General features: G+C 39.2%; 1 long non-coding RNA gene across 1 annotated transcript; it reads right to left on the bottom strand.

Moving 5' to 3' along the window:
• Window positions 1-31,670: 31,670 nt before the first annotated feature.
• On the bottom strand, window positions 31,671-46,339 carry LOC117975570 (uncharacterized). Its single transcript, XR_004665861.3, has 3 exons — window positions 45,251-46,339; window positions 44,009-44,080; window positions 31,671-31,795 (listed from the first exon to the last, which is right to left on the bottom strand). It is a non-coding gene; the product is annotated as an uncharacterized LOC117975570 (long non-coding RNA).
• Between the last annotated feature and the right edge of the window lie 25,750 nt (window positions 46,340-72,089).

Raw genomic sequence — 72,089 nt, 5'->3', positions numbered from 1 at the left:
TCTTTTGACTTATTTTCTACTTAAGATTTCTACATTCTGATTTGCAATTTAGAGTTTCATTGTGAAAATTATGAAGTCACGAATATAAAGATGAAGGTGTACTTTTCTCAGTTTGTACCTTATTAACTAAACAAGACAGAAGATCCTGACCAGCAGGGTAGACGAAAAGATAAACACATTGGTGCTAAATTAAGTTGTTACATCTTTGTCTCAGCCTTCCTTATCCATCTCATTGAAGGAAAACTCAACAAAGACTTAAGGTATTTTAGGGTTTCATAGCAAACAAAAGAGTATTTTTTATTGTCTTTGACTTTTAACTTACCTGCTCTGGGTGATCAAATCTGTTATAAGAAAAGATACATTTGTTTTGAAGTGGTATTAGTGCCATCAATTCTCATTTTTCCTCTAGAGTGAACATCCAAAAAGTGGATTTTTAATTTTTTTCTGTTTGTTTTATTGTCACTATCACCTGCCCTCTGCCCTACACCTCCACCTGTCCCAACACAGCAATTACAACCTGAAATGCCATCAGGGGCTGGGCAGGCAAGGGCATGATCTAAATTTTGAGAGAATAAACAGGAAGAGAACACAGGAGGTTTCTCTTCACCAAAAGCAGGTGGCCCCCCAAGCAGGATGCTGGCACACTGGTAATAGATCTTCAAGTGTTTTGAGAAAAGCCCCAGTCTGGATTTTTATATCTAATTCCTTGAGAAAATCAATGACACCATGCAGGTCAACAGGACACTTCCATGGTCCAGATTCAGCCTGTACTCCTTGGCTGACTGACTCTGCTTAAACCTTGTAACATTTCGTTCGAACCTTCTCAGAAAGAGAAGAAACGGTTTTGACTCAAAATTTAAATCATGTAGTATTACGGCTTATTACTTGCTTGGTGCTTGAAGGAAATCTTTGGTGCAGGTAAAAGCTGAAACATTTGACTAACAGGACACTGAGGAGGTCATTTCGACTGTCACTAATGCAAATGTCCCCTTTTAGTACCCTGGAGCCTCTGACAGCTGATAAACGATTATCTGAAAGCCTGTCGCTCTGGATAACAGGTTAATAGGGTTTTGCTTGTTTTGGTTTTACAAAAAATGCGTGATATAAGAAAATACATTTATTCATGTTTTTCACATTTGAAGATTAACCAAGTCTTTCTATAAATAATACCTTGGCCACAAATAGATAAAAAGCAAAGCACATCTGATGATTTAATAATTTATTTCCACAATAATCTGTTATACGGAAATCAATTCTCTTTTCCATTCCTGGAATGAAAGGGCTCAAAAATCCCTTTAGTTTCACCTATTTTAAGAGATGCGCAATATGTTTTACAGCCAGTAGTTATAATCTTATGAAATATGAAAGGCTTTTATACAAACAATGTGATTATATAAGTGAAAGTACAAGAATTAGTGGTGACTTCTAACAAAATCTATTGCGTTTCCCTGTATTCCTTGTACTCTTTTCTTATGTCTCTGATACTTTACAAATGCTCTAATCTACATCCCTCTTACTTTCCAATTTAGGAATGATTACATCTTGTAGGAACCACTTACCTATAGAGGGAATTTTGAATTGTCATGTCTTTTCTTATGATGCTTTCAAATATTAATCATTAGAAATTTAGTTTCAAAAGGCAGTCTATTCATCAGTTTGAGGGCACCTCTATTTATAGGTAGTTTAAAGAGCAATTCGTATCATGAAATTTACTCATAATATTGCTATTAAGTTTTACAAAAAACAAAGTTCATGCAATTTCTATGTAGCATTTCATTGGTAAAACTAGATGCATTCTAAACAGTGTTTCTTATTCTGAATAAAACAGCAACTATTCAAATTAGAATATGAATTATTTTATGGCCTACAATTAGCCTGGTTCATCTAATAAAAGAAAGCTAATTTAACAGTAATTTACATTTACAAACACACGTTTTTATAAAATGTTTTATTTAAGAAAATTGAAAACCATAGCCATTAGAGCAAGATTAAAGCAATATTGGCGTGCACTGATATTATGATACCCTTCTAGGGTAGGAATTCTGCTATGAAAACATATCATAAGCTGGGTGTGGTGGCTTTTGCCTGTAATCCCAGCACTTTTTGAGGCTGAGGTGGGCGGATCACCAGAGGTCAGGAGTCCTAGACCAGCCTGGCAAACATGGCGAAAACCCGTCTCTACCACAAATACAAAAAAATTAGCCAGGGGTAGTGGTGCACAGCTGTAATTCCAGCTACTTGGGAGGCTGAGTCAGGAGAATCTCTTGAACCCAGGAGGTGGAGGTTGCAGTGAACTGGTCGCACCACTGTACTCCAGCCTGGGCAACAAGAGCGAAACACCATCTCAAAAAAAAAAAAAAAAAAAAAGAAAGGAAAAGAAAATATATCTTAAAGTGTATAATGGCTCATTAATTACAGAATTTTATATTTCACTTACATAAGGTAAAAATGAGTGATCCTGAATAGCAGGTGACTCTCCAACATGCAGTCACACAGAATCACAAGCTCCTTTCAGTCTGCGTCTCTGTCATTTTAACACGTGGTTTCCAGGTGTTGCTCATCTGGAATGGGGTTCAGAACATCCTACCCCAAGATATGGCACCTTGGCATATTGAATATTTTAGGCTAAAGGAATCTGAGAAGTGGCATATGCAGGAAAAACTCCCTGACCTTCCTCTGGAGCAGATAATAAGACCCCTATGTAAGAGATGCCCTCTCCATACCCAGAGAAAAGCAGCAACGTTATCTCTGAAAAAGGAGGGATGCTGAGAGGAATCTGAGTGAACAGGCCTTTGTGAGGTGTCTCCAGATTACTACTCTTAGTTCATTCCCCTTTTGTCCTACCCCATTTTTCACAACACTCCTCTCTTCATCACACCTTGTATAATAATGCTTAGGCCTAACCTTTTCTTTGGGTCTTCTTTCCTTGTGAAGGCTCCCATGTCACAGATAATGTATATGAAATAAATATGCATGCTTTTCTCCTATTAATCTGTCTTTGCTTTAGTCACAGTCAGTGAACCTAAAGTGGGCAGAGAGAGAAGTTGTGTTTTCCGCTTTCTACATCTGTATCAAGTCAATGGAAAGGGAAAAAGCATGGGGGATCGCATATGGAAAGTTTGTTTGGGCCAGGACTGGTAGTAGCATATATTATATCCATTGGCTAGACTTAGTGATGTGGCCACACCTAACTCAAATAGAAGTTGGAGAAAATAGTGGGACTCTATGTTTTATGTTTTAGAATACGAGAAAAAGAGCTTAGAGAGCAGGCAGCCAACCTCTGCCACATCAAATATTTGTGATTGTTCATGGAAAGCATGATCTCTGCAAAGATTTAAGTGCTCCATGAGAAATAAAACACCTAATAGAATACTAGATTTATCATCAGAAAATTCAAGAATGTGCTTGTTTTTTGTTTGTTTGTTTGTTTATTTGTTTGTTTTGAGACAGATTCTCACTCTATCACCTAGGCTGGAGTGCAGTGGTGCGATCTCGGCTGACCGCAACTTCTGCCTCCTGGGTTTGAGCAATTCTCCTGCCTCAGCCTCCCAAGTAGCTGGGATTACAGGCGCCCACCACCATGTCCGGCTAATTTTTGTATTTTTATTAGAGATGGTGTTTCACCATGTTGACCAGGCTTGTCTTTAACTCCTTACCTCAAGTGATCTGCCTGCCTCAGCCTCCAAAAGTGCTGGGATTACAGGCATAAGCCACTGCGCCCCACCGAATGTGCTCGTTTTAATATATAAGCACTGAATTTTAGTTAACAGTAGAATGAACTTAATAGATCATTAGTAAGTAGCCCCTAGTCATATATAAAGCTATGTCTGTATGCCCAGTGACCATTTTCTAGAAGAACGGATTGAATTTTAGACCAAACCTAGCTTTTCTTGAGAACCCTTGCAATCCAAAAATGAACTGGCAGACAACCATACATGAGAGGCACTGAGAGTCTGTGTGTGAGAGAAAAAAGCTTTATCATTAATTGCATTTTTATTGTGCCCGGCACTGTGGAACACTTTGCCTCCACTGTTGGTAGGTATACATTGTACAGATTAAAAAAACTGAGGTTTGGAGATGTCAATTAAGGTCACATAAACTAATAGTGGGCAGAACTTGATTGCAAACTGAGGTCCATCTGTCTATAGAACTCAGGTGCTTAATCACTATACTATATTATCTGGGGCATTCAACTCAAGCATTCAACTCAACCAGAAACACTCCATTGCTTCATTGTCTTGATAATTCTTATCTTCATATAGGTAAATCTATTTTTTTATTTTGGCATCATGAGCCTTCAGGTTTAGGATAAGCCGGGTGGAAGCATTCCTGTTGAGGTGTCAATAGGGTTGAAAAAGCCATGGTCAGGTAGAACTGAGAAGCCCATTATGCAGGAAATAAACATAGCTTAAAAAAGAAAAACTACATGGGAAGCCCATAATTGTATCAAGTACAAAATTATGATCTTTTTCCAAGTGGTTTCCTTGGGTGTCCCTCTCTGGCCAAACAACACTAGGTGACGGCCATACCAAAAGTTGCCTGACACACACTCTCCAGTGTCCGGCCAAGACACAAACTGCTCTCATGGTCTTGCTACTCATTTTCCCTTCTTGTCTCACCTTCATGGGTTTGAAGACAGAATTTAGTCCTCTGTCTTTTCTTGCAGATTAAGAAGCCCAATTTCTTTGAAACAAGAGGGAATAATGAAATATGTTGAAAATCTAATTTCTTGAAGGGTCTAAGCCTTTTCTGAGGTTACTCTGTTCTAAATCCTACTGGATGTTCAACCCAGTAAGAGAGACAGGAAGGAAGATCTACAAGGCTTCATAGGAGACAATATTTCCACAAATAACCCTTACTTCCTTTGAGCAGACTTCCTCAACTTTTCTACCTACCAATGCTAGCCTGATGTACATGATGATTTTTGTTTTCTTACATCTACTGCCTCTTTTCCTTTTCCACTCTAGTTCAAATCTTTTTCTTATGTACATAAATTACGTCAATACTTTACATTGCTCCTATCTCAAGTCTTACTGCTCTCTGAGCATGTTTTGAATTTTCTATTCATATAATTCTCCTGACTTCAATGACATCTTCCCAATGTCTGCTGTTCAAAATCCCATCTAACCATTAGGGAACAGTGCAAAGACAACCTCTTTCATAAAACTTGCCCCCTCTGGCAAGCTCCTTTCCTCCTTGGCTTCTTAGGACAATGTCTGTGTAGCCCATGTGGGACTTAACTCACGTAACTTTTTATCATAGTGGTAGACAGTGTGAAGAATGACTGCTAAGTGCCAGGCATTGCACTAGATGCTGCATGATGGGTCCAATGATGGAGAAAATGTGGTCCTTTTCTTTGAAGAGTTCACTCTCGAAGGTGGATTCTCAGTGGAGAAGATAGCAGAGGACCAAAAACGAGATAGGAGAGGACCCCCATCTGTATTGAGATAGAGACATTTATCTTAGATTTGATGAGCTTAAAGCTTCACTACATCCTTGCTACTCAAAGTGTGGTATCTGGCAACATCTGGGAGCTTGTTAGAAATTCAGAATCTCAGGCCCCACCCCAGCTTCCTGGTCTGTGTTTTAACGATATCCCCAGATGATTTTTACAAACATTAAAGTTTGAGAGACATTATCCTAGGTTAAGAGAGATTCGTATTAGTTTAGGATTATTGTTCTATCTATATAGAATTTACACTTTGTGTGCATGTTTATAGCTTTCATATATGTACATGAACAAACTACACAGACTGCATGTCCAGATATGTGTATATACATATATACAACTAACTATAATTATATATATTATTCATTTCTTGGTATAAAAGCAATTCTTTTTAAATATTATTTTCTTTCTTTAACATCACAGATTATGAGTTAAATTTTTTCATACTTTTCTAAGGGGAGAGTACCTAAATCAGGTGGACACACGGACAATTTCAGGGGAGGTTTAGATTCCAGACAGTCCTATGAATGAAGCAGCATTTTTTACAGAATGAAGCCTGAATTGTAAATATTCATTTTAGGTTATACCCCCTGCTGGTATAAGCACCAGGAGAGAAGTTGTGAAATGCATCTATAAAGTAAGTACCATTTGAGGTGGGTCCTAAGTGATATACATATATGTAAAACTCTCACAGTAATGCCATAAACATAATGGTGGGAATGATAATGTCCAGAAGTAAATTGGAGTTCTAAGAATAAGAAAAAAGGAAAGATGAGATGTTCAGTAGGCAACTGTGCACATCTGCCCAAACCGGCACAGCATGAGGGTTGGGGGGTTGTTAGAAATGACTGGAAATCTAGGCAGGTGCCAGGACAAAAGATCTTTGTACCATCGTATTCAGATGATGTGATTTGTTTTAGAAAAAATATAACCTAGAAGTTATGTGGATGAAGGATGAACTGGAACAAATAGGTGATAAAGCTGGGAGAGCAGTTAGAATGTCTGGTCATGAGATGGCATGAGCCTTTTCTAAGACAGTGGAACTAAGAGGAGATATTTAAATGAGAGTTGCAGAATTGTTACATATGGGGGTGAAGAGAAGTAACTGTCAGGAATATTTCTAAAATTTCTTGTTTAAATGACTGAGTAATGGTAAAGTTATGTACTGAGCTCTGAAAGATCAAATGCATTTTAAACAGAATAGCTTCTAAATGTTTACTTTGTGTATCATACATTTAATATATAGCCTAAGCCCTTAGTGGATGTTGTAAACACTGAAGAAAATGAACTATCAACCTCCCTTCTCTTCTACTTTCACTTTTTTTTTTAAAGAGACATTCTCACTCTGTTGTCCAGGCTGGTCTTGAACTCCTGGGCTCAAGCAATCTCCCCATGCAGCTGGGAACTACAGGTACATGCCACTCTGCCTGGCCCTAATTTCTCTTATTATATGGGTCATTCGAAGTTTAATTTTCATATGGCACATTAAAATCAAAATATCACAGCACCACTGAGCAAAGAACAGCTATGCCAAGCAATCATTTCAAAGAAAATTTACTTTTACTTCCAAAGGAAATGGTTACTAAATGATAACGTTTTTTTCCCTAAGAATATTATGTGTTATTAAATGGGAAACTAGATTTTCCCTGGGCCCCAAGGTAGCTCAGATTTTTTTTCCTGAGTCTTGAGTTGTCACTGTTGTTCCCTGAAATAAAAGCTCTATTGTGGCAAAGCCTACAGAACATTTTATTAAGATCATTCAAAGACTACTTCCCAAAGATACAGATTATAGTGCCCCACAGTGGTCTGCAAAGTAACAGGATGTCTTTTTCTGCAAACTTTTCCATACCACAAAAGAAAGCCTATTTATAACAATATACAACTGTATTTGGACTGGCATAACGAATGGCCACAAACTTGGTGGTGTAAAACAACAGAAAGGTATTCTCTCACGTTTTTTCTGGAGGCCAGAAGTCTGATATCAAGGTGTCTACCGGGCTGCTTTTTCTGGAGGCTTGGAGGAAGAATCTATTCAATGCCTCTCTCCTAGCTTCCCGTGCTTGCTGGCAATGCAGCATTCTCCGGTGTGCAGAGGCATCACTCTCATCTCTGCCTCTGTCTTCACATGGTCTCCCTCTCCGTCTTCTCCTCTGTGTCTCTGTATCAAATCTCCCACCCATTTCTCTTACAAGGACACTAATCATTGGATTTAGGCCCTACTCAAAATCCAGGATCGTCTCATCTTGGGATCCTTAACTTGATTATATCGGCAAAGACCCTGTTTCCAAGTGTCACATTCACAAGTACCGGGGTTGGGACATGGACATAATTTGGGGGGCCGGGGAGACACAACGTAACCCTTCACAACAAGATTTACTTGTTATTACTTCCAAAGGAAGTAGTTACTAAAACCAAGCTTTTGTGATGCCCAGGAGGCCAGGGACAATGAGACTGGAACTTGAATTCATTGATCTAACTGTGAACCTAAGAGGAGTAGCAGAGCTCTATTCAGATGAGTGCTTTTGGGGTATTCTATCCAGAGTTCTTTCTAAAGTGTCTCTGTTGGAGAGACCCCTTTTTATATTTTTTCTACATGCTACGTTCTTCTACTTAAAAATATTTTTTCATTAAATAGTTTAAAATGGATGAAGTTTTTTAGAATTGTTGAATCATCATTACACTTTTCTTTCTCTTACAGCAATAAATCAAAGAAAGACAAAACGTTGCCTATTTTGCTTGCCCACTTTTCCTCTCTTCATTACAACTTTATTCACTAGGTAACTTCATCCTGAAAATTTCCACATTTTCAGTTAACTTTTATTTACAGTTTTGAAAGAAGAATCTCTAAACCATAAAAAAGGGCAAAAAATTATCTGAAGTTCTTTGATGTATCCATAAAGCAAATGTATGTATCTGCTTGACAGCTAAATAATGTTAAATACATCACTAAGACTAAACTTTGATCTTGCATTAAGAATTTTAAAATTCTTTTGGAAGAAATTAAAGTTTAAAGAAAGCAATTTACATGTTAGTAACTTTTGTCTATAGCGCTCTCATTAGTAGCTTACAATAATATGAAACACAATTTTATATTGTAAGCAAATATTGCCAGGTGCAGTGGCTCATGCCTGTCATCCCAACACTTTGGGAGGATGAGGTGGAAAGATTGCCTGAGCTTAGGAGTTTGAGACCAGCCTAAGCAACACAGTGAGACCTTGTCTCTACAAAAAATACAAAAATTAGCCAGCCATGGTGGTATGTGCCTGTGGTCCCAGCTACTCGGGAAGCTGAGGTGAGAGGATGACTTGAGCCTGGGAGGCAGAGGTTTCAGTGAACCAAGATTATGCCACTGAATTCTAGCCTGAGTGAAAGAGCCAGACCCTTTCTCAGAAAAATAAATAAATAAATAAATAAATAAATAAATAATTACTGGTTAAGAATGTGAATAGAGGCCAGGCGCCGTGGCTCACACCTGTAATCCCAGCACTTTGGGAGGCCAAGGTGGGCAGATCACCTGAGATGGGGAGTTCTAGGCCAGCTTGACCACCATGGAGAAACCTCATCTCTAATAAAAATACAAAAAATTAGCCGGGCATGGTGGCATATGCCTGTAATCCCAGCTACTCAGGAGGCTGAGGCAGGAGAATTGCTTGAACCTGGGAGGTGGAGATTTCAGTGAGCCAAGATTGTGCCATTGCACTCCAGCCTGGGCAACAAGAAAAAAACTCCATCTCAAAAAAAATAAAATAAACAAAAAAGAATGTGAATAGAGATGTTTGAAATGTTTGAAAGAATTTAAATGTAGATTCGACCTAACTTTTTTTAAAAAAATTTATTCTTATATTGTATAGTTAAATTCACTCCAAAATAGTCCTTGAGCTATTACCCACTTCAGCTAAGTACTGTTTCAGGATACTATGAACAGACAGACAAGTTCCCTTTTTCATGGAGATGTCATTCTAGTAGGACAATACAGACAATAAATATGCAGCAGGATAATTTCAGATACTGATGAGTGCAATGAAGATGATAATATAAGATACTGTGATTGAGTGTGACATGAGTGTAGGGTGAGAGATAACTGCTTTAGCTAAAGTAGATACAGAAGCCCACCCTAAGAGGATGATGTTTGAACTGAAATTGAAGGCTGAAAATGTACTTTTAATACTGCTAAAATGGCTCACGTTATTAGGGAAGAAAAATTCATCTACTGTCGCATGAAGCATAAGCAGTCTAAAGAAAGAAGGAACTATGTCAAGTGGCTTCAGGACAAGATTTGAAGCCAGAAAATTTATTTCTGAGCTGATGATTCATCAGTGACCTGACTTCACCTTATTTATATGGCCGGAAACCAAATGGTATTATTCCAGACTCAGATCCGTGTTCCTCTACCCAGATGCAATTTTCTCCCATCAATTCTGGCTGCAAGAGAAATATCTCAGCAGCAAATAGCTGGAAGTAAAGGCTGAAACTGAAACTCTACAGAACGCTTTCTCCAACCCACCGTTGCTCCCTTTTTCTTACCCACAACCTGTACACAGTTTCACATGTGACCAAGTATTTTGTGGTTCCTGAGGCTTGGAGGGGTGGATCTAGAAAAGCCTGACAATAATGAGAAGATTGGGAACAGAGCCGGATTTTTAGTAGAGAAGCAGGGAGAGGCATTCCAGTTAATTACCTAGTCTGTCCATGCTGTAAAAAGGTTGCCTGGATAAATCAATTCAGCAGAATACCTACCTTGAAGTTATGGTCAAGTTTTTATTTTGTGTTGGAGATCAAGTTTCTCTTGAAGTCCAAACTAATGGTCATCATTACTAGTATTTATTAGTTCCCTTTCTTTTTCTGTTTTTTTGTTTTGTTTTGTTGTTGTTGTTGTTGCTTTTGCGGAATCTCGCTCAGTCACCCAGGCTGGAGTGCAGTGGCGTGATCTCGGCTCACTACAACCTCTGCCTCCCAGGTTCAAGTGATTCTCCAGCCTCAGCCTCCTGGTTAGCTGGGACTACAGGTGCGTGCCACCACATCCAGCTAATTTTTTTGTATTTTTAGTAGAGATGGGTTTCACCATGTTGGCCAGGCTGGTCTTGAACTCCTGACCTCAGGTGATCTGCCTGCCTCGGCCTCCCACAGTGCTTGGATTACAGGCGTGAGCCACCGCACCCAGCCCCCTTTCTTCTTTCTTTTGTAAAATCAAAAACTGAGCTATAATTTACATGCTATAAAATGTGTACGGATTACTCAGTGTTGACAAATGTACACATCTATATAAATGCCACACAATGAAGATATCAAGTATTGCCATCACCTTAAGGGTTTTCTTCTGCTTCTTCCCATTCCATTTCTATTCCTCTATCCTCCATTCCAAGAATACTGATCTACTTTCTATCACTATAAATTTTTCATTCCTAGAGATTCATATAAATTGAATAATATAGTACGTGGTCCTTTTTTCCTCTTAGCATGATACATGGAGATTTATCAGTGTTGACTTTGTTCACTGAGAAATATACCATTATATAGATGTACCGCAATTTATCCACTTGCTTCTTGACGGACACTTGGATTGCTTCCAATTATTTGCTAACATGAATAAATATGTTATTAATATTCCAGTACAGGCCATTTGTTTTCACTTTTCTGGAGTAAATATCTGAGAAATTGCTGGGTTGTAAGGTTAAGGGTATATTAAACTTTGTAAGAGATTTCCAAATAGTTTTCCAAAGTGGTCAAACCATTCTGCATTCTCACCAACAATGTATGAGTGTTCCAGATGCTCTTGTCTTTACCAACATTTGGCATTATATACATATATATATTTACATACATGTATACACACGTATAGCCATTTGATTGGGTGTGTTGTGGTATTGCACTGTGATTTACGTTTTCATTTCCCTGATGACTAAGCATTTTTTCATGTTTATCGACCATTCACATATCTTCCTTTGTGAAGGGTCTAGTCAAATGTTTTGTGCATTTTAATTGGGTTGATTCTTTTTATTGAATTGTGAGAATTCTTTACATATTGTAGATACAGTCCTTTGTGAGATAAATGTATTGTGCCGATTGTCTCCCAGTATGCAGTTTGCCCTTTCATTTTATTAATGTTAATTTTCAAAAAGCAGAAGAGTTCCCTTTCCTATTATGTTGCTGATTTTTTGCTTGTTTTTTTCTACTTGTCATTTCCCTAATTTGTGAATATTAGAAAACTAAATACACAATTTGCAGTGATATATATTGCTAAATATTCAATGGTAAAAAAAAATTGTCCTGTAGCATTGAAGGAATGTTCAGTATTTGTCGTTGCCTGTATTCATTTTATTAGTTTTCTATAGCTGCTGTCACAAATTACCACAAATAGAGCATCTTAAGATGACGTATTTATTATTTCATAGATGTGTAGGTAAGAAATCTTATTACAGCATGGTTCAGGTGGTTCTCTGCTCCCAATAGCGTAAGGCCAAAATCAAGGCATTAGCAGGGCTGCATTTCTTTCAAGTTCATACAGGTTATTGGCAGAATCCAGCCCATTGCAGTTGTAGAACTCAGGTCCCTGGTGCCTTGCTGGCTGTCGACTAGGGCTCATTCTCAGTTTCTAGGGGCTGTCCACATTTCCTGGCACATGACCTCCTTCCAAGCTTACAGTGGTGGGCTGGGGTGGCGGGGGGTCTTCCTCAAGGTCTCTAAGTCCCTAAAGAGAACATAGAATTCTACTTACCGTGCTGCCAAACCAATATCTATACTACCGGTGAAGGGAAATAGATCCAGCTACAGTTTGGAACTAGAGATCCTAAGAGGATGTTTACATTAGAAATTGGGACACCAGTCCTATCATAAATAATCACACCAATGTTAAACATTAGCTTATAACTTAAGAGATTGTGGGTGAGGTTTAAGTTGTAGATGTTCTGCATCGGTAACTTATCAAATTGTCACTTTTTACCTTTTTTTAATTACTGTCATATTGGGTATGAGAAAGAAATTTTTTTTCTTTTGCTATTTTTTCTTTATTTAGCAATTAGTTTGAAGGATACTCTAAACAATTATTTATTAACAACTTGTACCTGGAAATCTACAGCCCTTATGAATCTGAGATATTTATTGAGAATTTGCTAACACTGGTAATGTAAAGAAATCATAACAGCCACAGGTAGTAAAAGACTACAAATGATTCTTCCTCTTTTACCCTTTCATCCTATTCTATATCCTTTCACCTGTTTGAAGACTGATATAGAATATGTGAAAGGTACAAGAAAATATATATGGTGTTTTCATTGTTAAGTTGTTGTATTAGTTGGCTAAAGCTGCCAAAACAAAATACCACAGACTGGGTAGCTTAAACCACAGACACGTATTTCCAAGTCCAAGATCACGGTGCCAGTGGCATTGTTTTCTTCTGAGGCCTCGCTTCCTGGCTTGCAGATGGGGCCTTGTCGCTGTATCCTCATGTGGCCTTTTCTCTGTGCATGTGTGGAGAGAGAGGGCTCTTTTGTATCTTTTCCTCTTCTTATATGTACACCAGTTCTATTGTATTAAGGACGCAACCTATGACCTCACTTAACCATTATTACCTGCTTAAAAGCCCTATCTCCCAATATAGTCACATTGGGCATTTGGACTTGAACCTATGAATTTAGGAGGGGACACAATTCAGTCCATAACAATTGCTTTAATGACATTTTTATAATGAACAAATGACAAATTGAGGTTATGGTTAGATTGTGGCCCCTACTCAAATGAAAAGATATGTTGAAGTCCTCTCTTATAACTTGAAATGAAATCTTATTTGGAAACAGAGACTTTGTAAATTATTTTTCAAGTTGGTTCATGGCCTTTACTTTAATGATTTAACATAAGGTGGATCTTTAATAATCTATAAGAGTAAATCATTACTAAAAAACTAATTCATATTACTTTTTTATTGTGGTTAAAAAAACACAAAACATGAGATCTACCCTCTCAACAAATTGTTAAATGTGCAAGACATTAGTTAATTATAAACACAATGATGTAGAATAGATCTTTAAACCTTTTTCATCTTGTATAATTTATACCCATTACATAATTCCCTGTTTCCCCAAAGCCCCAGCAATCACATTCAACTTTCTGCTTTGATGATGTGTTAGGCTGTTCTTGCATTGTTATAAATACCTAAGACTGTGTAATTTATAAAGAAAAGAGGTTTAATTGGCTCACTGTTCTGCAGACTGTACAAGCATGATACCAGCATCTGCTTGGCTTCTGAGGAGGCCTCAGGGGAGCTTTTACTCATGGTGAAAGGCAAATGTGGAGCAAGCATGTCACAAGGCAACAACAGGAGCAAGAGGAAAGGACAGGTCCCAGACTTTTAAACACTCAGATCTTGTGTGAACTGAACAAGAACTCACTTATCACCAAGGAGAGCTAAGCCATTCATGAGGGATCTGCTCCAATGATCCAATCACCTTCTACCAGGCCCCACCTCCAACACTGGGAATCATATTTCTACATGAGATTTGGAGGGAACAAACATCCAAACTACATGAGATGAGTTTGACTACTTTGGATATATCATGTAAGTGGAATCATGCAATATTTGTCCTTTTGTGACTGGCTTATGTCACTTGACATACTGTCATCAAGGTTCATCCATGTTGTAGCATATGACAGATGTAATGGTTAATTTGACTGGGCCAAGGGGTACCTAGACATTTGTCTAAGCATTATTCTGGGTGTGCCTGTGACAGTGTTTCTGAATGAGATTAACATGCGAATCTGTAGCCTGGGTAAAAGAGACCACCCTTCCCAATGTGGGTTGGCCTTATCCAATCAATTGAAGACTTGACTAGAACAAAAAGGCTGTTTCTCTTTCTCTCAAGATAGTTTTTAAATTTTCCTTTTAGTTTCTTCTTTGACTCATTTAAGAATAAATTTCCACATACTTGTGAAGTTTCCAGTTTTATTTCTGCAGTTGATTTCTCACTTCATTTTATTGTGTCCAGACAAGATACTTGTTATTATGTCAAACTTCTTAAAAGTGTTTACTTGTTTCATGACCTTACATGGGACATATCCTGGAGAATATTCCATCTGCTTGTGGTAATGTGTATTCCACTGCCATTGAGTGAAATGTCTGTTAGGTTAATTTGGTCTATAGTGTTATTCAAGACTTCTGTTTCCATATTGATCTTTGTTCTCAATGTAATATTCATGATTAAAAATGGTGTATTAAAATCTCCTACTACTGTGATGCTGTCTTTTTCTCCCTTCAGTTCTGTCAACATTTTCTTTGTATATTAAAGTGCTGTGATATTGCATACATATATATTTAATATTTTTATATCCTCCTGCTAAATTGGCCCTGTTATCCTTATGTAATGATCTTCTTTTCTCTTGTAACAGTTTACAACTTAAAGTCTATTTTGTCTGATATAAATACTGCCATATCTGCTCTCTTTGGTTACTATTTGCATGGAATTTCTGTTTGCATCCTTTCACTTTTAGCCTATGTGTGTCCTTCACTCTAAAGTGGGTCTCTTATAGACAGCATATAGTTGGACCTTGATGCTAGTCATTCAGCTACTATATGTCTTTTAGTTGAAAGTTTAATTTACATTAAAGTAATTATTGATACAAAAAACTTATTATAACCATTTACATTTTTTTGTGTCTGCCTTGTCATTTTTGTCCCTCTTTTTCTCTTGGCTGTCTTCTTTTCTGTTTTATTGATTTTTTTAAGTGCTATAATTGGATTTCTTTCTTATTTCCTTTTGTGCATCTTCTACAGGTATTTTCTTTGTGGTTACCATGGCACTTTTATAAAACATCATATAGTTGTAACAAACTATTTTAAGTTGATAAAAACTTCCATAGCATACAGAAACTACAATTTTACTTCCTTCTACACACACTTATGTTATTGATGTCACGAATTACATGTTTTTGTATTGTGTATCCATTAGCATACTTTTATAGTTTTACATGCTTTGTCTTTTAACTTCTGTACAAGAATTTAAAGTGATTTAGGCACCACTGTTACAGTATTACAGTGCTCAGTATTTGTCTATGTATTTACCTTTATGAATAAGCTTTATACTTTCATATGTTTTTGCATTGCTATTTAGCATCTTTTCATTTCAGCTTGACGATCTTCCTTTAGCATTTCTTGTAAGACTGCTCTAGAAATGATGAACTCCCTCAGCTTTTGTTTATCTGAGGAAGTATTTGTCTCTTTTTACTTTTGAAAGACAGTTTTGGCAGATGTATTCTTGATTGGTAGTATTTTTTCTTTTAGCACTTTGAATGTATCATTCCACTCCTTTCTGAGTTGCATGGTTTCTGCTGAGAAACCCACTGACAGCCTTATGGGGTTCACTTTATGAAACGAGTTGCTTTTCTCTTGCTGCTTTCAAATTCTCTCTTTGTCTTGACTTTTGACAATTTTATTATGATGTCTCTAAGTGTGGATTCCTTTGGATTTAGGGATTTAGGTGATCCTATTTTAGGTTGTTTGGGTTTTTTTAAATCTAAATGTAAATTTTCTTCCTCAGATTTGGCAAGTTTTTAGCCATTATTTCTTTAAATAAGCTTTCTGTACTTTTCTCTCTCTCTGTTCTCCTTCTAGGACCCTCATAATGAGTGTGTTAGAAACCCAACAAGTGCTTAGGCTTTCTTAACTCTTTCATTCCTTTTTTCTTTTTCCTCCTCTGACTGGTTAATTTCTAATGACTAGTCTTCAAGTTCACTGATTCTTTCTACTGCTTGATCAGATCTGCTTTTGAACTCATCTAGTGATTTTTTTTTTGAGACCAGTTATTGCATTCTTCAGCTCCAAAATTCTGTTTGGTTATTTTTTACATTTTCTATTTCTGTGTTGAAATTCTCATTTTGTTTATGCATCATTTTTCCAGGCTCATTGAGCATCTTTATGATGGTTGTTTTGAATTCTTTGTCATATGATTAATATACCTCCATTTCTTTGGGATCAGTTTTTGGAGATCTATTTTGTTTTTTTGATGGGTTATATTCTCTTATTTCTTCATATTTATTGTAACTCTGTGTAGGTATTCATGTATTTGAAAAAAAAAAGGCCACCTCTGCCAGTCGTTATGGACTGTCTTTGTACAGAGGAAGACGTGTACCAGTCAGTTATGCTAGAAATTATGGGGTCCTCTTAAACTGTTTTTGTGTATGTGACTTTTCAGAATGTGTGCTTGTAGATTCCTAACTAGGGAGATTTACCAGTTTCTTTTTTCATCAGTTTTCAATCTCTTGCTCCCTCTGTTGACTGTCACTCAGGTATTATTAGCATTGGGTTTTTTAATAATTAATTTTTATTTTTATTTCACTAGTTTTGGGGGTACATGTGGTTTTTTTATAAAGAACTTACGTGGCTAAGTTCTTTAGTGATTTCTGAGATTTTGATGCACCCATCACCCAAGCAGTGTAAACTGTACCCAATGTGTAGCCTTTTATCCCTCACCTTCCTCTCATCCTTCACCTCAGGGTCCCAAAGTCCATTATATCATTCTTATGCATTTGCATCCTCATAGCTTAGCTCCCACTTATAAGTGAGAACAGACACTATTTGGTTTTTTATTCCTGAGCTACTTCACTTAGAATAATGGCCTCCAGCTCTATCAAAGTTGCTGTAAAAGGCATTATTTTGTTCCTTTTTATGACTGAATAGTATTTCATGGTGTATATATACCACATTTTCTTTGTCCACTCTTTGGTCAGTGGGCATTTAGGTTGATTCCATATCTTTGCAATTGCAAATTGGGCTGCTATAACCACGCATGCACATGTGTCTTTTTCATATAATGACTTCTTTTCCTTTGGGTAGATACCTAATAGTGAGATTGCTGGATTGAATGGCAGTTCTACCTTTAGTTCTTTAAGGAATTCATAGTGGTTGTACTAATTTACATTCCCACCAGCAGTGTAAAAGTGTTCCCTTTTTATCACATCCACACCAGCAGCTATTGTTTTTTGACTTTTTACTCCTTCTTGTAGGAGTGAGTTAGTATCTCATTGTAGTTTTAATTTGCATTTCCCTGATAATTCCATTGTTTGTACAAAACATAAATTCTAAATACATCTTCCTCACTTTGTTTTTACATGCATTATCAGGACTAGTAGTTGGCTTTCTTTCAGTCTCTTTTTTTTTACAAAGGAATAAAGTTGTATCATTTCAGAAGAGTAGAGAACAAGAAACCACAGATATAGCTGTGCTCAGGAGCCAAGCGATCGACTCCCATACCCTAGCCTCAGCCTGTGTGGTATAAATGTATGCAAATTTCCAACATGTCATCGACCTCTGAGGTCAAAACTACCGTGGTAAATGGTTATTCCATAAAGGCCCTGGGTGGGGGTTATAGTAATTAAAGCTAAGTCCTAAATGCCAGTAAACATAGATGATGGGACTACCTTCAAATTATACCAAGAAAGGGATATTGTAGCAATTTGTGGGATAGCTTTCTAAATTACTTTCATCAAATGATATTGGATTCCTACAAGATAAATCCACCCTGAACATTATTTGGAAGATACAACACTCAATATCATGCATTAATACTAATTACAAATAAAAAATTAAAGAAGGGAAAGTAAGCACATTTTAGAAGAAAATATGTATTATTTAGGAAGTATTTGAATTTATGGAGCAGTTGAAAACATAATACAAGTGCATTAGAACATAAAAGCAATGATTTCTGCTCCAGTCAGATGTCATCACGGGAAGCCTCCTTTTGGTGTATGTTCTTTATTAGGAACATTCATCTTCATGCCAATCAATGCCACCAGTTGATTTTAAATTCCATAGTAACAGTACTAACTATTAGGAATATGAAGAGTAGCAATAAAAATAATAATTATAGTAAATGTCTGCTTAGGGAAAATTTTCAGCTCCTTCAGGAGTTTGATTTCTTCTTTGTCTCATGGAGGCAAATTATAATGATTGTTTTGTCAGTTGCTACTGGAGATCTTTTAGCTTCATACCACATCAGCTCAGAGATCCCAAGTCTGTCACTCACATAATGTTAATTAACCATTTGGGGCCCTGCAGGGAGCTGCTGTTTTCTGATTCCTTCCATTGAATTACATAGAATAAAATTCAGTGTTCTCTTGACACAGTACTCCTTTAATCCCACAATGCTCTGTGGTAATTTTAAATCAGATACATTGAAAGGATATTAACTTATACAATAATATTGTACAATTAAAACTATATATGTAAATCCAAGAGACTGGAGGAGTCTAGATATACTGAGTTTCTTATTTAACAATAACTGATGATTTTTATATAATTGAGAATAAATCTTTATCAGATGATGAGACTCATAGAGGATAATAGGTCAATTATTATGGTAATTTTTAAAATCTCTTCTATCGTATCTTGTAAGCGAGTGAATAGCTGTGTAGAAACAAGAAGAAGTAATATAGGTCAAATGACAAAAAAGAAAAAATTCTAGAAATTCTTCTCTCATTGGGAGATCTGTAAAAACAGTGTCTCTCATGTTTGTCACTACTGTATCTTGGGGCACAGTGTGTGACATGTGGTCATGCAATAAATAACTGTTGAATGAAGGAAAGGCATGATGACTATCACAGAAGATCTTTCTGCAGTCATTTTGACATCATCTTACCTTGGTGCTTTTATTTCCATCTGCACATTTTTATTATAGTACAAAATTTTTTTAATGGGTGAAAAAGGATGAGTATAACTGTTTTCTCCATTAATTGCACATGGTATTTTGGAACAACATTGTGCTAGGGGTCAGAAAGATTCTGGTGGGATGGTCCCATTCCTGTCGTGATGTGACCTTGAACTACTCAATATCTGCAGTCCAGTTGTCCCATTGACAAAAATGCAGAGAATCACATCTGGCAAGATTTTATTACAGATGGAATTATTTTAATAGCAAAATACAACCATGAAAGATGCATGCTGGGATTAGTAAGAGAAATATTAAACTATGTTGTGTTTATACAGTACTCTAACATTTTAAAAATTCCTCCGTTTTTAATCACCTGATTTGCTGATAACAACACTACCAAAAATATTTAACTTTTCCATCAAATACAAATATATTAGCCTTGGTCATCTAAAATAAAACATGGGCATTTTCTAAGCTTCATTTAAGTATAGTTTACACATCATACAGTTCACCCATTTGAAGTGCAAAATTCAATTTTTGGGGTAAATTTTCAGTTACAGAATCATCACAATCCAAATTTAGAACATTTTCATTGCCCCCAAAAGATCCCTTGTGCCCTCCCCCTTTCTACCTCCAGCTCTCAAAACAGAAAAACAACAAATACTATTTTAGTATAAGTATGTTCCACATGTTGAAAGGGACATACTTACAGTAAAACATTTTTTATTATTTGAAATTCAGATTTAACCAGATATCCTGTATTTTATCTGGCCATCCTACCAAAACATAGACTCCAAAATAATATTTTAAGAATTGTTTTTGGAAACATGCTTATTCACAATCTCTTTATTGGTAACCCAAAGTATAGTTTTATATGATGGTTGACCAATGACTTATGTTTTTACAATTTTTGCTACATAAATTACCATTGACACAATCAAGGAGATCTGCGAAAAAAAAAAATGTTTCTAAAGAAATTAACCCTCACATCCTTTTCAGAGGTGAATGCAGTTACCAGAGGGCTGCAGGCAGACGGCCAGGCTTGGTGCTGTGCTGTGATGCTGCGAATGTTTGTGATTTTCTCTGCTGTACCCTGAAGCAGTACATTTTCACTTTTGGCATTCTCTAGGAATTTGTGCATTTTAGAATTAGCTGCAGTGCACTGTATATTTGCCCCATCTAGTGAAGGTGTGACCCTCACTCAGTGGGGACTAGTACGTGTCAAGTCACGTGGAAATCACAAAGAAGAGGGTTCACTCTGCTTTATTCATACTCCATGGTATTGGAGACCTGAGCTCTCAGGCTGCAACTGTTTAGTAGCCAGAGACCCATTTTTTATATCAAATAGAAGGTCAGTTGAAACATAAATTTTGGGTTTGGAAGACTACTCTAGATAAATATGAGGTGAAGAAGAGTATTCTATCGTGGGTTCTCTTTCGGTTTCAGTTTCTATCATGTGGTTCTTCTTCCTTTTTTTTTTTCTTTTTTTTTTCTTTTTTTTTTGACGGGTCTTATTCTGTCTCCCAGGCTGAAGTGCAGTGGTGTGATCTCCATTCACTGCAACCTCTGCCTCCCGGGTTCAAGCGATTCTCCTGCCTCAGCCTCCGGAGTAGCTGGGACTACAGGCGCCCGCCACCACACCCGGCTAATTTTTGTATTTTTAGTAGAGACGGGGTTTCACTATGTTGGCCAAGTTTTTCTCGAACTCCGGTCCTCAGGTGATCAACCCACCTCGACCTCACAAAGTGCTGGGATTACTGGTGTGAGCTACCACACCCGGCTACGTGGTTTTTATTTGTTTCTCTGATTCTATAACCTCAGCCTAGTCATTCAGTCAATCTGTCCACAAATACTTCTTGAGGGTAGGATTTGAGGGTCTCCTCTCTGCTAGCTGGTAGAGTAGGGATACAGAGGTTCAAAGATTGTGTGTGTCTAGCTAGCTCAGTGCCTGGCAGCATGGGCACTCAATTCACATGGCAAACTCATGTAGCAGTGAATGAGACAGAAACCGCTCTTGCCTCAATGAGCTTACAACCCATTCTATTGACCGTTCTCAGAAAAGTTTGGAAGCTCAGTGGAGAAAACCAGGCTACAGTAATCTCAGCAGTCCTAGCTTTTCTTCTCCTATGGTCTCTTGCTTTCATTGTGAGTGCTAAAATGTCTTAATTTCCTATTATGGATCCTTGGCTTGAATGAGAAGCCAAAATATGAAATGCTTCTTCCTATGCTTAGAAGTAGAAGATACTACTTCAGGCCGGAAGAGTCAGTGAAGGTTTCTCTGAAGAGACGAGAAATGTACAGTTTGCGGAAATGGCACTGCAAACAAAAACCCAGAGGCAAAAGAGGCTGAAACCAATAAAAATATGATTTTGTGCTAATATGAGGCATAAAGTGCTTTTTAAAATTGGTTGAGCATATGTGAGTGGTTTATTTCTAGGTTCTCTTTTCTGTCCCATTGATCTATGCATTTATCCCTCTGCCAATACCATACCATCTTGATAACTGCTATATAGTAAATCTTAAAATCAGGTACAATGATTCCTCCAACTTGATTCTTCTTTTTCAAAATCTTCTTACCTATTCTAGGATTTGTGCCTTTCCATAGACATTTTAAAATAAGCTTGTTTTTGTCTATAGAAACTTTGCTGAATTTTGATAGGAATTGAATTAAATTTATAGACTAATCAAAGGCTAAAATGCTTTTATATGTACAAAATCAATTTCCCACCTTGAAACCCACGATAAAGTTCCCATATTGACAACACACACACACACACACACACACACACACACACACACCCCACACACAAATTCAATGACAGTTGGGCATTGTTTTTTCACGTAAAGCAAGGAAGACTGCAGAACCCTTTGCAACAGGAATGACCCTTTAACACTGGTTCAAATAGGAACTAGAACAAAAAGTGAAGTTCTATAGTGAGATGTAATGCCAATCCTAGGTTGAATGTCAACATAAGGAGTCTCTTATCTCAGCAGGAGGTTACAGCTGATAGGGTGGCCTGACTCACTTTGTGGGGCATTATCAGTCAACCTGAACCATAGAAGCTCACTTCTAATTTTCCTCAGACTGAGGAAATAATTTAGAAATGGCAATTTTCTTCCTACGCTTATAATTTTCTTTGCACTACATGAAAATTTCATTTCAATTGGCTTATGATAGAGCAGCGTTTTGACACTTCAAATTCATGAATTAAAACAAAACAAAGCAAAACTTGGACAGTGGCAAAGCAGCACATTACTAAATTTACTGTTACAAACTAATGAAAGCTACTGGAAGCTCAGCTGTATGGCTGTCTAACAATCTTATATGATTAGTATTTTATTTTAAAATAATTACTAGTATTATTCAATATTTAGCTAATATAATCTGTCATAAAAATGGCATTAGATTTGTGGGAGTGTAAAATGGTGCTGCTGCTATGGAAAACACTATAGAGAGTCCTCTAAAGATAAAATATAGTATTACTATATGATCCAGTAATCTCACTTCTGGGTATATATCCAAGGGAATTGAAAGCAGGATCCCAAAGAGATATCTGTATACCTGTGTTCACTGCAGCATTATTCACAACAGCCCAGAGGTAGAAGCAACCCAAACGTCCACCCACAGATGAATGGATAAAGATAATGTGGTATATCCATATAATAGAATATTATGCAGCCTTCACAAAGGATATCCTGTCACACATTACAACATAAATGAACCTTAGGGATATGATCCTAGATGAAATAAGCCACTCGCAAAAAGACAAGTACTGTATGATTCCATTTATATGAGGTATCTAAGATCCTCGAACTCATCAGAACATAACGTAGAATGATGGTTGCCAGGAGCTGAGGGTAGAGAGAAATGGAGAGTTGTTATTCAATGGGTACAAAATTTCCCGTTTGCAAGATGAGAAAGTTCTGGATATCTGTTATGTGACAATGGGAATATAGTTATCACAACTTTACTAAAATTTTATGTTATGTGTTTTTTAACATTTTTTTTAAAAAGGACAAGAGTAGTCATGCTGAGACCAAATACTTTCTTACTCATAAGAAAAAGAATTGAAGGTTTAGCTTTTAAAGCTTGTTATCTCCATATAAAATGAGTTTTGTTGTAGACTGGACATGGACTATTTCCAAATTTGCATTGGAGATTGATGCTAAATATGCATCACTATGTGCAAAGCTTAAAAGGGAGAATTATTTAAAATAGATTAAATGATGTGGAATAAAACTTCCAAAAGCTGTAATTGAAAGTGTCAGAAACATTAGCTTTGCAACAAGTAACATTTAATCACATAGATTATACAGAAGCATAAATTTTTGTAGGTTGTTTTCTTCAATCAAATTTACATTTTAATCTGCCAAGACTGTTCATCACTTTTGACTGTCTGGTACCAAGCAGCTTGTCAGAACTTATAAATGCAAACTGCCTGCATTAGGAATAGGACTTCTCCTTTAAACACTAAGATAATGAAAGTTTAATTAGAATACTTCAAGATCGCAAGTGTCTGAGTGCAGTGAGATTAATATAAAGGGCATTTTGTCTATCTGCATTTCTTTAGTTACTGAAATTATAATCATTTAAAAATTATGATCATTTAGGCTCATAAAATGGTTTAATTAAGGTTCACTAAAATGTAAAACTTTTCAAAGTGGGACACTTGCAAAATGAGAGTATGACAGGCAATACACTGTTGCTGTCAGAGGAAGCTGTGAGATGCACATGAGTTCTCTTCAAAGGCTGGATTGGGAGAGGATACTTATGGCCACTTTGGTGGATCTGCTAAAATGAGAGGGTTCCGAAGAGAAAGAACCCCCATATGTCTGCAGGCCTCAGCAGCTCCCTCAGTGTATGTATTAAATCCCAACTCCTGGTCGGGCACGCTGGCTCACGTCTGTAATTCCATCACTTTGGGAAGCCGAGGGAGGCAGATTGCCTGAACTCAGGAGTTCGGGACCAGCCTGGGCAAGATGGTGAAACCCTGTCTCTACTAAAATACCAAAACTTAACCAGGCATGGCGGCATGCACCTGTAGTCCCAGCTACTCAGGAGGCTGAGGTAGGAGAACTGCTTGAACCTGGGAGGCAAAGGTTGCAGTGAGCCCACTGCACTCCAGCCTGGGTGACAGAGCGAGATTCCATCTCAAAAAAAAAAATAAATAAATAAAAATAAATAAATAAATAAATAAATCCCAACTCCTCCTCATAGTTGTCCAGGGAATGTATTTTCCCTATGAGCAGACTCTGAAGCAACCCTTCATCTTGATTTTCCCAGTATCACAGAGAGCTGCTATCTCAATAAAGTACAAATGTGTGTGCTTGTTAATATCACTGTAACAAACTGTAGTTTGTAGTGTATGTATTTATTTATATTCTGTTTTATGATACAAATGCCATCAGGTACAGTACAAATGTCACAAGGAAGATTAGTTAAGAAATGAGGGTGAATCCATGCAAGCACAGAATCTTCCTAGAATATGCATTTTTGGCCAGCAATGACAGTGACCCAGATAAAAATATTATAATGATTAAACATTTACCAAACCATGAGGATTATACACTTCCCCCAAAACACCTCAATGGGTTTGCATTTGTTTACGTAGAGCGACGGAACAGAAGATGTGGCATAAATTGCTCCTGTTGTTGTTTGGTGCCTTAGAAAGCAATGCTTTGGGACTAGCCAGTGAGGAGACCATCACACCACCACTGTAGTGTGACAGGTCCCCCATCAGGTTGCTTAAGGGTGTACATCCACTGCTTGAATCATGAAGGCCAGGCAGTGAGCCAAGACCATGGTGCCCAGCCAAGGAGCAGGTGTCCCTGAGAACCCAAATATCCCAGAATGTAGGTGGGAACATACCAAGGAAAATATTCTCATTGCAAATACACAGTAAGCAAATAGCCAGAAAATTAGCTTAAAAGCAGCTGAGAGATGGGTGACAGGGGAGATCTCTGGAGTTGTGCTGCTGCCACCCAGGATTGCCCTGTATATAAGTCTTAACAAACTCATCTACTCATCAAGCTGGACTCATCCAAGTCATTCCTTCGTCTCTTGGCCCCTTCCCAGGTTGGAGGTGGGGGGAAATTACAATCCCAGGTTTTTCTCATAACAACTGCCAAGCATGCACTGTGAATCTACCACTCATGAGGCATCATGCTGCTCAGCAAGGGGTCCAAACATAAAGAAAATCATCCCTGTATCCACATAAAGAAATATATACCCAAGGAATTAGATTAAAGGTGTTATGAAGATTTGAAGAAAGAATAAATTACTTCCAGTTAGAAATTATTTCATATAAAGCCCCACTGTTATTTTTACTACTGGGAATCTACCCGTATGAGGTAAAAAAATATGGTACTCATGTTTTATGGACATAAAAGTGGTAATAGCTCCTTGGGTCCATGCAAATAATGCACACTGAAAAATCTATTTACTTTAGCATAAGGGCAGGACAAATGTTATTCATAAGTTGATTACTGTGTGGTGATCGTAAGAGAGACCAGGAGAACATAGTTAGAATGCAGAATTCTTTGTTATTAAACATGGCTCTCTGGTTCCCTGTGCTCAAACGATTCCCTACGGCTCGGATGAGGATGAATGAGTTAACCAGATGGCATCTATCAGTAAAAATATGGCTCAGTCCTGATAATAGCAGGCTTGCAGGCGAACTTGAGGGTGGTTCAGAATGAGTTCAGTCCTGGTTGTCTTGAGTCTAAGGTGTCTATGGGCCATCCAAATAGAATTATAGAGGAAGAGCTTGAATATTGCCATCCAAACTTCAAAGTGGAGATCTGGACAGGAGACACAGACTTTGGAATACTAAGAATAATTAATGTTGCCACAGTGCAAGTAGATGATATTAAGAGTTTACAGCTGCCAGAAGAGGTTCTGAATTTAAGGAGCCATAGTTTTTACATGAGGAAGAAGGACAAATGGTTCAAGAGTGGCATGAAGGTCGGGCACGATGGCTCACACCTGTAATCCCAGCACTTTGAGAGGCCAAGGCGGGTGGATCCGCTTGAGCCCAGGAGTTTGAGATCAGCCTGGGTAACATGGTGAAACCTCGTTTCTACTAAAAATACAAAAAATTAGCTGGGCGTGGTGGCACATGCCTGGAATCCCAGCTATTTAGGAGGCTGAGACACAAGAGTCACTTAAACCCAGGAGGTGGAGGTTGCAGTGAACTGAGATCGTGCCACTGCACTCCAGCCTGGGCGACAGAGTGAGACTCAGTCTCAAGAAAAAAAAGGGAAAAAAAAAGAGTGGCATGGAGAATACAAAGATTACTGAGATTAAATCTCAGCCTGAATCTACTCGAGGCTGGAAAAATAGACCAAATCCATTTAAAAGGGCCAATTAAGATTCTGTATCTTCAAGGGGATGCCAGCTTTCAGTTCAGGCAAGAGGTGCAAGGGGTTCTCAACAAAGAAGTTGAAGATGTTGATACTGTTTGGATGTTTGTCTATACCTGAATCTCACATTGAAATGTAATCTCCAGTGTTGGAGGTGGGGCCTGGTGAGAGGTGTTTAGGTCATGGAGAGAGATTCCTCATGAATGCCTTGGGCCATCCTTTTGGTGGTAAGTGAGCTCTCAGTCTGAGTTCACACAAGATCTAGTCTTTTAAAAGTGTTTGGCACCTCCTCCCCCACACTCTCTCACTTGCTCCCACTTTGCCTTCCGCCATGAGTAAAAGCTCCCTGAGGCCTCCCCAGAAGCTATGCAGATGCCGGCACCATACTTCCTCTACAGCCTGCAGAACCATGAGCCAATTAAATGTCTTCTCCTTATCAATTACCCAGTCTCAGATATTTATTTATGGCAATGCAAGAACAACTTAACACAGATGTCAAGGATTTCATTTACTACATTAAACGCTCCAAGGTCTCAAAGGGGAAAGTGGGGAATGAAATGGAAGGGAACAGAAGGAAAAGGAAGAGCAATGAATTATATAATTTTAAGCCAGATGAAAGAATTCACACAGTGACACGTGGCATGAGATTATGAGAGAGGAAAGAAGCCCAAAGGGCTTATAATACTTTGAAAATAAATGTGAAGCATGGTGGAATTTTCCAAACCAATATTGCCAAAAGACTTTGTCCCAGCAGGTCCAGTCTAAGAAAAGGCACAGTTCTCTCTGGAAGGAGTTGATCATTTTGCTTGATTGAGAGCAGGCCAAGGGATTTGTATCTCAGGTGAGCAACAGTAAGATTAACTTGTTTTCAGGACTCCCACAAACACTAAACACAGCAGCACCCCTCAGTGGATGGGAGACCTCCATAGAAGCCACCAACAGGTGGCATTCATAAAGGTCTGTCACAATGTCAACGTTCCCTTCTTTTTCTTCTCCTTTATTTTGTTCTATAGTAAATATTTACTGAGAGTTTATAATTCCAAGTAGCTGTCCTGGGACTTGAAGACACAGAGATAAATAAAGCATATCCGCTGCCCTCCAGATGCTCAGAGCAAAATTATGCTAGTAGTTATATCAATCAAGAAAAATTCTATGAGACAGCCATGAAGATGAACACCTGCAACCTGAATATATCAGAGCCAGTCAGATATCAGATATCAGCTCTCGATGCATAAAAATTTTAATAAAAGTTGAGAAATATCCCTTGGTACCATTCTCCACGTATTTCTTACGACTGTTGTTCACTGCTGTCAAGTATAACATTGCCAAGATAATCAAGTCAGGAAAGCGTAGTGAAAATGATGTTAGTGATAGATTTTAGAAAACATACCTGCATAAATATTATTCCATTTATTGAATCATCATTGTATATGAGCAGAACTTGCCAGTTCTGTTAGCATCTACTCTGTAGTCCGACCTGTCCTCACCAGGTGAGGAGGATCACTTGTCCTCTATGGAGGCCCAGCCCTTCTACCCCTCACTGTTCATGCCTGCTGTATCCTCTGCCTGCTATCTTCTCATCAACTGACAAGTGTCAGTGAAACAGTTCAATCTAAGGGCTGGTTTTGGGTCCCATCACAAAACAGATCCAGCCTCCCCTACTCCCCACGACCCACAGTCACTTCTCACCAAAACCAAGTTCTCACCAGCATATATTGCTCTAGCCTAGCAACTCAATAAGAAGTTTCAGCCTTCATTTCCAGGGCACACAGTACATGGCTATAATTTATTCATTACACCTTACTGAGTGCCTGCTAAGACCTGGGAATTCAGTATGAATAAGACATGGTTTCCTTCACTAAAAAACTGAGGAGGGAAAACAACAAAATATTCTCTGAGAGCTAAAGGGACTGCTTAGAGAGTGAGCATGAGGCATGGACAAAATCATTTTATTTCCTTCTTTCATGGTACAATAAAAGCCTGGAAATAGTTAATAGCTAATGATGTAATCTTTTCTCTATCATCCTTGCCGGAGGAGCCTGGTGACTCTAAATCAAACTCTATTTGCATAAATATTTAACATGTATAAACATAGCATTCATTCATATAGTAATCATACAAACAGGGACATTCAATTCTGAAACTAGCACATTGGTCTACATTTCCTGCAGATAAGAGGGGATTACTGTATTCTCATCGATCCTGCTTTCCTTCAGTTATCATTCTTGTCCTGGTATAGAAACATTTGTAATCATTTCCAAAATATCAGATTTAAAATTTGGAGGCCAAAATGAACACAATATTCTCCAGAGTGAAATATAATAAATGGTTCAACCTAGCCACTGCAAGCAGTAAATAAAGAACCCAGTTCATAGGTTCATGGTACAAAAGATTTAATCATTTATTGTCTAAAATTTACCTTAATTTTTAACCTCTCTTCCATCAGTCCCTGGCATGTGGTAGGTGCTCAGTTACTGTTCATCAAACAAGTATGTGAATGAATGAATTTGTTAGAACAAAACTAAATGTCAACACGTCCAACTCTCTACCTTTCACATTAATCCTCTCTGACAACGAGGCATCCAACTCTTTAAAACCATTCTAGTTTTCTGTTACCTTTAAAAACTATACTGGACATCTTACAGTAATTGTGGCCAATAAGGAGACCATGCATTCTGGTCTTCCAATCTAGTCTTGATGTTAAATATTCTATCCTCTTGTCAGACTGCAAATTGCAATTTTTGTATCAGGATCTATGATCACTATAATATAAATTATAGCACTGCTTTTGTCAACCCTAAATAACAAAATTCATAAAATATAATGAAGTTTAGAGTTTAATTTAAACTCAAAGTTTGAGGCTGGCACCTGGGAACATAGATTCAAGTTGCCTGGAATATATCTTTGGATCAGCAGCGGTTACAAGTGGGTTTTTAAGGAAAAACAAAGAGGCAATTCCTAAGTTGTTTACCAAGAACTTACACTAAAATAACATAAGCTGTTGATTGGCTAGTCATTGTTTTTTGTACTACAAATTTCAGGGATATTAAGATAATACATGAGGTAGCTAGTCAGCAACAAAATGCCTTTGAACAATTGCGCGCAGACACGGGTGCAGGGGCCATGACTGAAGTCTCACACTCGTCTCTCTGGATCTGCTAAATTTTGCATACCTTACATAGCTTAGACTGCTCTGAGCTTTTAAACTCTTTTTCTCATTCTCATACCTAGCCTATGCCTGTCACTTTTGCTTTCCTTCCTTTCTTTTTCATCTTCTAAAACTTTGGAGGAAAGTCAGGAGAGAAGCTGACTTCATGAGTGAATGGAGCAGATGACAGGAGAAAGAGATTATCCCAAAGCTATCTCGAAAGATAGTTTTTGCAGTAATCCTCTACAGCACTGAACACAACCTGGCTGTGCAGGGAAATGGGCAAACTACCTGTGGAGCCTCTGGGCCAGGTGCTCTTTTGGAAAAGGGATAAGCCCCAACAACATAAGAGTCCAAGAGTCAGCCCAGAACACCACTCTGTTACTGTATAGTTGCAGTAATGAATGCTGTACTCCCAAGTCATGGTCCTTTTTGAATTCCCCAGTAGGACAATTCCAAATCGATAGCTGCATACCAGGATACCACATGACTTAAGTCTGTGGGCTTTGGAAACATTTGATTTGGAGATGTAGAGTAACAGGGATTATCAAGACATTGCTAATCTGAAGACAATGAACAACACAAAAAGCACCAATTAACTTGAGGATAATTTTAAAGAAATTTTTTTTCTATAGTCACTCTGCCATGTGTTTCAGTTTCATGTTTTTTAAATATGTGTAAATTGCAAATGAGTTTCCACACATGTCTCTAAGTCAACTCAGCAGGAGACAAACTCACTCGGGTTCTTCAGGTTCATTCCAAACAGCCTGACAGTAACGATCTCATATCTGAAGTGACAAAAACTAAATTTGCAGCCTGCCTAGGACCTCAAGGTCACACTCTTTGGGAACTCATTTTTTTCTTTGAGATATAATCAGGACACATTTTATTCCAAAATTACAACTGTGGACACAGGTTCCAAGAGGTGACAATACTTGTCCAATGTCACTGAGGTAGGTAAAATACCCAAACTCAACCCACACTTGCTGGTCACATTATCTGTTCTCTCTCTATTTTCGAACCCAAACTTGTTTCCTATGATCCTCTTGTCTCTCCCAGGAGGAGGGGTTACAAGGATAAGGGCAAATAAAGAAAGATTGCAGGTGAGAATTTCAATTAGAGTGAGAATTTCCTCAAATTTAGAAATATCTAGCCTCTTGAATAAAATAAAATAAAATTCAAATTCTGAAATTTTGACCTCTATAAACTTTCTCTTTAAGACAAATCTACACAGTAGGTAGTCAGAGTTTTATAAACATCAGAGGGCTCTGAGCAGATTCTGTCAAAGTATTATTCTTTTTAAACCACCTATTTCCTGGTTTGTAGCACGGTGTTAAAATGATTGATTGAACAAATAAGTTCATAGTGGTTGAGAAAAAGCAATGCTTACCCAGCTGAACCAACTACAAATCATACATCATTTTGTAGCATTACATCCTTTGCCTGTTGTAAGAAAAGCCAAAATAAATAAAAAATAAAAACACATGCACCCACAGTTCTTAATGACAACACAGAGAGAAATGGGTGGGTGATTTTTGCATCAATCAAATGCTGCTGTTTTTCTTAGAAAAAATTCTCAACACGAAGGCCTCTGGAACAGTGAGCTGTGGGCTAGATATCTCATTTCTCCTTTCTGGGCTACTTCCAGCAACATTTGCAGTAGTACAAACACATCTTTCATCCTTAATATACTTACAACCGAAGATGAAAAAAGCACAATGCACTGCTACCAAGATACTCATATCATCTGTCTTGGGAAGCTATTGAAGTAGCTCATGGCTTTAGCTGTGTCATATAGAAGAGTTTGCAAGTCGATTTTGTACACATTCATTAAGCACCTATATTTTCAGATTGTGCAGCAGAGACACAGAGATGAATAAAACTTAACACAGCCCTTATAAATTTTATTTTACAGTTGTGGAGATATGAGAGTTAGTCAGGAACAAGTGACAACCCATTATGATAAATGCAAGAATAAGTGTGCACCCAAGAGACAGAAAAGAGGTCCTTGGAAGCAGGTGGTGAGCACCTACTTAGAGAGCTCAGAGGAGGCTACCCAGAGGAGATGACAGCAGAACAGGACTTTGAAGAATCAGTAATTCTCATGAGAAAGAATTTGGCTGCAGGCAGTATGGGCAGAGGGAGCCACATCCACACTGGCATACAAAGCCAGGAACAGAAGCAGCTGGAGCTTGCTGGAATCTAAAGGAAGAATGCAGGAGGTCAGTCACAATAAAATGGCAGGGAGACAGGAGGGAGCATTTTTAAAGTGGCATGAAGTACTGAGACCTTTGTTTATGCACATCTTGCAAAAAGGAGCTAGACTCTTTCCCTCTCCCTTTTGAAAATCCCCTCATATTTATCCATTTGGGCTGCAACTACCTGATAGGAAAAGCTACCAAATGTTAGAGGCAGATATTTTCCCCCAATTAAATATACATACATATTTTTCTCTAAGAAGTCTGTCTGTCAAACTCAAGATTAGCGTGGCCTAGCGATTAGAGCATTGGCTTAGAGTCAGGCAGGTCTGAGTGCAATATCTGATTCCTCCATGTGAATTCTGGCAAGTTACTGTAAACCAAGAAGTGACTGAAGCAGACCTCAATCTATCAAAGGTTTATTTTGCCAAGGTTGAGGATGCACCCAGAAAAAAGCAACACAAGTCACAATAGCATCTATGACCTGTGCTTTTTATAAAGAAGATTTGGGGAACTTCAATATTTAAAGAGGAAAGAGCAAGCAGGAGGGGAAGAACAAAAAGGAGGGGGGCAGGCAATGAGGCAAGTGATTACATTCTCATAAGGCTCTGATTAGTGCTCAGTGAATCTACATTTTACATATAAAAAGGAGGGAGTGAGGGAATGTCAATTATGAATTCTTCTTGTGGCTCGGTAAATCTACATTTTTCATAAGATAAAGTAAGCATGTGAAATTACAGCTATCTGTTTGGGAACAAAAGGAAGATAGTTTTTGCATGGCTCAGTTACCAAGTTAACTTTCCCTTTGGCATAGTGAGTTTGGGGTCCTGAGATTCTGTTTTTCTTTCGCATACTTAAACCTCAATGTTTCCATTTTTCTACCTGTAGGATGATTGCTATGGGAATTAAATAACACGTAGTTACCAGTGTCTGGAGAGTGGTGTCAAAACACAATAACCACTGCTGCTGTTATTATTTTTATTGGCAGTTTCTTAGCATCATATTCCGTTAGTGTCAATTGAATAAATGAGCCATCTCATTATAAATCCTTCCAACCAAGCCCAGTGACAAGCAGGTTGGATATCAGCAAGCAAGCAGCACCTCTGGGAGCCTTGAGATGGGCCAAGAAGAGAAACCACAGGATCCTGAAAGTAGAGAGCGTCCTCTTCCCAACTTACCCCATTGCCTGCCTCCAGTGCGAACTGGGCAGAGCAGCCCAGAAGGTTAGAGGAGCTTTCACATAAACTCCTGACTGTGCATATGGAAATGTGGCCTCTCCTATCCTAGGGGCATGCTTGCCTGGGAAATTGTGAGCCAAGGTTGTTAGGTCATCTTCCTTATGCGGCCCTCTGCAAAGGCATTTGGTAAAGCCTTGAGCCTGGACTCCAGAGAGCACAATAAAAACAGCTTGATTAGCAAGAGCTGAGAATATTTATTCCCTCCAGAAATATTTTCTTAAACAACCTGAGCTATTTATTCAATCTTGCATCTTAGAAGCAAATTAGATGTTGAGGTGAAAGTACCCTGATGAGAATATCAGAGCTGATTTCCCAAGAAGGAAGGATTTCTTCAGAGTAGAGAAATGGAAATGCCTTAGGCTCCTGTTCCAATAAGGGAATCATATGTTTATGGATGGGAATCCGTTATCTATGAGATTGCTCTGGAGTTTTTACAGTCCTCACTTCCATAATTTCTATTTTGAAAAGATGCCAGTCTTATTAACTAGAGGATACCTGGATATGTCAGAGATGAAAATGCCTTTATCACAACTTGAGTACATTCTGCATTGCTAAAATGTATATCTCAGGCCGTCTCTGCAGTCATTCCTCATTACATTCTGGGGCAAGGTTTTCCTACTCTCCTCGCAGGCACAAGCTAGAAGCATGAGGCTACTGAGGAAGGCCAAGATCTAACTCCCAACTTCATTAAAGGTAACTGATGAGTTAAATTTCATAGCTTAGCTACCAAGTCTTTACCTCCCTCATCATAAACAAAGGACAAGTATTTTGGGAGTGTTTCATTAGTGTGCAGATCTATCCTCAGCATTGTACATAAAGCTGAGAATAAACTATGCTCTTTACAATTAAGAGTTTTGTAACATCGAAGCGAGAGGGAAGGTCACGGAAATTAGCATGCCAAATCAAGAGCAAACAATAAAATCAAAGTAATGTAGAATAATTGAAATAGGTCAGAATATAAAACAGAGTATCCTGCTGTGCAACTTAGTATTTGTGAAATCACAGCTATTAATTTTATTTCACTAAGCCTCAGTTTTCTCATCTCTAAGATAGGGGTCAAGCTCACTGGAAAGTCGTAGGATCAAGCAAGATAACGTATGTAGGTAAGTGTTTTGTAAGCTTCAAAGCACCCCCAACGTTAGGTATTATGAGTACCAAATTCTATAGTATAGACTTGATATTCCCCGTTACATTTTTCTAACATGGTGACCACTGAGTTATTTGTGATATCTAGTTTAACAGTGTATCATAACACAAGATATAATGGCTGAGTAATACAGAGAAAATCCATGAAATCTAGAAAATGCATTGCCAAATTGGATTTCTCACTGCATTTAGTCATATTCTTATGATTTTGATTTTGAGTCCCTAAGATACAAAATATTCTTGAGAATTTATGTTAACAACTCTAAATATAACACATTATTTTTTCAAGCTATTATAAATTAGCTATGAACATCACCGTAAGACAATAGCTTTAGAAGATCCCAACTGGCTGCAGTGGCTCACGCCGGTAATCCCAGCACTTTGGGAGGCTGAGGCGGGCAGATCGCTTGAGCTCAGGAGTTTGAAACCAGCCTGGGAAACATGGCAAAACCCCATTTTTACAAAAAATACAAAAAATTAGCCAGGTGTGGTGGTGTGTGCTTGTAGTGTCAGTTACTCGGGAAGGCTGAGGCAGAAGGATTGCTTGAACTGGAAAGGCCAAGGCTGCAGTGAGTTACGATTACACCACTGCACTCCAGCCTGGGCGATAGAGTGAGAATCTGTCTCAAATAAATAAAAAATGAAAATCCCAAAACAGAAATCTAGGGAGAGTGATCACATTAAAAACATGATCTTGCCCATAAGGATTTTACTTTGTTTCAGGACTATTTTTGAAAACCAGGGTTGATTTTTCAAGTACTGTATAGAGTAATGAAAGATCATGAGCAAGTTTCAAATAAGACTCTAATACTAGTCATACAGATTTGCACCTGCATCCATTTATACTCAAACGATGCCATTTGCATGCACAGATTGAGTAATTAAGCAGCTAACTACAAGATCAGCAAACGTAAATGCTTATTAGCCCATCAGCAAATTGGTGCTCATAAAAAATTTCCAATCATACCTTATAGTCCAATTTCTTTTCACCTTGCAAATATTGGCAATATTCTTATACTCCCCAAGTTTCCAAGATTTAAAAAACCTTGGGTTAAAAAAAAAAAAAAAAACTCCCTGAAGTGTTAATTCCCCGTGAAGTTTTCAGAGTTTCATAGATTGAGTTTCTAATATTAGCAAAAATGATTAATTCTCACAAAATACAATGTTGTACAAACGTGTATAGCGCACATATGTATATATGTGTATATTATAGATACATATACACATACATACATATATATACATACATATACACTATGTTTTTTAATTGAATTTTATTACTAAAATAGATCTTACCACTTTCTCATTTACTTATTTTTCAGACTATAAAACTAAGAACCAGAATAAGCAAACACCTCTCATTAGTTTGTGCAGCTAACTAGGTTTGGTTCTCCTTCTCCTGATTCATTCACGTTAGCTTCTTTCCTCTTAGGGAATAAACTTTCTTCTTAGAAAAGGCAGAATACCCGAATAAGCCAGAAAGTAAAAATCAATATATGCAAACAATTTTCCAAAATTATTCAAATTAATTTTTCCTTCTTATTTTTTAACAAGATAAACAACTTGAAAATCTGACATCATGTGATGCTTGGAACAGAGTTGAGCAGTTAGGGGAACGGGGGTTGTCAGACTTTATGGACATCTGGGTCTATAAAATTTCAAATAATGTGTTTTCAGCCTTTATTTTGCCGAGTAAGGACATTTAAATAAAACTGCTATAATTCACTAATGTCATAATTTCTAAAAGAAAAAATATTTTCTTACCAAAAAAACTGATAAGATATGATCTCAGAATAAAGGACTATCTTATAAGTCAAATAATTTGTTTTATGTAAAACTATGTAAATGAAATTTACATAAACATCATTTTTTCAATCTGTTTTGGGCAACTTAGGACATTCTTCCATATGTTGAGCCAAAATTGACCTTCCAAAAACTTTCTCCCATTCTCATTTGTGTGTCCCGGAAGAAATGCTAGTACCGGTGTGGTACCAGTTGTGTACAAACAAGTCCAGTGTCAGACCACTGGATTCTTAGACAAGCACAGCATGGTGGCAGAGACAACCAACATTTATAAAAAGAACCCATGTCTTAAAGGACGAAGAGCAGACCAAAAGATCTGAAAGACATTACTGAGGATTTCAAAAAACTTCTGACAAAATTCCACTCCAAAGACCAAATAATAATGCCAAATAATCATGTCACTATGATTTTTAAAGTGATGACAAAAGCAGAACTACTTGAGCACTGCGTCACCTACAAAGTAATTTTACACTTATTATTTCATATATTATTGATTATGTGGGGGACAAAAAATATCTTTTCCTTCTGCTCCAAATGAACTTTTCCTTAAGCTCATTGGCTGCAGCCCCGTATTAAAAGAAAGATTAACGAGATGAAAGCATATGAATTTATTTAATATAAGTTTGACACGACACAGGAGACTTCTTAAGGAAATTAAGACCCAATGAGGCAGTTGAACCTGGGGGTTGATTTGCTAGCTTTGATGAAGAGCAGAGTCATGGAGAAATGTGATAAGACAAAGGGTGTGAGTGAACTGGAGGGAACTCGGCAAGGCCTGTTGGTTCAGAGTCCTCTCCGTGTCCATTCATCTTTGGAGACAGGGATGCTCCTTTACTGTAGGTATACGGGGAGCACCTGTCACTCATATGAGGGTCTTCTGAACTGCTTCAGGGGAGGAGGCTGGGGGAACATCAGAAAATCCTTCCTGCACATGCCGTTTCTCAAATTTTTTCAGCTTAAAACATTCACTATGCCAAGGTGTTATATTTTGGCATAATGTGTCCTGAGCCATCATATACATGTATTATAATATTTATGTATATTATTTCCCATATTATTTATGTATACGATTATACATATTTGATCACTATTTTATGTTTGGAGTCAAATCAGAACATTTTTATAATAAAAATTACAGGATACAATGGATACAGTTAAGTGTACACTGAGAGAGGTAAAGTGAAGTTCATGAGAATCCTCAGATATCATAGATTTTAACCCATGTGTCTTTGCTGTTGCTCTTCTTTCTGCCCCAAATGACCTTTATCTCTTTAGAAATGCATGAAGGGTCTAATTTCCAGGTCTAGTTCATTGCTTTTTCAAACTCATCTCATTTGTGCTTTATACAGAAAAGTATTATTGCACCTACTGTTGAGTTTTATTTAAATCTGTTTCTGTGGTATACCAGAAGACTCTCAAGGGAAAGAACTGAATCTTACTATTTTATATATTTTTTATCCCATCTCAGGTTCTATGTCACTTTCTTCAGGAAGTCTTCCTTCCAGCTAGGGTAAATATTGGAACATGGTTGGTGTTACCTCAGCACTCAGCACCATATTCATTACCTTAACCTTTGTCAACCTCTACTGCGGTTATCTTATCCTTGTCTGTCTCACCCACTAGAGAACAATACCCGCCATGGTGAATGGCACATGGTAGAGTCTCATTAAGTATTGTGACCAGCAAAGTGACTTACACAGAGTAAATACTCAATAAATTTTTTACATAGGATTATTTATATATATATAATATATAATATATACAATATATATAATATAGACTTCCTGGAATTATTTCTGGAGGTGCAGCTAAATGCGGACATTTCAATTGTTACCTCAAATCAAATATTGTGAATTGCATAATGCATCATCACCTTCCAAAACAATTTTCCCATTCAATTCTCTATATCTGTCAAGATATGATCGATCCTTCTCCATGCCACGCATGTCTCCTAAAGGGGAGGGGAGGGACATTGCTACATCTCCAATGCCAGGACAGAGCTTTGCAATTAGTAGGCACTCAAAAAGTAATTGTTGAATAAATAAAATCTTAAAACTTTGGGGTTTTACTCAAACAGTGTCAACCGTATTGATAATGTTTAGTTTTACAAATGATGAGTACCTGATGTTTGCCATGTTACTTTAAATCACTTTTTGTAAATCTGAAATATTTCAGAAATTTTTTCTTGTGGTAAAAGAGCATAAAATTTACCATCTTAATTTTTTTAGTAAAAGGCAAAATATTTATTCCATCTTATATCAACCATTTAAAAATTTTATTTTATCTTAATGTTTTTGATATATACATGTGTGGGGTACAAGTGTAATTTTGTTACATGCGTAGATTGCATAGTGGTTACGTCAGGGCTTTTAGGGTATCCATCACCCGAATAATGTACGTTGTACCCGTGAAGTAATTCCTCATCCCTCATCTCCCTCCCACCCTGTCATACTTCTGAGTCTCCATTGTCTGTCATTCCATTCTCTATGTCCAGGTGTACACATCTTTAGTGCATTTTTTATCTTAACCATTTTAAGTGTACAGTTCAACAGTGTTTACTACATGCACTTTCTTGTGCAGCCCATCTCTGGAGCTTTTTCATCTTGCAAACTGACACTCTTTATACCTGATGAATAAACCTTCAGTCACTGGTGACCACCGATCTCCTTTCCGTTTCTGAGTCTGATTCTTTTAGATACCTCGTATAAGTGGAATCAGAAACGGAAAGGAGAATGGTGGTCACCAGTGACTTTTTTGTCTTTTTGTGACTGACTCATTTCGCTTAGCATAATGTCTGCAAGTTTCATTCATGTTGTAGCATGTGATGAGATTTCCTTCTTTTTTAAAGGCTGAATAATATTCTACTGCATGTATATACCACATTTTTGTTATCCACTCATCCAGCAGTGGACATTTAGGTTGCTTTCACCTCTTGGCTATTATGAATACTGCTACAATAAACAGGGTGGGTCAGAATAAAGTTCTTAAAAACCCAAGCTCATCTTTGACTCATGTGTTATCATGTTCTAATTATTTTCTCAATCTTTCTTCTGTCTCTGCCTTCTTTTCTCACTGACATTTGTTTCAATTTGGTTCAGCTACTCACTGCCTCAGATCTGGATTACTAGAACAGTGCTCTGATTTTTCTCTCCCTCTTCAGTCTCTTCTTACTTAATCAGTTTTTTACACTGCCCTCCAACTGACCTTCTTAAAACTGCCACATGAATCACATTAATCTCCCAGTGAATCCTCACTCTGGAAGGAAGTAGGGCCTGAATTATAAAGTCCTCCTCTTTCAACTTCATCAATGATTCCTCCTAATCTTTGCTTTTACCAGTTGCTAGGGTTCCACTAGGCAGGGAGAGCACAGAGAAGTGGCAGAGGGAGGCCCTGCAGAAAGGGGCAGGTGAGACCAGACATGGTGGATCATGCCTATAATCCCAGCCCTTTTGGAGGCCAAGGAAGGCAGATCACCTGAGGTCAGGAGTTTGAGACCAGCCTGGCCAACATGACAAGATCCTGTCTCTACTAAAAAAATACAAAAATTAGCCAGGTATGGTGGAGGGTGCCTGTAATCCCAGGTACTTGGGAGGCTGAGGCAGGAGAATCACTTGAACCCAGGAGGCAGAGGCTGCAGTGAGCCGAGACTGTGCCACTGCACTCCAGCCTGGGTGACAGAGTGAGACTCCAACTCAAAAAAAAAAAAAAAAAAAAAGGAGGCAGGGGAGGGCAAGTGAGCTACTCCCTCAAGGAAGATGCCAAAGGAATTGTTTAGAAATATCATTTGAGAACCCATTAGGCTGAGATGGCTCCAGTACCCTGGCTTCTTATGTAAGCAATTCAATGTAAACACTAAAATAAAACTTAAGCTTAACCAATCAGAAACAACCAACTAACCTCTAACTAGGAGGATTCCACTTTAATCAATCAAATGTGTTCTTTATCTTGCTTCTGCAAACACCTCATAAAAGTTTTTCCTGCACACCCCTTCCATGAAGCCCAAACCACTTGTGGTTTGGTGCTGCCCAATTCATGAATCACTATCTCCTCAAATAAACTCTTTAAAATTTCAGCGCACCTAAGTTTATCTTTCAACAGACTGTAGTCAAGATTTTGGGTTCCCAGAGTAAAGCCGGTGAAACATATTTGGGGTGAAAGTTAAAGCAAAATAGGAGGATGAGCAAAAGGAGTCTCTCTCACACACATATACACAATGACGAAGTAGAGAGTCACAGGACTGGGGATAGAGAAAGAAGTCACATCCATCTCCAGTCAGTCAGTCAATATTCCCAGTACAAAACCAAAGGCAAGAAACTAAACCAGCTCATCCAGGAGTCAGGGACAGGGAATTCAGAAATCTCAGAGAGGGGAGCAAGGCGTGACTGGTTGGCGTGTTCCACCTGCCCTTGTTCATCTGATCCTAACTTGTTTTTAAGTAACTTCTCTGCTTTAAACTGCTGACACATTATATTCTTGTGTATGTGGTTTTTAAAAGAATAACCAAAAAATCTTCAAATAAATAGATATATATACATGAATAATCTTTCCCATAATATTAAAAATTCATTCCAAACATTCATGCTACATAATATTCCGTCAAATGTATTTAACTAGTCCTCTATTTATTTGCATTTATGTGAATATCTTTGTGCATAATCTGCTTATTTCCAAAAAGATGGATTCCTAAAAGTAGGCCTGTGTGTCAATAGATTCGAACAACTTTGAGATTCTTTATACATATTGTTCAATTTCCCTCATAAATACATACCAATGTACAAGACCCTGGTTCTCTAGTCTTCCTAACACTGAGCATTGTGAACCACTACTGTATTTACCATCCTAACCTCACGCACAAATAAGATTAGGCAAGAGAGTAAATTTGCACAAAAAAGAACAACCAAGATGAATAAGCAGAACAACTAGCCGCAGAGAAAACAGATGTAAATCAGAAGACAGAAGGGAGTTTTAAAATTTCTTTTTGATATCCTCAGAGAAATGTAAGAAGATATTGAAACCATAAAACAAAACCGTAGGCTGCTATCAAAAAGGAGCAATGCTAGAAAAATATATTCCTTGGTAATTAAAAAATATTATTGCCAAAATGAAAAATTTAATAGAAGTACTGAGAAAGATGTGTAAACCTCTCATAAGGTGTAAACCTCTCGTAAGGTGTAAACCTCTCGTAAGGTAGAGCAAGAGAAAAAAATGGCAGAAAATCAAGTGGTTACTATCTGGTCTGGCCTTTCTGAACACTGAAAATAACAATATAGTTTTCAGACACTGAGCTGGGAGAGAAGGGATGGGAAGGTGAAGTATAAGGATCAAAAATGTCCATCTGTTAAATCAATGGGTCGAGAAAGTTGGCAAAGCAAAGAAGACAGGATAACATATATTACTTAGAGAAGGAAAGGTGTGAACCAAAAGTATCTGTAGACAGGTCTCAATCAATTTAGAAAGTTTATTTTGCCAAGGTAAAGGACGGACCCGTGACACAGCCTTAGGAGGTCCTGACAACAAGTGCCCAAGGTGGTCAGGGTACAGCTTGGTTTTATACATTTTAGTGCAATGGCGCGATCTTGGCTCACTGCAACCTCCGCCTCTCGAGTTCAAGCAATTCTCTGCCTCAGCCTCCTGAGCAGCTGGGATTACAGACGCCCACCACCATGCCCAGATAATTTTTTTTTTTCTATTTTCAGTAGAGATGGGGTTTCACCATGTTGGACAGGCTGATCTTGAACTCCTGACCTCATGATCCACCCACCTCAGCCTCCCAAACTGCTGGGATTACAGGCATGAGCCACCGCACCTGGCCCAACAATTCTTGAAGAGAGCCAGAGGCCAAATTCAACAGATGAAATACTTAAAAATTATTTTCTAGCTTTCTCCCAACACATTATGTATTTGACATGAACATCTGATGATGACTTGACCCCGTCTATCAAAAAAGTCATTCATTTCTTCTAAGATATTAAGGCCCATAAAATTATTCAACCCCCACAATATTCAGATATGCATATTTATTCTATGAATTACTCCTCTGCGGGAAGAAAAATCTTTGCCTGAAACAAACATCTGTTGCCTGCCCATACAAAGCTATTCTCCCATTTGTTCAATTTAGTGAGATCATACATATAGGAACACTTTTTTTATGCCTTTATTATGGTTATCCATATTACAAGCAATGCCCCAGAGTCTCACTGTCCAAAGTATTGAGGAAGAAACTATATTGTGGCTGCCATTGTATTCTAATTATACATATATTTGTATATTTTGGAAGAGTATTCTCTTGCCTGTTGTACAGAGGTCTCTTTTTTGATTTAACCATCTTATTAAGTGAAATGGATAATTTTAAAAAGCATCACTGTCTGCTAAAAAGGGAGTATCCTGGTAGAATGGGAAAGTATGTTGCCTTGAAGAGACAGTATTGCTTCTGAAGGCACCTTGCTTTATGCCCCAGGCAGCTTGCCAAGTGTTGCTCTCACACAGCATTTCCTCCCTCTCCCACACCTGAGGCACAAAGAGAACGAGAGAAAGAGGTGGGGCACGGTGGCTCACACCTGGAATCCCAGCAGTTGGGTATGCCAAGGCGGGCGAATCACCTGAGATTAGCAGTTTGAGACCAGCCTGGGCTACATGGCAAAACACCATCTCTACTAAAAATACAAAAATTAGCCGGGTGTAGTGGTGGGCACCTATAATCCCAGCTACTTGGAAGACTGAGGCAGGAGAATCGCTTGAACCTGGGAGGCAAGTTTGCAGTGAGCCGAGATTGTGCCACTGCACATCACGCACTCCAGCCTGGGCAACAGAGCAAGACTCCACCATCTCAAAAGAAAAAAAAAAAAGAAAATGAAAGAAAGAGAAAAACCTAAGTAATCAGCTCCTCTGCTATTTCAAACAGGTATTCGAAGGTAATCAGAATTGTTCTAGAAACTATTGATAGCGAAAGGTTAAGTGACCTCTTTCATCTCAGAACCTCCAGTGACTACCTCCTCTGTTGCAGGGGCTAAGAAACACAAATGCTTTTCAATACAGCATCCCTTCTAAGTTTACTCTTATGCTTAATCAAAACTAATGAACTCAATTTACATAATTGTTTTAAAGAAAAAGTGCACATGTAAGCAATCCAGAGGGTCACAAATGCCAGTGAACATGAATCTTTGCTAAGGCATTGGGAAATTCCTTTCTTCTTTGTTTCAAAGACTAAGAGAAGGCTTAGTTCAGAAGTGACACTTGAAAAGAATGGCAAAAAGCTTTTGTTGTCATCCCCCTCCTTGTCAACTCATTGACTACAGGGCCATTGTTCCTACCTGGCAGTCAGTGAGAGCCAAGTTTGTTATATAATCTGGAAGGCTTTTGGTTATTTTAGATTAGGTATAGATAGAGGCTAGTTTTTAAAGTGATTTATTGAGTTTGAGCTTCTCAGCTTCTTTAATATGTCTCTGGAACACAATAGTGCCTGCAGCTAGGTACTAGTAGGTATCAATTAAATTTTACTTCCAGAAAACTTTTAATTAAATGAGAAATATCTGAGAAGAGTGAAATTTGGAATACAGATGTTTCTACCAAAATTGGCACCTACAGCATTTCAGTCGGCAAATTCCTCTTGGGTTTTTTTGTTTTGGGCTTTTTTTGTTTGTTTGTTTGAGAGGGTTTCACTCTGTTGTCCAGGCTGGGGTGCAGTGGCCCAATCTCAGCTCGCTGCAACCTCTGCTTCCCAGGTTCAAGCAATTCTCCTGCCTCAGCCTCCCAAGTAGCTGGGATTACAGGCACTCGCCACCACGCCCAGCTAATTTTTTGTATTTTTGGTAGAGACAGGATTTCACCATGTAGCCTGGGCTGGTCTCCAACTCCTGACCTCAAGTGATCCGCCCACCCGGGCCTCCCAAAGTGCTGGGATTACAGGCATGAGCCACTGTGCCCAGCCAATTCCTTTTGTGTATTCACCCCCCCAGCCCTTAACCCTTTCTCCAAGATCAATAAATTACAGACTCTTTTCACCACTGTACTCTAGGAATAACTTCACTTACCACAAATGCAGTGCTCTGTGAGTGTTCACCATGATTGAACAAAATATCAGCAAACCACCTTTTGTCAGCAGACTGAAAAAAACAACAACAAAAAACAAAACTCCTAAACCCACTGCCTGTGTAGCTTTGAGTCATCGTGAATAATTTTAAGAAAATTGGCCAAAATGTCTCATAAGTATGTTATCAAGATAGCAGCAGTAGTACTTTGGTGTCCATTTCTGGGAAATTTAACTTGGGTTATAAAGTTGCATAAGAACGGTGTGGGCATAACCTCATCAATCTCATTTTTGAAAACAACAGGAAAGCAGCACTTCCATCTTTTTAAGGAGTTCTAAGAAGCTATGCTATTAAAGAATGGAGAATTTTATATACCAATTCTGGAGAATTTGTCTTGTATCTGTGAGAAATATTATGCTTTAATTTTTAGGACAACAGCATTCTCCTCTGATAATTTTTAATTCTGTCACTACTGTCACTAAAAATAATTTGCACAGAGAGCTTAGGTTCATACTCTATCACTTACTAATGCCCATGCAGGGCAGGAAAAACAATTGCATATTTAATCCTTTTCTTTTCTAGCCAAAGAAGGAAGGAATGTTTAAGAGAATGGGCTGGAGGCTGGGCGCGGTGGGTCATACCTGTAATCCCAGCACTTTGGGAGGCCAAGGTAGGGTGGATCACGAGGACAGGAATTCAAGATCAGCCTGGCCAAGATGGTGAAACCCCGTTTCTACTAAAAATACCAAAAAAAAAAAAAAAAGCCGGGCGTGGTGGCAGGTGCCTGTAATCCCAGCTACTCAGGAGGCTGAGGCAGAGAATTGCTTAAATCTGGGAGGTGGAGGTTGCAGTGAGCTGAGATCGCACCACTGCACTCTAGCCTGGGCAACAGAATGAAACTCCTTCTCAAAAAAAAAAAAAAAAAAAAAGGAATGGGCTGGAGTTGGACTGACCTTGTTCAGCCCATGGTTCTGCAGCTTACAAACTGTGTGATCTTGAGCATGAGACCTAACCTCTTTTTGCCTCAGTTTCCTCATCTTCAAAATGAGGACTGTACTAATACCTATGGTATAGACCAATTGGGAGCTAAACAATATAATACCTGAAAAATGCTTAGCTAGATTCCTGTTCCTATTGTTATCATTTAACCATTTTAAATTTTTTTCTCTTATCTGTGAAAAGAGGATAATTATTTTGACTAACTTACCATGTTGATGTGAACGTAAGAGGAAATAAAACACTTACCACATAGCTTGGTACCTAATATGCCCTCGATAAATAGTAGTTATAATTTATTACTCTGACTTTTCAAAAAAACAGCAGATGTCATTCCAAATATGGCTCCTTCCCAATGAACTTCAGAAACACTGCCCTCTAGCGACACATCTTAAACCTCCTCCGAGGTTCCCTTTATTTTAGAAGCTGGTTGTAGCACCGCTGTTTCTGGCTTGCTAATGAAATAGGCTTGCTCTGTCCTTTGAAGGTGCACTTTGAAGAGATTGGTCACGGCTGGCCTCTGCTGCCTGCCCCAGGCTCAGGCAGCTGGATACAAAAGGAAAGAAAACACGTTGGAAACATCAGCTCTGTGTGTTCTTGGGTCCTAACAAGCCATTTGCTTCTCTCCTAACTGTTCATGTTGACTCAACCATGAACAGCGTGTTTCCTTAGCAAAATCAACCTGAATGTTAATGAAAAATCAACACAAAAAAGCACAGCACAAAGAATTAGCTAGGGCATTACTTCACAAAGTCACAGATGGGCAGATCATCTTGGAGTGGAGGATAGTTAAAACAGCTGGGCCGGGCGCGGTGGCTCACGCCTGCAATCTCAGCACTTTGTGAGGCCGAGGCGGGCGGATCACGAGGTCAAGAGATCGAGACCATCCTGGCTAACACGGTGAAACCCTGTCTGCACTAAAAATACAAAAAATTAGCCAGGCGTGGTGGCAGTCGCCTGTCGTCCCAGCTACTGGGGAGGCTGAGGCGGGAGAATGACGTGAACCCGGAAGGCGGAGCTTGCAGTGAGCCGAGATCGCGCCACTGCACTCCAACCTGGGCCACAGAGCCAGATTCTGTCTCAAAAGAAAAAATAAATAAAATTAAAAAAACAGCTAATAAGGAGCTCTGGCAGTTAAACCCCAGGTCCCCTGTTAACTGGAGGCCAGAGGAGAAGGAGTGTCTTAGCTAAACCGCAGTGAACTGGGGTGCTGCCGAGACCACCGAACCCCAGTGGCATTCCTGTGTTCATGAACTAGAACAGAAATTGCTCCAAAACGTGCTGGGCCGGCTGGCCCTCATCTAAAGAGCAAACGAAGAAAGGTGATAAATAGTGTCCTTTGTACCATTCACCTGAGTGTCTTCCATAATATTTTTATAGTCTTGCTGCTTTTTGCAGGCAAGCAGATTTGGGGAAATAATTTCTCCAGCTTTAGATATTTAGGACATTTCCCAGTTTAGTGATGACCTTCAGAATCTTTTGCTTCAATTACCTAGATAATACAAGTAAAATGTCCAACAGTAGAGATATAGAAGGAAGTCAGGCCTCAACTGCCTAGATTTCTATTTCTACTTTGTGCTTGACCTTTCAGTACGAGACCCTGGTCTTCAAATCTTGGCCTCGTCCTCATTTCTTCAACAAGCCTCGGCTGACCTCCTTAATGAGATCGGATTTTCTAGCAATGTTTTCACTGAACCAAGCATCCACTTTCTTAGCACTTACTTACATTACATTATATTTATATGGCTGATTACTTGATTAATGTCTCTTTGGTGCACTTGACTGTAAGCTCCATGAGAGCAGGGGTCCTGTCTGCTTTTGCCTAAAATTGCATGCCCACACTTAGCATAAGCCTGGCCCAATGCAGATGCTGAATAAATGAAGAAGGGGAAAATCACTTATTGCTGATATTTAATGACCCCCAAAGCTAAATCTGTTGCTGAACAGAAATGGATGTGGCCTGTGCTAAAGGACCTTAGGACCCATTCACTGTCCATCTGCATGCTGGTTAAAAATGACTTTCTCACACAGATCAGAGGTCCTCTTAGGGGGGAAAATGAGAACTATAGTACAAGAAGAGGGAAAGTAACACCTCACTCCTCTTTCTCTCTAAAACCAGATTCCGCTTAGGGCTTATGTCAGAAGGTAACAACTTAATCTCCAAAAGTAAACTTTGGATTAGGTTTAAATGATCAAAATTCAATTTTATATCTGTGGCTTGAAATCAGGTGAGATACAAGTTTTAGAAAAAGGATAAGATGATTTTGCTACTTCCTACTATATTTCTATTTCATTGCATGATCATGGTCTTTAAAAAATCATCTTACGCATGAATTTGAATTGAAACAAAACTTCTTACCTGGTTTGGGGGAAAAAGCAAGATGTGAGCACTTCTATGTAATTATGTAAAACAACCTCAGAAAATGTAAAGTCAAATTAGGGTTTTCAAATTAAATAGAAAGATAAGCTTTGTGAGTAGAGGGAAACATTCACTGAGGAGTCTATTTTCCCCCTTAAAGTTAATTAAATATTGTTTCATTTTTTATTTTTTTGAGACAGTCTTGCTCTGTCACCCAGGCTGGAGTGCAATGGCATGATCTCGGCTCACTGCAACCTCTGCCTCCCAGGTTCAAGCGATTCTCCTGCCTCAGCTTCCAGAGTAGCTGGGATTACAGGCGCCCACCACCACACCTGGCTAATTTTTGTATTTTTAGTAGAGACGGGGTTTCACCATTTTGGCCAGGCTTTTCTCAAACTCCTGCCCTTAGGTAATCCACCCACCTCGGCTTCCCAAAGTGCTGGGATTACAGGCGTGAGCCACCGCGCCTGGCCAATTAAATACTGTTTTATAGATCTAATACTGAGATAATGGTCCATACAGAACAAATTGCTTTCAGGTCAGTACCCAACATACATGGAAGTCAGGTTTCACTGCATTGATAGAGGGAAATGGGAAAATGAGGCACAAAAAACATAAAAAGCAATGGAAAGTTTCAAAAAATAATCCTCGTGTCAAGAAAATATCCATTTGTTTCCAGATTATGCATTACAGGATTTCAGTCCTAGCCTTGTCCTTTCAATTTAAAACCATAACATTGAGCCAAGGCTATTCTTCTCTGTGTAGCCAAAAATTCATCAAGTATTTTTAAAATGATAACAGAGAGTGGAGAAATAAAAAAAATGGCCCTTTTTCTGAAGGCAATTATATTATATTTCCATGAGTAACATGTTACATTTGTTATTGTAAAAAGGAAACTGACTTTTTACTCTACAAAAAAACATTATTTTCAGAATACTTTTGTATAAGAGAATTAATCTGATCTTCTCTCATTGGCGGGTGAAGAGGGACATGGAAACAAACAAACAAATATATATATATTTATATATATATACACACATGTATATATACTCTACAAAAAAAATTATTTTCAGCATACTTTTGTATAAGAGAATTAATCTGATCTTCTCTAATTGGCCAGTGAAGAGGGACACGGAAACAAACAAATATATATATATATTTGTGTGTATATATATATATATTTGTGTATATATATGTATGTATATATATACACAAATATATATATACACACACATATATATTTCTTTTAACATTCAACATTCTGATACATGGCATATTACAGTATATTTTGGAGGGCTACAGTGGATTATGGAATTTGAAAAACTCTACTTCCTTCTGCCTAACGAAATACTTGTATGGAGTCAGGTAAAATTACGGGGGCAATCAAAAATCTGATGGCAATAGTTTTATAGGTTTTGTTTGATTTAAGGAGTACAGTGACAGTCTGGTTATCATAATCTAGTGGTTGGAAATTAGCTTTAAACACTCTGGCAGCCATATCTCCTGAAAAGTGTTCTAAATGGGCTTGAAAAGCCATGAGCTGGGTAGACTTAGGAGTTTTAGAAAAGAAATCTCTCTCAGTAATGAAGGCGGGACCTTATACTACACTGAGCCCCATAATATCCTGGTTCCTGAAAGATGAGACTCATGTAATCACTCATGGTCCTTATTCTTCAGTGTGTTCCTCAGTGAACATACACAGACTGAGAGTTCACTATGGTTCTAGCATTCTATCAGTCTCACATCTTAACATGAGTTCTAAGATCATTGTGCCATCTCAACAGTATGCATTTTATTTCTATTTTTTACTAGATTTAAAAAATCTTTATACTGTGATGGGTTTTTGGATACAGTTAGGACTTCTAGGACCCTTATAAACACTGTTTGCTAAGCTGTATAGGTGTCCAATCTGCCCTTTGAGACTAATGGCCCTAATTACATGACTGACGTACTTTACAGATAAAGTGAAATCACCTCAGTACAATGACCTTAGCTCATTCATACCTGGCATGTTCTGAGTAATGTAGTTACTTTCATTTATATGTGAGTGTATATTTTACATTATCATTATCACCACATCTTAGCCCATTCATCCGTAGTGTGGTCTTAGGGAAATGAAAGGAAATATGGGAAGGTTCAGTGCTGATAAAGGAACTGAAATTAGGGTTCCTACAAATGCAATGGTAGACTGATTCCTGTTTCAGAGTCAGATCGACAAAAATAACTGAGGGAAGAAGATAGAATTGGCATCAAAGAAGTAAAATTACAACTATTTTCTTACCCTACACTGGCAACAACAGTTAAATTTGAGTTCTTTCCAATTCCCTAAAGGACCAGGCTTTCTCTTGGTTACAATATGCATGGATGTATTCCTAAAAAACTGTATAATCTAAATTTTTACAAGACTAAATGTATCACAAATACACAAAGGAAGTAGTTCTCTTTCCCTCCTAAAAAAATAGATAATGTGACACTCCTATGTCTCTTGTGTCTCGCAATTAGTTCTATAGTATGTCACAAGGAATTTGTTACTACTAACAGCTGAAGTATCAAGGTTTGTGAATTATTTACTTTAAAAAAATGTTGAGTGTGTGCAAGATTTTCCCTACAATAAAATCACTTTTATTAATTTCCATTTGACCATGCTTCCTTGAGTGGGACAGAAAAGGATGACATTTCAACCATTATACTGGGAATTGTCTTAATCCATGGCCTAAGTTTGCCAAAGCTGAAGTGATTGATTTGCCAGTGTGCTGTTTATAATCATGGTGTGATAATTAAGTGATTGTGATGTTTCACTGGCCCCACAAAATTGTTTTCAGTTTTGTCAAGATCTAGGTCTGCTCATGGGAGTGTTGGGTGTGTGCATGCCAGCACTCGTGTGCATCGAGGTGGAAAAAGAGACTGAAATAAATATTATTAAATAATTATGCACTCTTTAACGTTTTTAAACTCGCAGAATTCTGATACCCAAGAGATGGTTAATTGACCATAAAAATAAGTCTGTGCTTATGTCTATCATACCATTTGATCATTCTACAACTGTAATTGCTTGTTGACCTATCTGTATCTCTTGAGTTCCTTGAGGATGACAACAGTGTCTTACACACAGAGCACACCCAATAAATATTTGTTCAGTCAACTTCAATAAACATTATTTAAAAAAATCTATAAAATGTGAATTTATACAAAAGCCAAATGGGGAGTCAATTAACTTTACAAATTCCTTGACAGAATGTGTGCTTAAAATTATCTTAGAAAAAGTCGATTTGAGGAGTCCACCCATTAAATGGACTTTTTTTTTATTAAAATTTTTTTTATTTTCTTTTTTTTCTTTCTTTTTCTATTTTTTTTTTTTTTTTTTTTTTTTTTTTTTTTTTTTTTTTTTTTTTTTTTTTTTTTTTTGGAGATAGGGGTCTCACTATGTTGACCAGGCTGATCTCCAACTCTTGGCTTCAAGTGATCCTCCCATCTTGGCCTCCCAAAGGGCTGGGATTACACGTGTGAGCCACTGCACCCAGCCGATTCTTTTTTTTTTTTTTTTAAGCCAAGCGTATTTGTACTTACTCTTAAGGAATTTCAAACTCTTTACTAACATTAATTCAGTTTAGTTCAACCAAGGTTGTTAGTTTCTACTCTGTGCAAGATTTTATGATGTGTGCTAAGGAAACATGATGAACTAGACATACTTCTTATTCTTAAATATTAGGTGTGCAAGTAAGTAATTGTAATATAGCATGAGAAGGGTAGTTATATATATATGCACATATATTATATATACATACATATTTTATATATATATACATACACATATGTAAAATATCCAGTTATCATAAAGGAGGGAAGATCAAGCCTACTAAGACAAGTTCTGGAAGTTTTCCTGACAGAAATGACATCTTAGCTGAAGCTTCAGTGATGGATAGTTGGTGATTAATGAGCAAATCATGGGGAAGGAGAAGATAATTATCCTAGGAAGATAGCACAGCATCACAACAACAAGCACAGAGACATGGAACATCATGGATGGAAATAGATGTGCCAGGGGAATGTGTTGAAACATGTGGTTAGGGAGGCAGGCAGGTTGCAGACTACGTAGGGCCCACCCAGCATGACATTCTGAGGAGCTAGCACTCAATACCACAGCCAGGAGTTCTAAGCCTAAAGTGAACACAATTATATTTGTGTTTTTAGAAGCCCACAAATGTGGCAGGAGGATGATCAGAGAATGAGAATTGTCCTGACACTTATTTTGCAAATGATAAGGCAGGAACTTTTAAATAATGCCAGACAGTGCCACAAGAAATACAGAGAAAGAGGTAGACGTAAGAAAGAGTCATGAAGCAAATCCACAGAACTTGGAGGTGAGTAGTGATGGGGTGGTGATGAGTATTACACCAGGCTATTAGCATCTCATTAACACTTCTTAGATCCCCTAGACAAGTTCTTCTGCACTTCAGCATCTCAAAATCACCTGAGGAGCTGTTTAAAACCCTCAAGCCCAGATGCATGAAGTCAAAAATCTCTGGAAGTGGGAGGCCATGTCATTATGATTCCAATGTGCAGTGAAGGCTGAGAAGTACTGGTGTAGATGAAGACTCTTCCTCTAAGTTATTTGGGAAGAAAACGAGAGCTTAAGTGACCCATCCAAAGTCACAGATAATGGGAAATAAAATCCAGGCCTCCCATTTCCCAGCCCAGTGGTCTGACCACCAGATTGAATTACACCTAAGAACATCAGCAGATCGTTAACCAGCACTGACAAACCAGGTCCACGGCATTTATTCATTCACACTCCTGTGTGCCCAATGCTAGCGGAAACTGACCATACTAAGAAATAGCAGATATTTTACTTCTTGAGATGATGATGTTGGTGATGATGACAAATTGCTCAGAAAAACATAATACTCCTAAATGTAAAGCCAAAGAGTATACAATGCAAGGTATAATTAATGCTAGAAGCACTTGCTGAAAGAGCTACAAGGAGTTCAGAAAAAATGAGAGTTAACTCTGGAAAAGATCATTCAAGGAGGAGACAAGACTCAGCAGAATGTAAACTTGACATTATGAGTATTTCAAAAGGCAATGAATGACATTTCATAATCTTTCACTAGCAATCCAATTAATTCTGACAGGTATGCACGTAAGTTACTTAGTATTGCTTTTGCTAGGGAAGATTTAGTAGATTCAGGGGGCACTTACTGCCCTTGCACAACTTTTAGTCATAAATCAAAATGTAGATACAGTCATTTTATTAACAGAAGGATTGGGTCAATTGGAGAAAAAATCCAATTAACAGTGAAGGAAGATGAATTATTATTAACAAGTTCATGCAGTTGTGAAGAATACCTTCAAAGTGTTTCTTCACACAGAGTAGATAATCTGTTTAACTGGCATAGTGATAATATTCACTGTGCCTACACGTAAATATCATGAAAGTACAAATTTAATACTCAAGACTTTATCTGGAGAATCTAAAAAGACCAATTTCCTATAATATTACAATAATTCATCATCCTATAACCATCATTCCTTCATCCCTCTCTCCTTTGTACTACATTGAACATAGTTTCATCTTTCCTGTGATATCCTCATCCTTTGAGTTTTAGATGTCAAGGTACAATCTACTGCCTTGTCCACTCCCACAAATACCCACTCCTGTTGGGAGAATCCATGGTGAGTGGTGAAGAGCATGCACACTGGCCTCAGACTACCTGGGTTCAAATCCTGGCTCTATCATTTACTAGCTAGATGATTTTGAGTAATTTATTCAAAATTATTCAACCTCTGTGTGTTTCAGTTTCTTCATCCTTAAAATGAGAATAATAGTATCTACCTCAAAAGGTTGTGGTGAAGATGCTTCAATCAGTTAAGACTTGCAAAGTGCTTATAACAATGCCTGAATACAATATGTACTCAATAAATATTGGTTATTATTAGAGTGTCCTGTGCTAGCAGGTGTTCAGTCAATATTGCATGGAAGGGTTGTTAAGAGACTGATGACATAGAAATAACGCGAAAGATAAAAGCATAGCAACATACACTACAACCAACAAGTCTTGGTGTTGGCCAGGCACGGTGGCTCATGCCTGTAATCCCAGCACTTTGGGAGGCCAAGGAGGGTGGATCACCTGAGGTCAGGAGTTCAAGACTAGCTTGGCCAACATGACGCAAACACTAAAAGTACAAAAATTAGCCAGGCGTGGTGGCGTGCACCTGTAATCCCAGCTACTCAGGAGGCTGAGGCAGGAGAATTGCTTGAACCGGGGAGGCTGAGGTTGCAGTGAGCTGAGATCGTGCCACTGCACTCCAGCCTGGGTGACAGAGTGAGACTCTATCTCAAAAAACAAAATGTCTTAGTCTTTTTCCTAATGAAATTCATACTTGGAGTAAAATTCTAGAGAACTTCTGTAACTTCTCTTTGACTTTTATAGCTATAAAATAATGATGTTAGTACTTTTTTACCCCTTCAAACTGACATTAGGATTAATTCTATAATATTTAGTTTGGTGCAAAAGTAATTGTGGTGCAAAAGTAATTTCCTTTTAACGGCAAAAACGGCAATTACTTTTGCACCAACCTAATATTATAGAATTAATATTTTTGAAACATTTGAAGATTGTGTTTTGCAGGTGCAAAATATCATTTTTCTCAATATCTCAATTTCTGTCCAAAGCTTTCCAGAAAGAACAGGGAACTATTTCTGATGGAATCCTCAAAGAGCTGAATACCACATTCTTTGTTCGACTTGGCAGACTTGGAGCTTCGTGAGTGCTAATTGTCTAATATTAATGCACATAGAGTGAAGACAGATGCAAGCCCTATCAAGAGACTGTGGTGGAAGAACAAAGGATTGTGACAGTGCCTTTTAAGGAAAGTGGCATTGTCCTGCGCTATCTTTTAAAATGCCCAAATAAACCGGCATATGTCTCATGACATTCTTACCTATGTCAAAGCATTAAATTGATGCCTCGTTGAATTCAAAGTGATCCCATCTCTAAGCTCAATGTCTTTAAGAGTGATAAACCCAAATGCAGTGGAGGATATTCAGTGCACAACCCCAGGGAATAAAAATGTATGTCAGACACTGATTTATTAAGTAATTTCTGTGAAAGCTGCACCTCGGTGATACATCGCGGGGGCTGAGTTATTGGCGGAGGATGTCCTAGGCCACGTGGAAGCATCCCAAGCTTCTTGAATTTACAACTCGCTGAAAGAAAGAGGGGAAAGAGCTGCTGAGAGAAAACCACCATTCCATTTAGGTGGTTTGTTAAATTGTGATTTGTGGCAAGCACTCATTTCAAAGCCACTGTGTTTTGTTTGATGAGTTCTTGCCTTTGCCTGTGACATGGAACCACATGTTCTCTGAGGAGGCTAACGGAGGGCTGCAGGAGCTCTGTGTCTGCCTCCAGGATGCAGAATGGCCAAGTGCATTTTCCACACAGTGGCTTCTTCTCCAATAGATCACTGTCACTCTAGCCCCTGATCTAGACCCCAAATCTGTGAAAACGGATATTAAATTATTCCACATGACAGTTTCTGTATGATTTCACTTCAAAGGCTTTTAAAGCTAAAAGGAGCCTTAGAGATCATGTAGAGACAAACTTCTCATTTTATAGATTAAAAAATGAAGACTCAGAGAAATGATGAGCCTTGGCCAAGAACACACAGCCAGGCCCTGGTTCAGTCAGGACTGGAGTCCAGTGCCTCAGACATAGACCAACACCCTCCCCCTGCTTGAGCTAATGTCTGCATCACTGAGGTTGGATTATGCTAATGCATACTGCCCTTTGCTTGAGTGCCTGATATATTACCTAAACACAGCTTAGGACATTAGGAAAACTCAAACACACAAACAAACAAACAAACAAACAAAAAACAACAAAGGAGTGATGTGCTAGGCATTGTTGCTTATAGTAAAGTTATGGGCAAAAAGCCTAAAATGCAGGCTGCTTTTAAATAGGCACAGAATAAGCCAGGTGCGGTGGCTCACACCTGTAATCCCAGCACTTTGAGATGCTGAGGTGGGCAGATAACTTGAGGTCAGGAGGTTGAGACCAGCCTGGCCAACATGACAAAACCCCAACTCTACTAAAAATACAAAAAAATTAGCTACTCGAGAGGCCGAGGCAGGAGAATCCCTTGAACTCAGGAGGCGGAAGTTGCAGTGAGCCAAGATTGTGCCACTGCACTCCAACCTGGGCAACAGAGAGAGACTCTATCTCTGGCGGAGGGGGAGGGGGGAGAAAGCAGAGAATAATATGACTAAACGGCTTGATTAAAAAGTGTTAGTTTTCTTGGGAGACCCAGGCAGGTGGATCACCTGAGGTCAGGAGTTCGAGACCAGTCCGGCCAACATGATGAAACCCCATCTCTACTAAAAGTACAAAAATTAACCGGGTACGGTGACAGGCACCTGTAATCCCAGCTACTCGGGAGGCTGAGGCAGGAGAATTGCCTGAACCTGGGAGGCGGAGGTTGCGGTGAGCCAAGATCACACCACTGCACTCCAGCCTGGGTGACAAGAGCGAGATTCCGTCTCCAAAAAAAAAAAAAAAAGTGTTAGTTCTCAACGAGGTAACATAGAGCATGCTACAGTGAGCAGTAAACATACTGTTTGCAAAGATTTCCAACTCATTGGCCTTATCTAAAATATTTACAACCTATTTCCAAATCTTGTGTTATTTCACTGACTTTCTTATGATTCAACCAGAAGCACATGCCTAGTCAACCACAAGTATTTCTTTCATGCCTATTATGTACTGTTTAATATAATTCTCAGTGATAAGCAGAATACCAATTCAAAATTTCAATTGGTTTGAAATACCAATGCAAAATTAGCTGTTAAAAAAGCAACTTTATAATATCCACCTAAGATTAGATGTGTGTCCAACACAGGATGCTAATTAACATAGAACATTGACTTTCTGTTTTCTCTTTTTCTTTCCCACTTTCTCTCTATATAAATATTTATGCTCACACACACGCACAAACATATCTGTGTAGGTACATATGTATATATAGATACATCTCTTGACATCAAGTAGTTTGTGTTTGTGTATAGCATATATACATATACTAGGGCGTGTGCGTGTGCGTATTACAATAGTCCCATCAAAGTGGTGAATATATAGGTACACAGACTGAGTATGCTTGGAGTTTAGTACACTGGAGAAATTGATAGATATCTACATATGTATATGTGTGTATCTATCTATCTCTCTACCTATCTATACCACCTCCCTTGACCTTGGCTTTGTTCCTGGAGCATAAAGTAGCCAAGGTACCAAAAAGTAAACTTTTCTTTGATTTTGGAATCTTAACTCATTAAAGCTATTCAAAAGCTTGGAAATCTTTGAATGGAATAATCTCCCAACAAATAGTGAATGAAAATGCATGACCAAATGTCATTGCTGTGTAACAGACCACAAAAATAAACCTTGAGTCTAATCAACTTTTATTTAAGTTCACATCTTTCAGCAGCAAGTTCCAGTTTTCCTAAACCATTTGCCTTCTGATGCTTAGAATTACATGAAGCGAGGAGATTGGCTTCATATTCTGCAGGGTGGTGTATTGTAGAGAATCAGAACAGGGCTGTTGCAGTAATGGGAGAAGGCAGCACCTACTTGAACTTCTTCAGATACTTCAATGTTTGTCTGGACCAATGTTAATATCTGGAAGTCTACTGGTAATAAATTATTTATGTGGATCCTCTTAAAATAAACTAAACAAACAAAAGCTGTTTTTCCTCATTGCATAAGTAATTTTATAGGGAAGAAAAGACTGACTTTCTATTCACTTTCCTAGACTCCATAACTGACTCTTTGAAATAAACTGACAGGCAGATTAACAGGAGAAAAAATATATAAACTTATTAATTTTTAATTTCATGTGCATGGGGATATCACAGGAAAATAAGGTGAACACCCAAAGAAATGGTAAGGTTTGGGAGCTTGTATACCATCTTAATAGGGGAAGAAGTGTGGGGAGAGGTAGGTCACATGGGAGAGAGCAAATGATTTTTAAGAAAGAAGAATGGGCTTTTAGAAGCATAAATATGATAATGTGATCACTTGTGACAAAATTTGCCTAGGTGTGGTGTCAATTTCCAGTGTCCTCTTTTTTTTTTTTGAGACAGAGTCTTGCTGTGTCACCCAGGCTGGAGTGCAGTGGTACGATCTCCGCTCACTGCAACCTCCGCCTTCCGGGTTCAAGCAATTCTGCCTGCCTCAGCCTCCCAAGTAGCTGGGATTACAGGCACCCACCACCATGCCTAGCTAATTTTTTTTATTTTTTAGTAGAGACAGAGTTTCACCATGTTGGCCAGGCTGATCTTGAACTCCTGACCTCAGGTGATCTGCCCTGTCCTCTCTTTTAATAAGCGTCAATCTTCTTCTGTTGATGAAATTCCCAGGGAGGGGATTAATGACAATGGAGTCAATTTTGAAGGATCTGTCTTTAGGCAGATAGGAGAGTTCAGAGAAAGCCTCTCATTGCATTTGCTGCTTTTCAAGTGCCCTCAGCTCAAAATAATAAATATAGTTGTCCCTTGGTATCCCTGGGGATTGGTTGCAGGATCCTTGCGAATACCAAAATTCACCAATGCTCAAGTCCCTTATATAAAATGGTGTAGTGGCCAAGCACAGTGGCTCATGCCTATAATCCTGGCACTTTGGGAGGCTGGGGCAGGAGGATCACTTGAGGCCAGGAGTTTGAGATTAGCCTAGGCAACATAGCAAAACCCCATCTGTACAAAAAAATTTTAAAAAATATCTGGACATGGTTGCACATGCCTGGTGTCCCAGCTACTCAGGAGGTTGAGTTGGGGGAGGGTGACTTGAGCCCAGGAGATCATGGTTGCAGGGAGCCATGATTGTGCCACTTTACTCCAGCCTGGACAACAGAGAAAGACTTCCATCTCTTTTAAAAAAAACTAAATATATATACACATATTATATATATATATATATATACACACACACACGTATATGTAGGATATATGCAAATACTATACCATTTTATTACATTTATATATACACATATTATATATACACACATATATATACGTGTGCATGTGTGTGTGTGTGTGTATGTATGTGTATATATATATATATATATATATATATATATATATATATATATATATACATAAAATATGTGAGTCCCTGGAAAGGGCCCCACCCTGGAGCTGAAAAGCCTGATACCTTGGCCCAAAGTGAGAGCTCACATCCACGTTTCCCCACTTGAATGTTGCCTTTTCCAGAATCACCCATGGCCCACCCCATAAAATCCCCAGGCTCAGCCAGCAGAGAGGAGGATAAGTAGTTGGACATTGGAGACTATGGTTGGATGTTGGAGAGAAGCAACTTGATTTCAGAGGGACAGCTTGATGGCATATCTTCAGAGAGGAGTCTGGCCAGACATGGCTGGACTCCAGGGGAAGATTATCTTCCCACTTTGTCCCCTTTTCAGCTCCCCTTCCCACTAAGAGCCACTTTCATTGGCAATAAATTCCCCTGTGTTTGCCGTCTTCAGTTCATTCCTGCAACCTCATTCCTTCTGGATGCTGGACAAGATCTCGGGTGCCATGAGTGTAGGTGCAAAGGGCTGTCACACTGACCCTCCACTGAGCTGTTAACACTTAAGCCACCCACAGGTGGCAAGGCTAAAAGGGCACTGTAACACTCCTTCTGAGTCTACAGGAGTCATGGGCACCTCCACCCCCAGATGCCACTACAGGGCTGGTACAGAGTTTGTACTTGCCAGTGCCCAAAAGCACACGCCCTGGCTCCTGTACCTGCTCACCTGCCTGCTCCCCCTCCCAAGAGAGGTGGAGTGCAGTAGGTCGAGTGAGTAGAGTTTGCTCCTGCCAGTGCCCATGAACTCCAGCTCCCACCCATGAAAAGGTCAGGGAAATATCCTCCTTCATTAGGACCCCAAAATCACTACACTAATGGGAAAAGTCAAGCCAGGAACTGCTTAGGGCCAACCTGCCTCCCTTTCTATTCAAAGTCATTCCTATGCTCACTTAGATAAATGTATATCTGACTGCCTCCTTTGGAAAGGCTAATCAGAAACTCAAAAGAATGCAATCATTTATCTCTCACCTACCTATGACCAGGAAGCCCTCTCCCCACTTTGAGTTGTCCCGCCTTTCCAGATGGAACCAATGTACATTTTATATATATTGAATGATATCTGGTGCCTCCCTAAAATGTGACTGGACCACCTTGGGCACATGTTGTCAGGACCTCCTGAGGCTGTGTCATGGGCTTGCATCCTTAACTTTGCCAAAATAAACTTCCTAAATTGACTGAAAACTGTCTCAGTTATTTTGGGTTAACATGTGTGTGTATGCATGATAAAATGGTGATAAAATGGTATAGTATTTGCATATAATCTATATATATCCTTCCATACACTTTAAATCATCTCTAGATTAGTTGTAATACCTAATACAATGTAAATGTTGCAAAAAGAGTTGTTACAGTATATTAGGTTTTTATTTGTATTATTTTTTATTATTGTTTTGTTGTTGCTGTTTTCTCTTTTTTGAATATGTTTTGATTTAAATTAGCTGAATACTTGGATACAAAACCCATGGATAAAGAGGCCTGACTGCATACCAAAACAGTATATTTTGGGGTAGCATATCCTGAACTCCTTGACAGTCATACTTTGGGGTGGTATATTCTGGACTCCAATAATACATATTTATTTCAGACTAACATAAGATACTAATAAACAAAAACAGAGAAATAAAAATAACTCATAATCCCATCACCCACAGATAAATACCATTATGTATATAGTCCCCAGGCCTCATTTCTTTTTTCCTAAGAAGGAAATGTGTACCATATTGTATGTTTTATAACCCGCTTTTCTTATTTCTCTCCATATATAGAAATATTCTGCCTTTACAACATTTTCAATATCTATTCCATAGTCCCTTGGAAAGATGTATGCTTTTATTCTACAAATCCCCTTATGTTGGACATTCTGTTTAGTTTCAATCTTCTAATACGATAAGCAATGCTGCAATGAACTTCTTTGTAGGTAAATATTAGGACAAATTAACGATTTATGCTGTTGCTTAGGATGTTTTAGAATTGCTGGTTTTAAAATATGCTAATTTTAATCCTTTTGGTATTTCCAATCTGCTTTATTTATTTATTTATTTATTTATTTATTTTTTGGAGATGGAGTCTCACTCTGTCACCCAGGTTGGAGTGCAGTGGTGTGATCTTGGCTCACTGCAATCTCTGCCTCCCAGGTTCATGCCATTCTCCTGTCTCAGCCTCCCGAGTAGCTGGGACTACAGGCGCCTACCACCATGCCCGGCTAATTTTTTGTATTTTTAGTAGAGACGGGGTTTCACCGTGTTAGCCAGGATGGTCTCAATCTCCTGACCTCGTGATCCGCCTGCCTCCGCCTCCCAAAGTGCTGGGGTTACAGGCATGAGCCACCGTGCCCGGCCTCCAACCTGCTTTATTAAAAGGCAATACTAAAGTGAAATCTCAGCCATACAGTCTACGTACCATGACTCCTCTTTAGCCACTTTCTATTTCACAATGAACTCCTACATTTTCCATACAGCTACTTTGAACTCTAAATAGGTTCATCATTTCTCTCAATACTGCCAATGCTGGTTATTATCATTTTGTTTCATCTTTGGCAATGCAATAGTAGGAATTCAACAGAGGGCATTGCAATATTATAAGTCCTCTTACTAAATGGAGCATTTAATGAGTACTTGCTCCTCCGAATGAGCATCCGTTGTGGGACAAGCCTGTGCTACATGTTGGATATGAAGGTGGATGTGATGTGGTCACTGCCTCCAGGAAGCTTTAGCTTAAGCTAAAGGCATTAAGCCCCCAAGGACGAAGTAGTGGGGGTTTAAGCAGAAGCTGTTTTAAAGAGGGTGAGTGCAAAACGCGTGGTGAGCCACAGGACCATGTGTATTCAAATGTATGCCATGGGCTGCTGCTGCTGCTGCTGCTGTTTCATATCACTTGGCACTGCTGAGAAGGCTGGCAGTGAGGCTGGTTAAATTTGTAATAAATTGTTCATTTCTGCATAAAGGAACAATGGAACAGCAATTTTTCTTCCCTAATGTTCAGTTACCACTGTCCTTTATGTGAAACGATAACAATGGACTCCCTCCCATCAGCATCTTTGAAACACTCTCCTCCTGTGGAGATGACTGGCCTGTGGTTGTGCAGCAGAGCAGACATGCTCATTTCTGTCGTCAGGTCACCATGTTCCCTGCAGGTGTGTGGCTCATCTTAATCCTCTATGCTTGCACTTAATGGTTTTTTTTGCAAGATTAAAAATGCACGTGTAGCACACATCATTAATCCCCAATTTCAGTTAACTGAACTGTGCGTGTATTTATGCAGCTGCTGACTCCTGAGACACCCACTTGGAAAGAAGACAAAAGTTCTGAATGTACCTTTCTGTAATTCAGTAAACATACAGAGTCCAAATTAAAAAAAAAAAAAATTAAGGATTTTTAATTCAACAGCCTTGCCAATGGGGGCAGTGGTCACAAACACACTTGTTCATGAAAAGATCTATTTCAAGTATTCTCCTGGAAGCAAGAACCAGTATCTGGAATGTAGGCAGCATTTGTTCTTTAAACAAAATTAAAGTTTTACAGGAATGCAATGCTGTGTACTCATTAAAAAAAAAATTACAAGTAGAAAAATCTGGAAAGAATCCATTTTGTGCTGTGTCTTTCCGACTGGAGGTTGTAAGTGGTAGCACTTCCCCTGCCCTGGAGGACTTCCCTGCTCCACCCAGCTGCTCTAATCCCATATACTTGCTGCCTGGAATCCTCCTGAAGCTGCTTCCATCTTCTACCCCACTTCCTCTTGCTGAGCAGCATAATAACTACGGTTCACATCACCTCCACTGTGTTCATCATTCTGTGAAGTAAATAAAAGTGGAGGAAAGGCCCCACTACAGAAGATGAGGTGCAAAAAATGCCACCCCAAAATGTGGCATATTGACATACTGAGTGAAGCACGCTGAAGGAAATTGAGAAAACCTCAGAAGCAAGACAGTCTCTCTCACCTTCTCCCACCCCTTCTCCCCTACAGTGGGACATAGAAACTGAAATTGCTCTTGTCCCTCTCTCCCCTGAAGTGGGCCTTAAAACCTAGGAAGGTTACCTCTGACCTACTCCCACCCTCCTGCCCTGAAGATTTTCATGTGACAGGTGTCTTGTCCTATAGCTGGAGGGAAGGAATGTCACACAGAGAGGCCAAGAGGAATCTGAACAAGCAGGCCTCACCAAGTACTCCCCGCTTATTACCACTTGATCATATCCTTTTGCCTCCAGTCATACTTCTGCATGACTGTCCATAAAAATCCACACTTTTCCCTGGGTCTTTGAGTCTTCATTACTGAAGGGGCCTATGTCACTTAAAACTTGCATTAAATAAATGTGTTATGCTTTTCTCTTGCTAATCTGTATTTTGTTATATGGGCCTCAGCCATGAACTGTGAGAGATAAAGAAAAGATACTAAGTTTTCTCCCCTACATAGATGAGGAAGTTGCAACTCAGCAAGAATCAGTGACTTTCCAAGGTCCCATCTTTTCTGAAGGATGCTCCAAGCACCCTGAGTGCACACGCAGGGAACTGGGAGGCCACAGCTCACTCTGCACCCAAACCTGCAGGAAGAAGTTTCTCTAGGAACCAGTCAGGGGCAAGTTGTAGGACTCTTAGCAATAACCTCTGCTGCAGGGTGGAAGAAGCTTCTGCCTGGAAGGCCAGGGGAGTGAGGGAGGCTGAGTGAGTTTGCCCTCTCCACCAACTCGCCCCACTCTGTCACCACAGCTCCAGTTGTCTCTTTCAGTTCTCACGAAGAGCTTCCAGTTACATGTTAGCTTATTCTCATTGTTTCTAAAGTCTGAGATGACAGACAGGAAGTCTGTTGATTGTGAAAGATCAGATCCATAATCATCAAAACATACTTGCCTTGGCGATGTCAGTGTGCGAGAGCAGTACCATTCGTTCACATATCCTCCTTCTCTAAACCACCCTCTGTTTCACAATGAAGCCCCGAATTTTCTATATGGCTGGTCTGGACCCTGCATGGGTTCATCAATTCTTGTTTTACCCACTCAGCAAACATTTATGGAGCCATTACTCTGCTGGAGGCTGTTTAAAAAGAGTCAAATAAAGCAACATCTCTATCTCTCCCTTTCCCCCTTCTCTTCCCACTGAGAGCTCACAACATAACAGGTTCTCCAGCTTTCTTCTTCCTGGTTGAGCTGAGCCATTGCAAGCCCCAGGCATCCCAGGGCCTCACCTGGGACTCTACACACACTGATGAGTGGGTGGAGGCCGAGTTCACTGTTGGTGTGGAGACTACTCTGTGTGGGGCTGTAACACCTGCAGGGGAAAGGGATGGGGCGTCCTGAGTGAGTTACTGGGCTGAGCCACATGGGAAGGCTAGAGGCTGGAGAGGAGCCATTTCAGCCTGGGTGGCTCGTGGCATTTGTGGGTAAAACTTGGGTGACCAGCAGTATGCAGAACAAATTGCAGAGAAGAGTCAGCCCTCAGATTTCTGATTTGTTAGCCTGCAAAAAGATGGATAACCACTCTCACCCCTCATATTTGTATCTGTAAAATCATTCAACCAGCTGGCTGGCTTCCACACTTGCTCCCTCTCAGTCTCTTTGCTACAGGGCAGCCAACATAGCCTAGAAACGCACCAAGCCCTTCTCAATACTTCCATGGGCTTCTCACCACAGTTAGAATAAAATCCAGCTTTAAACTGGACTACAAGGGCCTGAGTTACTTGGCCCTCAGCCTCCATCCTAACTCCTAACACTCCTCTGTCTCCCTCTCAGCCACTTTAGGTCCTTGCTGCCTTCAAGCACTCCCATCTCATTTTCTTTGTCCAGTTCCTCTTCCCTCTAGATGTTTTTGGTTGGATTTAGAACTCAATTCAGATCTCACCTCTTCAGAGGCTCTTTCTGACCACCACTGTTTAAGATAACACTCCCTGCCTCCCTTTTCCTCTTCCCCTGCTTTTCAAAAATATATTTCACAGAATTTATCTCTACCTGATTCTATTCTATACCCATTTATTGTTTGTCTATCATACCCACTAGAATGTAAGCTTCATGAGGGCAGGGGTCTAATCCTAATCACTGTTCTCTCTTCAATGCCCAGGATAGTGCTCTCACAAAGCAGGGGATTGATAAACATATGTTGAATAACTGTGTGAATTAACTAACTTGGAAATGCTGTCAGGCTATATTAAAAAACGTAAGTCCACTAACAGATTTGGATTTACACATGTGATCAATTACAGAACAATCCAATGAGCACACGTGCTGAGCTAACCCAGCCACTGATTTTACTTTATCTCCAACTAACAATTTAATGAGATTGTCTTAGTCTGCATGTGTTTCTATAAAGGAATACCTGAGGCTGGGTAATTTGCAAAGAAAAGGGATTTATTTGCCTCATGGTTCTGCAGGCTGTACAAGAAGCATGGCGCCAGCATCTGCATCTGGTGGGGGCCTCAGACTGCCTCCACTTATGGTGGGAAGTGAGTGCAGAGATCACCTGGTGAGAGAGGAAGCACAGGGACAGGAAGAAGGTAGGCTCTTTTTAATAACAAGCTCTCATGGGAACTAATAGAGCAGAAACTTACTCATTACCTTGAAGATGGCACCAAGCCATTCATGAGGGATCTGACCTCGTGATGCAAAAACTTCCCATCAGGCCTCACCTCCAACATTGAGGATTATATTTCAATCTGAGGTTTGAAGGGTCAAATATCCAAACTATAGCATTAACTAAAACAATACTAGGAAATTAATTGATTAAGTTTTTGATAAGTACTAAAAAAGATGGCTTACCATGTGCCATGAAATTAATTAATGGCAACTCAATGTGTTGTGCGATGCCAGAATGGCTTCCCTGAGGAAGTGACATCTAAGCCAAAGTCAAAAGGATGAGAAGGAGTTATCCAACTTAGGAAGAAGAGATGAGCCTTCCAGGAGGTGAGCAGCACATGCAAGGGCCCTGGGGTGGCTTTCAGTTTAGTTTATTGGAGAAAGTGAGAGAAGAACCTGTGTGGCTAGGTGAAGAGAAGGAGTAAGACAGGAAATGAAGCTGACAAAGCTGGGAGGGCCCACACAAGCTCACACAAGCCCACTGAGAGATGTAAGAAAGGTGACGTGATCAGATTTGCTTTTTTAAACATCTGTTTTTATGTAGCATGGAGGAGAGACTGGAATACGGCAAAACTGGAAACAGGAAGGCCAATTAGGAGGCTATTGAAGTAATTAAGACAAGATATCATGATAGTTTGGACTACTGAAGTGATGCCATAGATGGAGAAACACAGTAGATTCCGAAAGTGATTCAGAGATAAAATAGGCTGTGTTGGTGACCAGACCTGAGAGAGCAGGGAAGAAGGAGGTATCAGGAATGGTTCCTATCTGTTATGAGTTGAATTATATGCCCTCTCCAAATTCATGTGTTGGGGTTGTAACCCACATCAAAATGTGACCTTATTTGGAAACAAGGTTGTTGCAGATGTAATTAGTGAAACCAAGATGAGATTATCCTGGAGTATGGGGGGCTCCTAACCTGGTATGGCAGGTACTCTTATGAAGGGGAAATCAGAGCACAGACATGCACACAGGGAGAACACCCCCCCACACACATGAAGGTGAAAGCAGACATAGGGGTGATATTTGCAAGCCAAAGAATGCCAGAAGATTGCCAGCAAACCCCTAGAAACTAGGGGAAAGGCCTGGAGTAGATTCTAACAGGCCTCAGAAGGACGCAACCTGGACAACACCTTGATCTTGGACTTGAAGCCTCCAGAGCTAAGAGACAATACATGTCTGTTTTGTGAGTCTATTCAGTTTGGGGTACTTTGTTACAATATCCCTAGTTCAAATGAGTACACTCTCATTTTTCCACGCCATGACTCCCCACAGGTTCTATGCTAAAGATCAAGGGACAGGCTGGAGATACCTTTCTTCAACTCCGTTACCCCCAAAAACCTGTCGCTACCAAAGACCTTCAGAAAGATTGAGAAATCAAAGGCGCAGAGTACAGAATAACTCATCTATTCATCCATCCATTTGTCTAGAGATATTCATGCAACCACTCTTGTCTTTGGGATCTACACTGTTTCAAGTGCTGGATGAAACTTGGAAGTATTATCCACTTATATGAAAAAGAGAGGCTGGGCACGGTGGCTCATGCCTGTAATCCCAGCACTTTGGGAGGCCAAGGCAGATAGATCAAGAGGTCAGGAGTTCAAGACTAGCTTGACCAATATGGTGAAACCCCATCTCTACTAAAAATACAAAAATTAGCCGGGCATGGTGGCGCATGCCTGTAATCCCAGCTACTCAGGAGGCTGAGGCAGGAGACTTGCTTGAACCCGGGAGGCAGAGGTTGCAGTGAGCCAAGATCGTACCACTGCACTCCAGCCTGGGCAACAGAGCGAGACTCTGTCTCAAAAAAAAAAAAAAAAAAAAAAAAAAAAAAGAGGCCTTTGTTTGAGGGTGGTCAGTAAAATTATAGCCAAACTCTTGAATTCAGATGAACAATAAGAAAATTTGGCTGACCTTCAAAAATGCATTCCAAATAGTAAAGGCCATTATTGTGCAAAGAACTTTCCAGAGAATGTGGTAATAATCCCATAGTTTGAATCAGAAGCTATTTTGCTGGACAGGTCATTCAATAATACACTTCGGGGAGCAATCTTAAATAATAAAGGCAAGTAGGCAGGGCAGGATGACTTCATTGTTTCCATCTTCATTTTCTCTAAAAGCTCCTTGTGGAGACTTCATGACATGGGTGGCCAAATTACAACCACTGAATCATACAGTGGAAGATGAATCAAAATGTCATGATTGTTCTTTCTACTCCTATTTCTGACTTTTATTTGCCAACCTTATCCTCTGGACTTTTTTCTACTTAGCATTTGCAGTTAATCTCCATTTTGCAAAGTTTTCTCTTATTGTCTTTGTGCTTAAACTGCAGGAGTGTTAATTAAGATACAGAAGCTAGAGACAGTCCAGGTTCACACATCTTTTGGTGTCACCATAGAAAGCAGGCTTTCCGGTGCAAACTGCCAAGAGCATTTGCCCGGTTCCCATGTGTTTTAGTAAGTATTACTTTACATTGTTAGCAGGAAATTAGCAGCAAGATTATCCTCACATATTTTCTTTTGAAATGCCTACATTTTGTATTTAAGAACTGAGTTTTAGTTTCCTGGCAACTTTTAAATTGCTTCCTATTTCTGCAGTTTCACGTGTCTTACTGTATTGGAGGTCAGAGCCAACCCTAGGGTTGCTAATTAGCACAAAGCAACGAATGAGATAGCTTTGAAAAGGCTGTCCTCTTCTAGCCAAATTGGCTTTTTATCAAATATTCATTGATGTCTGATCAAGCCAAAACAGCCTGCACCTAGGAGAATGTAGAAATTGGTCCCATCAGAGGGGACCAAGTGCTTATAGAGCATGCAAACTCAAGCCCATCTTTATTTTTCTTAGGTTCATCATAGAGGCACAGGGCTCGTAAGACACATGGGCCTGCTGTGATACCTCCAAAAATGCCACATCCTGCGGCTCTCATATTACAATGGTTATTTCTGCCTAGAATTCAACTAGTGCTTGGTTTAAGCGTTGCAGATTGTATAGCACTGTATACAGAACCGTTGAGGCAAGAAATCATTTTTCAGGTAAACTTCTTTTCTGGGAAGACTTTCCATAATCCATTGACCTTTCCATCAAATCCTAGTTCTTTTCTTCTTTAAAATCCTGAGCCTATCAGTCAAATTTCCAGCAACAAAAGTCCTTTTCATCCTTTTCTTGCCCCTGAATACAAAAATACAGAGATTCATCAGATAGAGCGCATGAGGGAGGTCACAGTCCTCAGTAAGCAAAATGAACAAGAAAAGATAAAATTTTGAGTACACAAGTTTTTTTTGTTTGATCATTTTGTTGTTGTGTTGTCTTAAGAACTCAAGAGGCTGCAGTGAGTTGTTTTTATTTTTTATTTTATTTTATTTTATTTTTGAGGCAGAGTTTCACTTTGTCACCCAGGCTGGAGGGCAGTGGTGCAATCTTGGCTCACTGCAACCTCTGTTGCCTGGGTTCCAGCAATTCTCCTGACTCAGTCTCCGAGTAGCTGGGATCACAGGTGCCTGCCACCACACCTGGCTAATTTTTGTATTTTCAGTAGAGACAGGGTTTCACCATGATGGCCAGGCTGGTCTCGAACTCCTGACCTCAAGTAATCCGCCTGTCTCAGCCTCCCAAATTGCTGGGGCTACAGGCATGAGCCACCGCATCAGTGAGTTATTTTTAAGTTGAAGAACTACAGATAAGGTACTGTCATTGCTGCACACAGCTGTGGGTTTCAATGTCTGTTAAACTTTCCATTCCATTCTTCACTCCTCCCAAGCACAGCCAATAAAATAAGTCTCACACTTGTCTCTGGACCCTCATAATCTAAGGAAGAGGAAGAGGGTCAGAGACCCTGGAAGCACATGGCCAGCAACATTGAGATGCATCTGTTTCCCATTGCTGATAGAACAAATTATCACAACTTCAGCAGCTAAAAAAACACACAATTATTATCTCTCATTTGTGGGGTTAGAGATCCACATTTACTTGGTTGGTTTCTTTGCTTTCAGTCACACAAGGACAAAATCAAAGTGTTGGCAAGTTAGGCTTTTAATTCAAAAGCTCTGGGGCAGAGTCTGTTTCCAGGCTCATTCAGGTTGCTGGCAGAACTCAGTCCCACCTGGTTGCAGGAAAGAGGTTTGGATTATCTCTCTGGAGATTTGATGCTTCCAATCTCTTTGGCTCTCCCTTTCAACTTCCTGTCTCTTGCTTTCCTCTTCTGCTGCATCTCCTTGACTGACTATTCCACCTTTTTCTTCTGCCTCCCATTTGAGGTGTCAGAGCCCTGGCACTGGGAAGTGGTCGACTCATGGGTTGGTAAAAGGAATTTACCGACAACAGTATAGGTTTGAAAAAGGAAAGTGTATTAGGAAGAATGTTGCAAAAGGGTGCAGTGGGATGCCTCGGCGAGAGGACTGAGTGCCCCGTGGTGGATTTTCCTTAGGAGCATTTATGGACCTTAAGGCGGGAGCTTAGGGTTGTAAAGTTAGTTTCAGCATGGCATTCCAGATACATATAGAAATTGTAGTTACATATAAAACTTGAAAGAAGCCTGGAATCAGATGCTGACTTTAGATACTAGGGAAATTTGATTACTTCTAAATTCCCAGACAAGTAGTTTTGCCTCCAGGTGTCCTGTTTGATGGTCACCAGGTGGTCTTCGCTCACTTCTAAATTGCTCAAATGAGAAGTTTTTGTCTCTGGGGCCTGTTCAATGGTCACCATATGATTTTTGCTCTTCTCACTGCCTTTAAGGGTTTAGGTGATTACAGTGGGCATACCTGGATAATCCAGGATAATATCCCTATTTTAAGGTCAGTTGATTAGTAACCTTAATTATATCTGCAACATGTCTTTGAAGCGGTACCTAGATTAGTGTTTGATTGGATAACCATGGTCTCTCAGAGATAATTTACAGTCTGCTACTACATAGAATATAATGGGGGCATGGCCTTGGGCCATCTGTGCACAACAGATTGTTAAACCAATTCTTCGGCTATCTTGGAGTATCAACAGAGGCCTCAAAAATTGAGAACAAAATAGTAGGTGTCAATACCCCAACATGATTTGTTGGAGACATGTTAAATATTACAAGATAGATTTAGTCACCGTTAGTCCATCACTCATTCCAGTACAACGAGCCGCGAATTCACTGGTAGTGAGGACTGTTTGAGAGAGTGCTGTCAGTGTGCTTTGTAGGCTGAGTATACCAGCATGCCCAATGAAGGTGTGTCCAGAATTGGTTCCTGCCAGTGGGTTCGTGGTCTCGCTGACTTCAAGAATGGAGCTGTGGGCTTTCACGATAAGTGTTACAGCTCTTAAAGATGGCACGGACCCAAAGAGTGAGGAGTAGCAAGGTTTATTGTGAAGAGCAAAAGGACAAAGCTTCCACAGCATAGAAGGAAACCCGAGCAGGTTGCCACTGCTGGCTGGGGTGGCCAGCTTTTATTCCCTTATTTGTCCCCTCCCATGTCCCATTTCTGTCCTGTCAGAACGCCCTTTTTTCAATCCTCCCTGCGATTGGCTACTTTTAGGATCCTGCTGATTGGTGCATTTTACAGAGTGCTGATTGGTGCATTTTACAGAACACTGATTGGTGCATTTTATAATCCTCTTGCTAGCTACAGAGCGCTGATTGGTGCGTTTTTACAGAGTGCTGATTGGTGTGTTTTACAATCCTCTTGTAAGACAGGAAAGTTCTCCAAGTCCCCACTCAACCCAGGAAGTCCAGCTGGCATCACCTCTCAAAAGGACGAAGCACGCTTCCTTCTACCTGCAGCTGAGGGAATGTGGTTTCAAGACAGCCACTCAGAGAGCTTGACACTTATTCCCTAGAATTTGAGGAAAGCAGAAACAGATATCTGATGCAGGCCTCAAAAGTCAAGGATGTGACTCACTGGCCTAGTGGAGAGGGAAAGTGCCACAGCTATGTAAAGGAATAGACCACTCCAGAGTTTGGTGAAGCAAGGAAAGATGCTTTGGTTTTCCCTACAGCTGATGGTAAACCTATGGGACAGAACCAGTCTTGGGTCTTTTTAAAAGGGTCTGTGCCCAAGATCACCTTCTAAGAGGGATGAGAAGGCTCAGCAGAGGAAGCAGGTGATTGAGGGTAAAAAGTATCAGCAGCCACCCAGAGGGGGGAATATAGAGGAAAAATCTCCCATCGTTGGGGAGACGGTCTCCAGAGAACCCCTAAGCAGCCCACAAATAATTAGAATTTGGACACTGCCACATTCAGAAAACACCAGTACCAGATCACAGCCATATCAGTTAAGGGGAGAAAAAATATCTTTCTCTCCCATCTTAGGTTCATGGCTGAGGCCCATATAAACAAAAGACAGATTAACAGGAGAAAAGCATACAAATTTATTTAATATAAGTTTTACATGACACCAGAGCCTTCATAAGGAAATGAAGACCTAAAGAAATAGGTCATAAAAACAATTAAGTGTTTTCATGCCAAGTTGGATGAGGAGTAGAGAGTCACGTAGAAATATGATAGGGCAAAAAAGGGTGTGAGTGAAGGGTAATAAACGGGAAATTTAGCAGGACCTGTGTCTGCAGATTCCTCCCCGTGTCCCTCTATCTTCAGAGATTAGGATGTTCCTTTCTCCCCAGGTATAGTGAGGACACCTCTCACATGAGGTCTTATAAACTGCTTCAGGGAAAGGTCAGAAAATCCTTCCTAGGTTTTATGACCTGCTTCAGGAAGAAGGGTTGGGGAAGGTCAGCGGGACTTTCTTATCTTTGTTGTTTTTTCAAATCCCTTCAGCTTTAAATATTCAGTATGTCTTTTGGGGCAGTGTGTTCTGAGCCCCATGGCAGCCAAACTAGATCATTTTATGCCTTATCTACCTAACACTCCCCTGCCTCTGCCAGCCCTGCAGAGGTGGTGAAAGAAAAAGCAGAATAAGTAGCCTATGCCAACATGAGCTGGAGGATGGGAAAATGTACTTTAGGGGAGAGTCTGCAATGTGGTAATTATAACATGAGACTGGCCTAGACTAGAAGAACTATTGTTAATTCCCTAAGGTTTCATTTAGGGGTAGCAAAAG

This window comes from Pan paniscus, chromosome 14 (genome assembly GCF_029289425.2).
Source record: "Pan paniscus chromosome 14, NHGRI_mPanPan1-v2.0_pri, whole genome shotgun sequence".
NCBI lineage: Eukaryota > Metazoa > Chordata > Mammalia > Primates > Hominidae > Pan > Pan paniscus.
The sequence above is the reverse complement of the archived record's forward strand: the minus strand, read 5'-3'. Positions and strand labels throughout refer to the sequence as shown.